Raw genomic sequence first — 72089 nt, 5'->3', positions numbered from 1 at the left:
TCAGTGCACAGAATAAAATGTCTTCCCCAGATGTAAGGTTTGGCCTTCTGGATCGCGTAGACTATGGCCAGGCACTCCTTTTCCACGGTTGCCAAATGTCTCTCACCTTTCTGGAGTTTCCTACTCAGGTAGGACACTGGATGCTGGTCACCATTCTCATCCTCCTGGCAAAGAACTGCTCCTACCCCGCTGTTAGACGCATCGGTGTAGATGATGAACTCCCGGTCGAAGTCGGGAGCACGCAGCACTGGATAATGGACGAGCGCCTCCTTCAACCTCTGGAACGCCTCCTCACAGTCGCTGGTCCACGGGATGCGGTCATCAGACTTCTTCCGCGTCAGATCGGTCAGCGGAGCCGCAATCTCGCTAAACCTCGGGATGAACTTTCTGTAGTAGCCCACCAACCCAAGAAATGATTTGACCTTTTTCTTGGTGTTGGGTCTAGGCCAATCACGAACGGCTTCTATTTTGGCCTCTAGGGGTTTTATCACTCCTCCCCCTACTATGTGACCCAAGTATTTTATTTCTGGGCTACCCAGCTGACACTTGCTCTCTTTACAGGGCCTAGGCCAAAGCACTCCCTCCCCTGGGTTAAAGTGCCTCTCCCTGCCTTCCTGGTCATCCCAAGCTTTCTTTCTAACCTTCTGAGCTGGCAGGGTCTCTGCTGCTAGCTCTAGGTTTCTCTTTAGGTCATTCCTTAAAGAGTCTATATATGTCACAACATCTTGTGGGTCATCCTGGGTGATCTGCTCCCAATTTTGTTTGATTAAATCAAGGGGCCCTTTCACCCTTCTCCCAAACAAAAGTTCAAACGGACTGAACCCGGTACTGGCTTGGGGCACTGATCGATAAGCAAACAAAAGGGATTGCAGCTTCTGGTCCCAATTGTTTGGATTCTCTGCCAAGTAAGCCCTAATCATGCGCATTAGAGTCCCATTGAACTTCTCAGTTAACCCATTACTTTCAGGGTGATAGGCAGTGGTTTCCTTGTGCTTAATTCCACAGATTTGCCATAAGCGTTTCATGAGCTTCGATGTGAACGATGCGCCCAAATCTGTGATTATTTCTGAGGCAAATCCCATCCTGGACATATACCCCACCAAGGCATCTGCCACTGTGTTAGTTTCAATGTTAGTCAAGGGTATGGCTTCAGGGTACCTCGTGGCATGGTCCACAATGGTGAGAATGAACCGGTTCCCCCTCTTTGTGGCCTTGGGCAAAGGTCCCACAATATCCACCCCTATGCATTTGAACGGAGTGTCAATCACAGGCAAAGGGCACAACTTTGCCTTGGTCCTGTCACGATTATTCCCCTGCCGCTGACACACATCACATTTTTTACAGAACTCCCTGATCTGCTTCCCTATGTCAGGCCAGTAAAAATTCTGTGTGATTCTCTGCTGTGTCTTGTTCACCCCTAAGTGCGCAGCAAACATGTCAGAGTGCCCCCTTTGTAAGATCATGGGGCGATACTTTTCAGGTACCACTAGCTGACTTCTGATCCCATCTCCCCCTTTTGAGATATTCCTCAGGGTCTCTCTATATAAAATTCCCTTTTTCTCACAAAATCTCACTGGGGTTTCAGGTGTTAGCTGGGCGTCTGTCACCTGTTCAAAACACTTTTGGAGAGTGGCATCTGCCTTTTGCTCTTGGCCAAATCTGCTGTCCGTGGTCAAGGTTTCCACCTCAGCTTCTGAACTCCCCCCACCTGCTTCCGTCTCGGGCTCGTCAGTACCCCCCTGAACTGTCCCTGTGTTAGCTTGTGAACGTGTAATCACTAGCACCCGTTTCACATGTTCAGCCAGGTCATTTCCCACGAGCACGGCTGCTGGCAGAGTCGATGAAATCGCTAGCCGCCAAACTCCCCTCCAGCCTTGAAAGTTCACAGGTATCTCCGCTACTGGCAGTGAGATCACCTGCCCCTCAATCCCTGCCACCTTTATGCTCTCATTTGGGATTATATACTCCCTAGGAATAATATCTGGATGGCCCAGGGTCACCTGGGAACAAGTATCCCTTAACCCCCGATACTGATGGTCAAGTATTCCTACATTCACCCCTGCTGTTTCAAACAACTGTGAATCTGTTCTCACAAGTAAGCAGCACCTGACCTCCACAAGAGGACCATTTTCCTCAGCCTGATCAGCAGATGTAACTGTTCCAGATTGAGTAGCCATGGCAACAGGCTCCCTCAGTGACAAGGAGCTTTGCTCTTTCTGGACACAGAACACAGCTTTTGGCTTGGTTCCACTCGAATCATGAGGCACAATTCCTTTTAGCTGCTTTAATTTCTCACACTCTGAGATTAGATGGCCCTTTCCTTGACAGAAATAACATTTTCTGGTGTATTTTGAGTCTTTCTCATCTTGTTTTGGTTTTCCCTCCAAAATCTGAGGTCTTGGTTTCATGTCTGAGGGCTTCCCTTCACCATGGGTCCCTCCCCCTTGCTGGTTTCTTCCTGGTCCCTGAGAGTACTTGCTGTAGGTTTCTTTGGGTTTACCTATCGATTTCCCCTCATCACCTAAGGGCTTTCTGATTTGATAAATAAAATCTGCGATTTCGGCCGCTTCCGCCACAGATTTCGGTTTCCTTTCCCTCACCTGGAACTTCAGTTCCCCATGCAGGACTGAATAGAACTGTTCCAGCGCTATCAGGTCTTTGAGCTGCTGGTAGGTCTCTGTCCCCTCCTGGGATAGCCATTTCTCTAGCAGCCTCACCAATTGGGCCCCCACTTGGGTAAAAGTCTGCTCTGGTTTCTTTGTGAGGGACCTGAATCTCTGCCTCAGCTGTTCCGCATTTATCCCATGTCTGGCAAACACCAGTTTTTTAAACTCTGCGAAATCTTTTAGTAATTCCTCTGGCATCTCTGAATAGACTTCTGCCAGGCTGCCACTGATTAAAGATCGCATAATGGTCATCTTCTCAGTTTCCCTTACTGAGAAGTCCACAAACGCTCTTTCCACGAGGGAAAAGAACACCTCAGGGCAATCTCCCTTGTGGTACACAGGGAATTTCTTCAGGTCAGTTTTAGACAATTGGCCTCCCTCAGAATCCCTATTGTTATTATTGTTCTGGTTCATCATTTCCAATTTTCTTAACTCAAAGGCCATCCTCTCTCTCTCCAACGCCATTCTTTCTTCTCTTTCCATTTTCTCTCTCTCTAATTCAAATTGTCTCTGCCTCTCCCTTTCCTTTTCCTCCATTTCCCTCACCCTCAGTTCATGCTGTTGGGCTATGAGCAATTTTCTGAGTTCAGGGTTCTGTTCTCCCGTGCTGTCACCCTGCACTGAGCCAAATTCATCCTCAGAACCTTGGCCCACCTGGGGTTCCCTCACTTCACCCATTTCTGCCATTTGGCTTCGAGTCAAGGGCATAATCCCCCCCCAGAACAGGCTGCTTTCAAAAGTCAAGCCTCAAAATAAAGCGACCACTTTTTTTTTCTTTCTTTTGCCTCAGAACCAGCTTTCTATAGATTGCTGCTGTTCTTCAGCACTAACTTGCAACTGTAGCCAGCCAGAGTCTACCCCCCTCTGCTAGGCCTCTCAGCAGACAAGCTAGATCACTGCTACTTTACACAGTTTTGCCTCAGCCTTTTTCCCGCCAAAACAAGTTGCCTCAGAGCTCCCTAATCTAGTCTCCCCAGTTGGCACGTTCTTCCACTAGCGCACCTCCCCGTGAGGTACGCCTAGAAGATTACCTACGCGCCCTCAGATTGTCCCTGACTAGACCCCCCTTGCTCTGGGCACACTCGCCAAGGCTTTGCTGGACCACTGGACAACTGGACCAGTCGTATCCCACACGCTGGACACCAATCAATGTGACAAACCCAGACCTACTGGAGTATGCCACAGTTTCACTAAGCTGCCACCAACCATTCCCTATAAGAAGTCACACAGACCAGGGATGGATTTTTAACAAATAAAAGAACAAGGTTTATTTACATAACACACAGGGAAAATAAAATGATCAAATGAATAAGATACAGTAACGTGGCTTAGTCTCAATCATACATACACTAGTTTGGTTCACACAGAACGCATTTAACTAAAGCACAGACCCTGAACCTATCAGTTCTGGCTAACCCTACAGACACCTGAACCTATCAGGTTGGTACTGACTGACACACAGTAGTACCCTGTCTGACACACAGACTCCCACTCAAGCTTCTTCTCTCAGCTCTTCTCCAGCTTCTCCTCAGCTTCTCCACACACGCTCCACATATATATACAGTACAGCCCCTCCTCCTGATGTCCCGCCTTCCACTCCCCATAGGATGGAACTTTCCCTCCAAACCCATGACAGACAGGTAACATCAGTGCTGTATGTAACACCAACATTCCCAGAAAACTTAATGTTCAGGTGTCCACAATCGAATCTGTCACCCAGGTTTGTTTTAGCTGGCGACATGTGCTGTAGCCAAAGCCCAGGATGTACCTCATCCCAGCGCAGTTCCGGCCTGATAGCACTTCTCATCCTGAAAGCTTCGTCATACCGTAACCACGCCTGACCTTCAAATTCAGCCTTCGCTCTACGCATTATATCGTAATACTGGAAAAGGGCTGAGGCCTTCCAGGGTTGCATCTTTACCAACACCCCGGCATATATGGTGAAACACGTTACCCAATTATTCCAATTTCTATCTGGTCTCTTCCTTCTGTGTTTTTCCTTAATTTTTTCATCATCCTTGTCCAGCTTCTTCACCTCATATTCCCTATTCAAGAGATCATAGAAGTCAAGATAATCGCCTCTCCAAATCCGTTCTTTTATTGCTGGCGTCAGATGGTCGCCTAGGGGCGTACTGTAGTCTGTGTAAGGCGTATAGAGAAACGGAGCTGAATTGTAGCCCGTATTAGGCACTGACGGGTGCAGTGTCAAATTAGCCTCTCTACCCTCTATTGTAGTCCCTGCCTTATCAGATGTTGCACCAGGCGTACCCCATCCAAACCACTGCGGGGCAATCTGTGGCCAACAATGCCCAGGCCCCGGCATGTGAGGCGACATCCCCATGTTGTGAGATCCTGTAGGTTGTTGACGCCCATCATACCACGGCCAGTACACCCTTTGCCCTGATGTGTTGTGTAATCCACCATACTCACCCCGTCTCTCACCCCTTGCAACATCAGCAGCCCCAGGTGTGTACGTAGCTGGGTCCTCATATGGGTCATACCCATAGGACGTTCCTTCCCCAGCTTCCATGTTGCGTGCTGCCTCTGTCTTTCTACGCTTGCGTCCCCTGTTCTCCGAATGCTCCGGTGATGTGCCCTCACTTCCATCGTGGTCTCCAATCTCGTGACCCTGCTCAGACTCAAGTACAGCAAAACGCCTTGTTAGTTCACTAGTAAGAGCCTTTAATTCAGCCTTCCATTTTCCCTTTGATTCCCTAGCCGACCACCGTGGTGTAACCTCCTCGCCACCAGGGGCTCGCTTCTCAAATCTCTGTGCTTCCATGTGTGTAACCTTAGAATGCAGTTCCCTCAGCATAGCCCAAGATTCATCTTCAGAGGATGATTGCAGGGGAGACTGCTGCCTCCCCACCTGACTCCGCACTGGCTCCTTCCCTTTCTTCCTACCACTTCCTTTCTTGGGCGGCATCTTGAATGCGCTTCACTGTTGTACTTCCTTATTCGTGAACTTTACGTATTTAGTTATATATATGCTTGATAATTCTGTTATCGTATATATATATATATGTACTACAGACAAGTGCCTAAAAGCCAAATGATCAACCGACCCCTCCCTGTTGAGGGCCGCAGCTTCTGTAACTCGCCCCCTGTTTTTCTTGATTTTTATTTATTTATTTATTTATTTATTTATTTATTTATTTATTTATTTATTTATTTATTTATTTATTCCTTTATTTATTTATTTATTTTATTTTATTTTATTTTATTTTTTTAATTCAAACCCCACTGCAAAATGGCCGCCACCAATAGACCATGCGGCCGGGCAGGGCCTTTCAAAATGGCTGCCACCCACACCAACTTCCACATTCAGTTTCACTTTCCCAGGGCAAGCTGATACCAACCACACTGTGCCAATGCCCTACACCAAATGGGGCTCCTTCCCCTATACAATTGAGGGAGCGCGGCCCCCCTTTACCGCTAATTCCCCCCTTTTATTATTTTATTATTGCTATTATTTTATTTTGTACCTTATTTTATTCTATTCTCTCTCCTTTTTTTTTTTTAACCAAGGCTTCACAAGTGGGGGGGGTGCCAGCCTACCCAGCGGCTCCTGAAGCCCCACTAGGCAGACCAACCCCCAACAACAAAGCCCAAGCCTGCCCTGTATAAGGGACCACCAGTCCCCACCAATACCGGCCACGCTGGCGCGTTCGCGCCCCACGCGTTCCACCAACCCGACCCCACCCCACCGATCCCCCAACCAAGCTCTGCGGAGCTGCGCCCGCACTCCACTCGCGCCCCGCGGCAGCCGGCCAGGAAAAAGAAAAGGGGGAAAATAAAGTGGGATAGAGCCCAGAGACCAAGGTGGTGGGGGCAGGAGCCGAGGAGGGAAGGAACAAACAGGACACCCCAGCTGACGAGCGGAGCCGCGGGCGCGGCCCGACCGCCTCACCGCCGCCCGCTCCCTCCCGGTCTCCTCAACCTCCTCCTCCCCCACTGATCTCACGATCGGGCTATTACAGCCCACACAAACCGCTCCGCAGAACTGGCCTCCGCAGTAAATAAAGAGCCTTCCTCTGCACTCCGTCCTCTTCCAGTGCCAGAAGCGAAAGCCCTTTGCAACAGGCCGGCGCTCCCTTAAATAGCACCGGCCTGCGTCAGCAAAGTGACGTGGCCCCTGTTGCCTGCACTTCCGGCACCGGAGGAAGCAAAAGCGCTGCGCTTACGAGGGCATTGCCTCGCCCCTCCAGCGCGCGAACCCTTCTCACACACTTGTGATGTCTTATTTTGTTTGTTTGTTTCCACCCCACCTTTCTCTTTAAAAATAAAAGACCCAAGGTGGCTTGCATAATTGAAAGACTGCATATAAATGCTAAAAACAATGAGTATACAAATACTTTAAAAGAAACAAATACAGTACTAAAATTGTTAATAAACACCAAAAACACATTCAAAGCAACACGACACATTAAAACCCCCCACTGTTATTCTCAGATATCTGTTCTGACTAGTTGTAAATAAATAGAACAAAAAATGTGAGAAGGAATATAACTGTTGGAGTTTTTTCAGTCTTATATGCTGCCTTTCATAGGTTTGGTGGGGGGGGTCTTTTCTGGGCTTGGATGACTATCAATAAATCTAGCAGTGACCTATTGTGCCTTTCCTGCCTCTCATTTCAAAGACAGCCACACCTTTCTGCTTAAGTGTCGTTTTTTCTTCTCTTTTCAGTTGGTTGGCAGTTCCTATGCAGTTAGAATGTAGTCTGAAGAAGTCTGGTTGAGGCTGTTGAGGTCCTTCGAGGCCTGTTGTTGTAAGCTGTAATTTCGGTACAGTATGCTATTTTTGATAAGTTCAACTGTGGGTAAATGAAATCTTTTTATTATTTCTCAAGAGTGCGTTATTGAGTCTGTAAATGTCAGTTGATGAGACAAAAAAAAGGGGGGGTCCACTCTGGGAAGATTTGAAGTTACTTCTGCTGTGCAAGTCCCTGCATTTCTTCTAGAGTTTTTTAACCAAAGTCCAGAACTCTGCAACAGTAACAAGATATTCAATGGAGATAAAACTTGACTTGTGTAGGCAGAAGTTCCAGCCAGATTTGTCTTGTGAGGTGTAGGGAGAGCCTGACCTTAGTCTCTTCTCAAGTAATTGGCTGTTGATGTGGTGATGAGTTACCTAATATCAGTTGCATTGTATGATATTAGAACCCTATATACACATTTCCAATTTCTTAAAGATGTGCCTAAATAAAACAATGCCATTGGTTTAATGACTGCCTCCATGTTCCTATTTTCTAGTGTTTATAGCCATTCTCTTGTTTCAGCTTTCACTGACTCTCCCATCCCCTTAGTGCAAGAGCAAACATGTACCTGAAATTCTGTCTGGAGGAAGGATTGCTTAAGAAGTGCAATTTAGAGCAGGAAAACAAAGAAGAAAATATATCTTTACCTAAAATGATATATTCCCCTCCCACACACATAAATACCTTACATCTGCTTTTGAATTTTTAAAAAATGATCCTGGAATTTAATACACATGTTTCCATGTTGACAATATTTTGCATTGTTTTTAGTTAAGATATAAATGGGAAAATAAATTGGCATGGCTTATTGAATTTCATAGCACCCTGGTAAAGATGTATTTGTAGGAATGAAAGGTAAGAAGAATAGCTATCAAAAGGATGATAACAAAATTATATTTTACACTAGAAGCTTCTGTGTACGAATTGCATGGAGGTGCTCCATAGGTACATGGATAATGGAAATGCACTGCTGGCCAAACTTCAGATGTGGTGCAGAACCTTTGACCCTTTCCTCAGAAACTGGACAATGAACCTGATATCAAGTATACATCTAAACATTTAGACTCCTGTATGAATGGGAATATGAAATGAATGGGATTTCAGCTCCCACGAAGCTCTGTATATATAGGCTTCATGTAGGCAGATATCCACACTCAACATGAAGATGTTGGAATCAAGGACCCAGAAACTGTGAGACACCTAGAACATAGGGAAACCACTGTCCCCTTCTATATATTTCAGTCCATGTAGGAAGTTATAGGAAGAAGGCACTGTTTTGACTGTGACCCAAGGAAAGTAAAGATCAGTTCATATCAGTTTTAAGCAACTTAGCTGTAATAAACATATGGTGTTTAATTGGACCCCACTTTCATTCTGTTTCCTTTTTATCTAAGCAAAATAACTTGGATGATTGTCTGTTCATGTCATTATAATACACTGACCTCTGACTAATGTAGACATTTTTAAAATATGGCTGGAATATTATACACATAAAGCTGCCCCTACCTCATGGGTGGCGGGAGAACAACTTATATATCTGTTTTCAGTGAAAGTAAAAAGACTTATTACCAGGAATGACAGGTAAACGGAAGAGATGCTGGCTTCTAGTGAAATATTTTGTTTCTGTACTCATGAGCAATAGAGTGATGATATTTATTTTAGATTTGTCCCTTTTTCTACCAGCACTGCAATATATATATTTCCTCTATTTCTGTTTAACTTACCCCTTTGAGAAATGGAAGCCCAAGAAAAGAAGGTATGAGAGAAACAGCTATTTAAAAAACAAAAACAAAAAACAGGGCATGACTGAAATATCTGAATTAGCCCCAAGAGGCTGAGAGGAATTTTTTATTTAATAAAATACTAAAGTTAGAACAACATATTTATCAGTTCAGACAGGAAATAAGAGCTAAATATACTACACAGAGGAAAAGGAAAAATAAGGAGAAATGAAGATCATTTTATGTGAAGGAAAAGAGACTTCTTGTCTTTCTATAGTATGTCTGTTTCACTCTTATTTTATTATTTTTTTCTACCACATGTAACATCACACAAAAACTACCTACAATACAGCATTGATGCCTGTCAAGAATTTCTTCTAATTTTATCTCCTAACTTGCTCGTCTTCCTTCTTGCTGACTCCTCCAGAAGTTTCTTTGGGACCAACCATTCCTATCCGGGTGTTCCATTGGAGTTATTAAACCAAATAGGTTATGCACAATCTGGCATCACAGGCCCAAGTAGTGGCAATGTGGAGATTTCAGGAGGATGATACAGATATAATATAATTCATATAATACAACACACAAATGGTCACTTATTACTAACAAGAGGAGGCAACACAATTACCCTGCCCCTTTTCAAAAATTCCATATACTCAGTTTTGTTGCAAAAGACAGGACGAATTGGAGCAGAAGAGTGACTGTTTGCTCTTTCTGAACTCTAACCATTAAAAACAATCCTTTGATATGCAGAAGAAGAGTCCCAAAACTTACAGGTGCATCTGATTGCCAAGTCATTATCCTAATCAAGCTTACCAAAGTAAACTTCAAATCAGGAGCTCTAGATCCCCAGCATGAATAATGCTACATTTTCACGAGGCATGTTACACTGGTAAATCCATTAGTTGTTGCCAGTAGCTATTATTTCTGATACTAATGTGTACCCTAACATCTGCACACAGTATCCATTTTATCCAAATCCTACCTGTTTTGTACAGTGAAGTCTTACTTGTACTCTTGAATCTTTTGATCTTCTTTCTTTTCAAAGTATCAGCTATCCCTAATTAAGGCCATGGTCACCCCAGCAAAATGTGTCCCTCTGGTAACAAGACTTTTCATCCCTTTTTTGTTGTGCTTCATGGTCAGGTGGTATGTATACCTGGATGAGCATCCAATGCATGTTAATGTTATTGGTTCATTTCCGTGCATTTGAATTTTTACGGCTGGCTACAGCATGGTACTGATTTATTGTCTCTCTTGTGTTATGGAGCGCTGAAGCCCCTCAACTTCAATTTTTTAAAAAATTACATAATGCATCAATATGTTGCACAGGGTTTACTAATGGGTAGACTTCCCTCTGAGGGACATGGTGGCGCTGCGGGCTAAACTGCAGAAGCCTGTGCTGCAGGGTCAGAAGACCAAGCAGTCGTAAGATCGAATCCACATGACGGAGTGAGCGCCCGTCGCTTGTCCCAGCTCCCGCCAACCTAGCGGTTCAAAAGCATGCAAATGCAAGTAGATAAATAGGGACCACTCGGTGGGAAGGTAACAGTGTTCTGTGTCTAAGTCGCACTGGCCATGTGACCACGGAAGATTGTCTTCGGACAAAAACACTGGCTCTATGGCTTGGAAATGGGGATGAGCACCGGCCCCTAGAGTCGAACACGACTGGACAAAAATTGTCAAGGGGAACCTTTACCTTTACCTAGACTTCCCTCTGTTGCACAGACACCTCTAGAAACAATGCATTGCACTCAATGACCCGGCACCCCCCACCAGCGCTTTGCTGCTTGTTAGAAAGTAGAGGTGGAATGCTTGTGTTTTAAGCCCATTGACAAAAGTTTACCACTTCATTGGTCCTCTGGCCACAGAAAATATATATATATATATAATGGCAGCCATGTGGCACTAAAGGCAGCTGCCTTCCTGGTACACACAGGATTGTACACACATGGCATACTACTGAGGAATATACCAAAATGCCACTGGAACAAAAACAGTAGAAGCTTCCTGGTGAGGGAGAAATGATCAGCAGTTATACTGCTTGCCAGTAAAATGATTCACTAATGGCCATGCATTGTGTGACCAGAAATTTAAGCTCTGAAGTAACTGGAGGATAACTGAGGAACATTTTGCTGGTGTGACTATGGCCAGAGTCTTCAGATAATGTGCTAGACTGGAGTGAGATCTCATTGCTCTGCATTCTGTTAGTTAACTCTATTCTTTCTCCAATGCTTTTAACTCACTCTACCTCTCTGTAGGTTTGCTGTCAGTTCATCTAGGATTTTGAGGAAACATATATTTTAGCTTTGGAAGGGAACTTATAACTCCAGTTCCCTATTGTAGGAATGAAGAACAGCTCTCAACATGACATTAAGACCTAGATTCTAGACCCTGGGCATATCTCAGTCATGGCATAGAATAAAATTATAGTATAAAACTATACTTTAGTTTCCAGCATTTTGCTTCTAGTTAGGAATCTTTTCCCACCCTGACTTGCTTCTCAATTATGGTTAGTTACTGGTTCCTGTCTAACTTGATCAATCTTATCACTCTGTATTTTAATTATATATTTGGTTCCATTTGCATTTGTAATAAAACTTTGAGAGTAGTTTTGTATGTCTTTGATAGTAAACATTCCTCTCATGCAGTACCATGGAAGGTTTTCCTCCATAAAATGCAGTTTCATTTTGTGGAATGTACACACAAGGAAGCATGTTAGTGCTTATCCAATCTTGTTCAGAAAGAACCAGGCAAAGGTTGCAAGAAGCAGGAATGGAAGGAACTGTGGAAGACATTCAGACAGTCCAATGTAGGGCAGTCTAAGGCATTATTAAGGAACATCCAGGACCAAAGAATAATGCAAATAGAAATGCTGTATTAGAACACACTGAACAGCTAATCACAGGAAACATTCTTTGCCACATGATTTGTGAATTAACTATAAAAATGCATCTTGGTTACAATGTAGTGAACCCTATTTCCACACTGGACAAAATGTGGCAAAATGTTTGCAAATACCTAGTATATATTGGCAGTGTAACATAAAAAAGCATATATCCATCTCCCTCAGCCTTGTACATCTGCACTGATAATAACAGGTAATGAAACTAACAATAGAACACATGTAGGAAATGCAAGGACCACAGAGTGATGCATTCAAAATTTTGGTAGGGTGCCTAGCACAGAGATTCACCCTTCATCAGAGAATATTACACTCAGCAGATGAACTGTGGCAAGTCTTTCCCGACTCTGCAATACATCAACATTCCTATGGAGTCATAAAATGTCTCAGAAGTCACTCAGTGCAAGGTTGTTGTTTTTTTAATTTTATTCTATGCCACTTGAGTGAATATGAGAGATAACAGTTATAAGAAGGAAAAGCAAGGACCTTGATTGGTGTCCATTCATGAGCATCTGGCAGATTGGCCACCCATGCACCATTACTATAGTGAAATGAATGGTTCAACTTACAGTAATAAATTTTAATTTTGGACAATTACTTCCAAATTTCTTTATATACATGTTATGCTAATGTACCTTCCTTTTTTACTTTGTTGTTGATGACACACGTCTTCTCTAGCAACCCCAGACCTACTGGAGTATCCCACCCTGTAGTTATGCTGCCACCAACCATTCGCGCTACCAAGTCACCCAGACCAGGAATGGATTTTAATAAACAAGAGAACAAGGTTTATTGAAAAAACAAACAGGGTAAATAAAAGGATCAGGTAAATAGGATACTGGAACTTGGTATAGTCCCAATCATACACATACAACAGATTGGTTCCCACGGAACACTTTAAGGTAACGCACAGACCTTGAACCTATCCGTTCTGGCTACCTAGATAGAAACCTGAACCTATCAGGTATGTACTATCTGACGAACAGTTGTACCCAGTCTGACCCACAGACTCCAACTCCACTTCTCCACGTCAGCTCTCTTACGAAGGACTTCCCCCAAATATATACAGTACAGCTCCTCCCCCCTGATGTCCCGCCTTCCACTCCCCATAGGATGGAACTTTCCCTCCAAACCCATGACAGACAGGTACCATCAGTGCTGTATGTGACACCTCCCCCCTTTATAAGTTGTTTTGCGGGGGGAAAAGCTAAAGTGCTTTTCTCCAAAAAAACAACCAGGATCAAAACACATAAACAGTTATACATTCTAATACAATCCCATAACCCATACTTACTCACTCTAGGTCAAACATATCACTTATGCATTTATACATTAATATTTGCAATACATTAAGTTACCTTTATTAATACAAACCACGCCTGTTCAATAAACAGGTACATTTAACTTTTGGTCACCAATATACACAGTCCATGGTTTCTTCGCCGTCTTCACTCGTCGGGTCTTCTTGACAAGGCGTCAGCAACACAGTTCATTGTCCCTCTCACCACCTTCACTTCAAAGTCAAAATCTTGCAGGTTTAAAGCCCACCTCATAAGTTTACTATTGTGGGTTTTCATTGTCTTTAACCACTGCAGTGGTGAGTGGTCAGTGCACAGAACAAAATGTCTTCCCCAGATGTAAGGTTTGGCCTTCTGAATCGCGTATACTATGGCCAGGCACTCCTTTTCCACGGTTGCCAAATGTCTCTCACCTTTCTGGAGTTTCCTACTCTGGTAGGACACTGGATGCTGGTCACCATTCTCATCCTCCTGGCAAAGAACTGCTCCTACCCCGCTGTTAGACGCATCGGTGTAGATGATGAACTCCCGGTCGAAGTCGGGAGCACGCAGCACTGGATAATGGATGAGCGCCTCCTTCAACCTCTGGAACGCCTCCTCACAGTCGCTGGTCCACGGGATGCGGTCATCAGTCTTCTTCCGCGTCAGATTGGTCAGCGGAGTCGCCATCTCGCTAAACCTCGGGATGAACTTTCTGTAGTAGCCCACCAACCCAAGAAATGATTTGACTTTTTTCTTGGTGTTGGGTCTGGGCCAATCACGAACGGCTTCTATCTTGGCCTCTAGGGGTTTGATCACTCCTCCCCCTACTATGTGACCCAAGTATTTTATTTCTGGGCTACCCAGCTGACACTTGCTTGCCTTTACTGTTAGCCCTGCTGCACTTAACCTCTGCAGCACTATCTCCAGGTGTTTCAGGTGATCTTCCCAGGTATTGCTGAAGATCCCTATATCGTCAATGTAGGCCACAGTAAAGTCACTGAGCCCTGCTAAGGTCTGGTCCATCAGCCTTTGGAATGTGGCTGGTGCATTTCTGAGACCAAAACTAAGGACTCTAAACTCATATAGACTGAAAGGGCTGCAAAATGCGGTCTTTTCCTGATCCCTGGGATCAATCCTTAATTGCCAGTAAGCCTTTACTAGGTCCAACGATGAAATGAACCGACAACCCCCTATGGTTTCAATCAGGTTGTCTAGCCTGGGCATTGGGTAGGCATCAGGAGTGGTTACGCGGTTTAATTTCCGGTAATCTACACAAAATCTAATGCTCCCATCAGGCTTGTCCACCAGGACTATCGGAGAGGACCAAGGACTAGAAGAGGGGACGATTATGTTCTCCCTAAGCATCTCGTCCAGCTCCTTCCGCACCTTGTCCCTATAGGGTCCCGTCACTCGGTACGGGGATACTGCTTGCGGGGGTGCATCCCCTGTGTGGATCCGATGCATCACTCCCTTCACTATCCCCGGCTTATTTGAAAAAACCTTATGATATTTCGTGAGCAGCACTTTTAGTTCTTGCTGCTGGTCTTGGGTGAGTGCAGGACTGATCTTCACCTCATCTGGGTTGTATTTCACTTCCCCTCTACCCTCCCAGAAGGGCAATTCAGCTTCCTCACTCTCAGCTGCTTTTATGGCAAATAAAACCCTCTGTTCCCCTCTGTAGTAGGGTTTCAGGGCATTCACATGTACCACCCTCCGTGCTTGGTGTTCCTCCTGTTCTATAAGGTAGTTCAGGTCTGACATCTTGGAAATGACCCTGTATGGTCCTGCCCATTTGAGCTGCATTTTGTTCTCTTTGCAGGGCCTAAGCCAAAGCACTTCCTCCCCTGGGTTAAAGTGCCTCTCCCTGGCTTTCTGGTCATACCAGGTTTTCTGTCTGACCTTCTGAGCTTGCAGGTTTTCTGCTGCTAGCTCTAGGTTTCTCTTCACGTCATTCATTAAAGTGTCTATATACGTCACAACATCTTGTGGGTCACCCTGGGTGATCTGCTCCCAATTCTGTTTGATTAAATCAAGTGGACCTTTTACTTTTCTCCCAAACAAAAGTTCAAACGGACTGAACCCGGTACTGGCTTGGGGCACTGATCGGTAAGCAAACAAAAGGGATTGCAGCTTCTGGTCCCAATTGTTTGGATTCTCTGCCAAGTAAGCCCTAATCATGCGCATCAGAGTCCCATTGAACTTCTCCGTTAACCCATTACTTTCGGGGTGATAGGCAGTGGTTTCCTTGTGTTTAATTCCACAGATTTGCCATAACCGTTTCATGAGCTTTGATGTAAACGATGTGCCCAAATCTGTGATTATTTCTGAGGCAAATCCCATCCTGGACATATACCCCACCAAGGCATCTGCCACTGTGTTAGTTTCGATGTTAGTCAAGGGAATGGCTTCGGGGTACCTCGTGGCATGGTCCACAATGGTGAGAATGAACCGGTTCCCCCTCTTTGTGGCCTTGGGCAAAGGTCCCACAATATCCACTCCTATACATTTGAACGGGGTGTCAATCACAGGCAAAGGGCACAACTTTGCCTTGGTCCTGTCACGATTATTCCCCTGCCGCTGACACACATCACATTGTTTACAGAACTCCTTGATCTGCTTCCCTATTTCAGGCCAGTAAAAATTTTGTGTGATTCTCTGCTGTGTTTTGTTCACCCCCAAGTGCGCAGCAAACATGTCAGAGTGCCCCCTTTGTAAGATCATGGGGCGATACTTTTCAGGTACCACTAGCTGACTTCTGATCCCATCTCCCCCTTTTGAGACATTCATCAGGGTCTCTCTATATAAAATTCCCTTTTTCTCGTGAAATCTCGCTGGGGTTTCAGGTGTTAGCTGGGTGTCTGTCACCTGTTCAAAACACTTTCGGAGAGTGGCATCTGCCTTTTGCTCTTGGCCAAATTTGCTGTCTGTGGTTAAGGTTTCTGCCACAGCTTCAGGACTACCCTCATCTGCTTCAGCCTCGGGCTCTTCAGCACCCCCCTGAACTGTCCCCGTGGTAGCTTGTGAGCGTGTAATCACTAGCACCCGTTTCACATGTTCAGCCAGGTAATTTCCCACGAGCACGGCTGCTGGCAGAGTCGATGAAATCGCTAGACGCCAAACTCCCCTCCAGCCTTGAAAGCTCACAGGTACCTCAGCTACTGGCAGTGAGATCACCTGCCCCTCAATCCCTGCCACCTTCAGGCTCTCATTTGGGATTATATGCTTCCTAGGAATAATGTCTGGATGGCACAGGGTCACCTGGGAACAAGTATCCCTTAGCCCCCTATACTGATGGTCAAGTATTCCTACGTCCACCCCAGCGGTCTCAAACAATTGCGAATCTGTCCTAACTAGTAAGCAGCGCTTGACCTCCACAAGAGGACCATTTTCCCCAGCCTGATCAGCAGATGTAACTGGTCCAGAGTGAGTCGCCATGGCAACAGGCTCCCTCAGTGGCAAGGAGCTTTGCTCTGTCTGGACACAGAACACAGCTTTTGGCTTGGTTCCACTCAAATCATGAGGCAAATTTCCCTTTAGCTGCTTTAATTTCTCACACTCTGAGATTAGATGGTCCTTTCCTTGACAGAAATAACATTTTCTGCTGTACTTGGAGTCTTTCTCATCTGTTTTTGGTTTTCCCTCCAAAATCTGAGGTCTTGGTGGTTTCATGTCAGAGGGCTTCCCTTCAACATGGGCCCCTCCCCCTTGCTGGTTTCTTCCTGGTCCCTGAGAGTACTTGCTGTAGGTTTCTTTGGGTTTACCTATCGATTTCCCCTCATCACCTAAGGGCTTTCTGATTTGATAAATAAAATCTGCGATTTCGGCCGCTTCCGCCACAGATTTCGGTTTCCTTTCCCTCACCTGGAACTTCAGTTCCCCATGCAGGACTGAATAGAACTGTTCCAGCGCTATCAGGTCTTTGAGCTGCTGGTAGGTCTCTGTCCCCTCCTGAGACAGCCATTTCTCTAGCAAACTCACCAGTTGGGCCCCCACTTGGGTAAAAGTCTGCTCTGGTTTTTTTGTGAGTGACCTGAATTTTTGCCTCAGCTGTTCAGCATTTATCCCATGCCGGGCAAACACCAGTTTTTTAAACTCAGCGAAGTCTTTCAGCAGTTCCACTGGCATCTCTGCATAGACTTCTGCCAGGCTGCCACTGATTAAAGATCGCATAATGGTCATCTTCTCAGTTTCCCTTACTGAGAAGTCCACAAACGCTCTTTCCACGAGGGAAAAGAACACCTCAGGGCAATCTCCCTTGTTGTACACAGGGAATTTCTTCAAGTCAGTTTTAGACAGGCTGCCTTCCCCATTCCCTGGGTTCCCCTCATTATTATTGTTATTCCTATTTCTACTCATTATTTCCAGCTTCTTCAGCTCAAACGCCATTCTTTCTAACTCCAACTGTCTCTGTTTCTCTTCCCTTTCCATTTCAAATTGTCTTTGTTTCTCCCTTTCCCTTTCCTCCATTTCCCTCACCCTCAGTTCATGCTGTTGGGCTAGGAGCATTTTTCTGAGTTCTGAGGTCAGTTCTCCCGCGCTCTCATCCTGCACTGAGCCAAATTCCTCCTCAGAACCTTGGTCTCCCTGTGGTTCTCTCACTTCCCCCATTTCTGCCATTTGGCTTCGAGTCAAGGGCATAATCCCCCCAGACCAGGTTGCCTTCAAAAGTCACGCCTCAAAATAAAATGATGACTTTTTTCCTTTTGCCTCAGAAACAGCCTTCTATAGACTGCTGCTGTCCCTCCAGCACCCACTTGCAACTGTTGCCAGACAGAATTCACCCCCTCTGCTAGGCCTCTCAGCAGACAGGCTAGATCACTGTTACTTCACGCAGCTTTGCCTCAGCCCTTTCCCGCCAAAACGGGTTGCCTCAGAGCTCCCTAATCTAGTCCCCCAATCTGAGTTTGCATGTTCTTCCACTAGCCTACCTCCCCGTGAGGTAAGCCTAGACGATTACCTACACGCCCTCAGATTTTCCCTGACTAGACCCCCCTTGCTCTGGGCACACTAGCCAAGGCTTTGCTGGACCACTGGGCAACTGGACCAGTCGTATCCCACCCGCTGGACACCAATAAATGTAGCAACCCCAGACCTACTGGAGTATCCCACCCTGTAGTTATGCTGCCACCAACCATTCGCGCTACCAAGTCACCCAGACCAGGAATGGATTTTAATAAACAAGAGAACAAGGTTTATTGAAAAAACAAACAGGGTAAATAAAAGGATCAGGTAAATAGGATACTGGAACTTGGTATAGTCCCAATCATACACATACAACAGATTGGTTCCCACGGAACACTTTAAGGTAACGCACAGACCCTGAACCTATCCGTTCTGGCTACCTAGATAGAAACCTGAACCTATCAGGTATGTACTATCTGACGAACAGTTGTACCCAGTCTGACCCACAGACTCCAACTCCACTTCTCCACGTCAGCTCTCTTACGAAGGACTTCCCCCAAATATATACAGTACAGCTCCTCCCCCCTGATGTCCCACCTTCCACTCCCCATAGGATGGAACTTTCCCTCCAAACCCATGACAGACAGGTACCATCAGTGCTGTATGTGACAGACAATTACTTCCAAATTTCTTTATATACATGTTATGCTAATGTACCTTCCTTTTTTACTTTGTTGTTGATGACACACGTCTTCTCTTCTGTGCTCATTTTCTCTTTAGCAATGCATAAGGAGGCATCCTAACCTTTCGTAAGTCTTCAAAGACCCCCAGTGTTCCTCAGAAGAGTCTGGGGGGGGGAATGCAACTTATAGTAAATTATGAATAGATGTCAACAATCCTTTAATGATGCTGATAGACTTCAGCCTTTGTTATGCATAACTGTCCTTATATTATGAGCTTTATTAGTGTCAGTACTATTTAGGGCCATTTAATTCTTCTTAGTCAAGCAGTGTAGAGATGTATGTAGGTGTTTTTGAATGATAATGATTGGTGGTCTAAAAAAGGAATGAGTCTCTTCATATTCCCCACATCCTATTTATGGGGGAGGGGGAATAGAAAAGGTGCATCTTTAATCTTCAGCCAAAGGGCTACATGCTGCAGGCTACGTGTCCTGCTTGAGGACAAACACCAGGCATTTTAAGTATAGTCACTGAACATGTCTTAAGATTTACAGAAACTGGCATGGGGCCATGCTGCAGCACAAACCACGTTATTATGCATGACCAAATCAAAACCAACAAAGAAAGAAGGTGGTTTGTGAGAAGGTGAAAGGTGTCAGGAAAATCAATAAATGCTCTCTGTGATGGCCTGTAAAACCAACATAAGTCATTACAACACTGCAAGTTAGGGCAGCCCTAGGCAGCAATAGCTCACACTTGGCAGACTATGAACTTCTATGTCTCTGATTATAACCTTTGTCAGCAGCCTCAGGAATGCACAGGGAGCCATTTATACCTGGCAAAGTGGACTATTTGGAAAGTGAACAGAGGTCACTGCTCTTTACGAGAAACCAGCTTGTGTTGAGGGGCAACTGTAGATATTTTGTAACCCTTTATAAGCATTTAGCTACATCTCCCATGATCCATCTCCACCCTTTTTTTTTTTTTTTGCAGTGGCTGTGTTTTCCCATCCATCACATGAACATTCCATCTTATTCCTGCATATGCTTCTTTCCGTCTTTCCTCTTCTGGCTGAACATGTGAAAAACAAATACATGCACGTCCTGCTATTCAGTGGAAAGGAATAATAAAATAAAATGAGAGTAGACAGGAATCTGGGGGTGGGTACGGAGAACGAGGTGAAAAAAGTAAATGGACACGGATTCTTATATAGGCTGCACATCCGTTTACAACTTTTCACTCCCTCTTTTTTCATGTTTCTGTTTTCACTCATCTTATTTCATTATTTGTTTTTCCTCAAAAATGCAGGTTGCAAATTATTCTGCAATGCACCTCCCTTCTTTTATCAGACAAAATCTGATCTTTATGGTACACAGTACTAGAAGACTGAGATATAACTCTGCAGACTGGAATACATCTGATGGCTGGTAGTGAGTGCCCATTGTTGAATGTTGCCTTCACATAAGGAAGTTCAACATGGCTCCCTTTGGTATATTGGTTCACTTCATGTGGGCAGCTTTCTATGTTGGGTGGAAGGGGGATCAAAATCATAATAGCCTTTCACCTGAATTAGCCCAGTGCATAATTTTTCCATGCAGTCTCAATATGTAGAATTGGTCTTAATTAACGTCTTATGAAAGAAAAGTCGGAGTATATTAGAACTTTTAATCAACTGGTTTAAAAAAAGGCTCTGCAGTATTATGCCAGCTGTAACAAATCAGGATAACTCAATGTCAAATGTCTTTTAAATCTATAGAGGGCCCAAGCATCATTTCTACACAGGTCCCACCCAGATATATGTAATTGGAAGAGTATTTTCAGAACCCTTATTATTTGTATATGCGCACTCAGACATTTATATAGAGTAGACCTTTGGTATAGATGGGCGGGATTGAAATCCAATCAATCAATCAATCAATCAATCAATCAATCAATCAATCAATCAATCAATCAATCAATCAATCAATCAATCAATCAATCAATCAATCAATCAATCAATCAATCAATCAAATATATACACACACAAAAATGGGCCTATGTATCCCCATGGCAATTTGTGCACAGGCACATGTGGACACATAAGCACACAGCTGAAGTTTCCTGGCATTTCAGATTTCAGGTAGAAAGTGTTTAATGCAGCATGTTGCATGTTTTTGAAAAGTGGTTTTAAAATTAAGTAACAAATGTCTGCTTAACATCTTGTAAATAGCATAGACTCCAACTGAGCCACCCACGTTTCACATCACATCTGAATTGTTTCACAAGTAAAATAGGCATGAAGAGTCAGCTTTTGTGGCACAGAGATCTTCTGTGCTCCATGGATTAATTGAGCACATGGTTGCCAGTTTACATTGCGGAAAGATTTTCATGTATACGCAATGGATGAGTCAGCTGTATTTTGCCATAGTTTACACAATTCTGTTACCTGCTTCCATCTGCTACAATGATGTGAAGGACTCCAGATCTGAAAATGTGGTGGACCATAAGATCAGGGGTTCACTATCTCAGGACTATTTTCCTCTCACTTTGTCACATAACATAAAGGTAAAGTTTGAACAAATGCTTCAGTTGCTACTGTTCCCACAGTAGCTGCCACAGTGCTCTCCTGAACTGAGGACACTTGTACCATGAAGGCAGATAGCTCCTGAAAACTACCTGTGTCAAGAAGAGCAAAGTATTATCTTGCACAGTTCAGCCGAACAATCAGCAGGGAAGCTATTTTGCTTTTTGAGTGTATCTCCTAGAAAATAACAATGCCATTCAGAAATTTTTGCCATGGCAACAAGCTTGGGAGCTAAAACCTATCTTTTATTACTTTGTCTCTATTATCTCCACCCTGTTAAAAAAATACACCAGAATTCTGGTTACCTTGTTCTTGTGTAGTGTTTGGAATTCAAGATGAATTTCCTGTGCCATAGGAGATCACATTCTTCAGTTAACCCATATGGATCTACTCCCCTGTGTCCTTGCCACAAAGGAAAGAGAGACTGGCTATGGCCAGTATTATCTATGTTATACAGTGGTGCCTCGCATAACGTTTGCTTCGTTTAACTTTTTTTCACTTAACGTTTATTTTTTCAAAGTCAGATTGAGCTTCGTATAACGTTTTTCCCTATGGGCGATTTTCACATAGCGATTTTGGGACCATGCTTCGCTTAACGTTTTTGGTTTTAGGTCCCCCTGCTTCACTTAACGATGTTCATTTTTTCAATTACAAAAGTGTCTTAACATGTTGAAAAATGGTTTTAAATGCTTGGAATCGTTAGTGCACCTTCTAAAATGTGTGCATACTTAATTTGGCGTTGATCTGACTTTTCGTTAATTTTTTGTGAATTTTTTTCTCCCCCATAGGAAACAATGGAGCTGTCAGATTTTGACAGCTGTCAAAAGTTGGGGGGAAAAATTCAGCATAAATTAACGAAAAGTCAGAAATTCAGAAATTTTTGCCATGGCAACAAGCTTGGGAGCTAAAACCTATCTTTTATTACTTTGTCTCTATTATCTCCACCCTGTTAAAAAAATACACCAGAATTCTGGTTACCTTGTTCTTGTGTAGTGTTTGGAATTCAAGATGAATTTCCTGTGCCATAGGAGATCACATTCTTCAGTTAACCCATATGGATCTACACCCCTGTGTCCTTGCCACAAAGGAAAGAGAGACTGGCTATGGCCAGTATTATCTATGTTATACAGTGGTGCCTCGCATAACGTTTGCTTCGTTTAACTTTTTTTCACTTAACGTTTATTTTTTCAAAGTCAGATTGTGCTTTGTATAACGTTTTTCCCTATGGGCGATTTTCACATAGCGATTTTGGGACCATGCTTCGCTTAACGTTTTTGGTTTTAGGTCCCCTGCTTCACTTAACGATGTTCATTTTTTCAATTACAAAAGTGTCTTAACATGTTGAAAAACGGTTTTAAATGCTTGGAATCGTTAGTGCACCTTCTAAAATGTGTGCATACTTAATTTGGCGTTGATGTGACTTTTCGTTAATTTTTTGTGAATTTTTTTCTCCCCCATAGGAAACAATGGAGCTGTCAGATTTTGACAGCTGTCAAAAGTTGGGGGGAAAAATTCAGCATAAATTAACGAAAAGTCAGATCAAAGCCAAATTAACTTTTGCATCCGTTTTAGAGGGTGCAGAAGCTAATCCAAGCATTTAAAACCATTTTTGACCCTTTTATGACACACTTAAATTTGCAAAAATTGACTTCGCAAAGCCATTGAAATGTATTGAGTCTGCTTCAATACATTCCAATGGAGGAAACATTGTATCGTTTAACAATGTTTCCTATGGGTTTTTTCGCTTAAGGACGCCAGTCTGTGCCTATTGGAACGGATTAACCGGTTTCCAATGCATTCCTATGGGAAATGGTGTTTCGCATAAAGTTTTTTTTGCATAAGGTTTTTTTTTTTGGAACCAATTGAACAAATTGTTGCCATAAACCCCTTGGGAGTTGCCCTGAACAAATGGTGCATTTGTTTTAAAATTAAGCACAGTGGATTCAGATTTATTCAACTTATTTTCTCCAGATGTAATAGATATGAAGTGGGATGCCCACTGAAACTTGAGGAAGCCAAATTGGGCCAATTTGGTACAAATTGAACCAGTACAAGTGCTTTATAAAGTGAAGCAAGCTTTCTTTTGAAAGCAGTTAAAGTGTTATGCAGGCTTCTGGTTTTGGAAAGGTAGTCCCCTCCAATAGTGCCTTTTAGGATTTGTTTCTGTGGAAAAACTCCCAGGGTGAGGGATTGGAGAAGGATGGAGTTGGGTTGAATGAGTGATGATTTCATGACACATTTTATAATGGGCTATCCAAATCAATGTTCTTTGGGCTAGGACAAGGAGGGGATCAAGAAATAGCCAAGCTAATTTTTTCAGTATCATTCCACTTCAATATTTAAAAGCCTTAGACCAGTTTCCAAGTACTGTATAATAAATCCCTAGTCCCTGTACCTGTCCTTCAGAAACATTGCCACTCTCTTTCAGAAAACCATTCTGTCTGTCCAAATTAACCTGTGCAGCTTTAACTGTTTTGCTGTAGTGAGGTTCCGCTACTCCTCCCCACCCCACCTCCAGCACCTGAGGTTCTGGGAGAAGATGCTTACATGCTCAATTACCGCATTTTTTGCTCCATAAGACACACTTCCCCCCCAAAAAAAGTGTGTGGGGGGAAGTGTGCGTCTTATGAAACGAATACTGGCTTCCCGCCACTGCCATCGCCACAATGCCACCCTTCTCCTCCCCTTCCAGGGCAGTGACCACTTCTGGATGATGAGCTGGGTGGGGTGGAGTTTTATTATTTTTAATTAGGTGCATCTTATCGTTAGATGCATCTTATAGAGCGAAAAATGCAGTATGTCTGGGAGGGGAAAAATAAATTTGGTACATCTGTTTCATTTTGGTTTATTCTTCTCATTCTATCCCTATTTTAGCTCAAAGTACAGTATAATGAGAAAGGATCAAAGACCTTGTTGTTGTTTAGTTGTTAAGTCATGTCCGACTCTTCGTGACCCCACGGACCAGAGTACGCCAGGCCCTCCTATCTTCCACTGCCTCCCAGAATTTGGTCAAATTCATGTTGGTAGCTTTGATGACATTGTCCATCCATCCCATCCTCTGTTGTCCCCTTTTCCTCTTGCTTTCACACTTTCCCAACATCAGGGTCTTTTCCAGGGAGTCTTGTCTTCTCATGAGATGGCCAAAGTATTGGAGCCTCAGCTTCAGGATCTGTCCTTCCAGTGAGCACTCAGGGTTCAATACACAGAATAGATAGGTTTGATCTCCTTGCAGACCAGGGGACTCTCAAGAGTCTCCTCCAGCACCACAATTCAAAAGCATCAATTCTTTGGTGGTCAACCTTCTTTATGGTCCAGCTCTCACTTCCATACCTCACTACTGGAAAAAGCATAGCTTTGACTATGCGGACCTTTGTTGGCAAGGTGATGTCTCTGGCTTTTAAGATGCTGTCTAGGTTTGTCATCACTTTCCTCCCAAGAAACAGGAGTCTTTTAATTTTGTGGCTGCTGTCACCATCTGCAATGATCATGGAGCCCAGGAAGGTAAAATCTGTCACTGCCTCCATATCTTCCCCTTCTATTTACCAGGAAGTGATGGGGCCGGTGGCCATGATCTTAGTTTTTTTGATGTTGAGCTACAGACCATTTTTTGTGCTCTCCTCTTTCACCCCCATTAAGAGGTTATTTTGGGGATGTGGTGGCACTGAAGGTTAAACCGCAGAAGCCTCTGTGCTGCAAAGTCAGAAGACCAGCAGTCGTAAGATCAAATCCACACGACGGAGTGAGCTCCTGTCGCTTGTCCCAGCTCCTGCCAACCTAGCAGTTTGAAAGCATGCAAATGGAAGTACGTAGATAAATAAGTACCATCTTAGTGGGAAGGTAATGGTATTCTGTGTCTAGTTGTGCTGGCCACGTGACCACAGAAATTGTCTTCAGACAAACGCTGGCTGTAGGGCTTGGAAACGGGGATGAGCACCACGCCCTAGAGTTGGACACAACTGGACTAAATGTCAAGGGGAACTTTTTCTTCACCTAAGAGGTTCTTTAATTCCTCCTCACTTCTGCCATCAGAGTGACATCATCTGCATATCTGAGGTTGTTGATATTTCTTCCAGCAATCTTAATTCTGGTTTGGGATTCTTCCAGTCCAGCACTCCCATTTCTTTAAGGACTTGCCATAGTTTTTTGTGGTTTACACAGTCAAAGGCTTTTGTGTAGTCAATGAAGCAGAAGTAGATGTTTTTCTGGAACTCTCTGGCTTTCTCCATAATCCAGCACATGTTAACAATTTTGTCTCTAGTTCCTCTGCCCCTTCGAAATCCAGCTTGTACTTCTGGGAGTTCTCGGTCCACATATTGCTGAAGCCTACCTTGTAGGATTTTGAGCATAACCTTGCTAGCGTGTGAAATGAGTGCAATTGTACGGTACCCAAGATCTAGGTTCCTTTTAAACCTGTACTTAAACACTTCTGAGTAAGAGATGTACAACTAAAAGGGATTGACTGATACATGAGTATATAAGGAATTGCACTGCTAGGGGCTAATTCCAATGAATTAAGAAAAATAAACAAATTCATTTTCTCATTTGCAACATTCTGTGATCATTTCCTTTTAATGTTTTTTTCTATGTTAATATCTTTCTTTCTCTAATGTTCTTGCTTAGTAACATTACAGATTCTTTCTCAAGGAAATACATTTGACCCAGGTTAAGAAATAATGGAGCAGAGTGTTCTTCATAACTTCTTAATACCAGTCATTCTGTAATCAATTTGGTTTTAATGACTGAAGTTACAGTTACATAAACTTAAGGCAATAATATGATTAGCTGAAATTTTAAGTAAATTACCCAGACATTTGCAGCTATAGACAGCTGTGAAATAAGTTCATTTAACTAATTCATATGATTTAGCTCATCAGGCATTTGAATATTTAAAGTAAATAAAGTCTGTTTATAAATACTCTACAACATTTTTCTCTAGAAGTTGGAACAAGGAGAGAAATATGTGTATTGAAGTCCTTATGTTACAAACTGGTTTATCCTAATTATTTCACTTCTCATTTTCAAATTTTTAAAAGATAATGGTGCATTTTTCACATTTCCCAATGAATAGATGGCAGACTTCATTTTTCTATTTGGAATTTTCAGGAAGCAAAGGGGTTCCCACTCAGTAAGGGAAAAGCTTTAGAGACTGGCTAGCTGACAAGGCATATGAAGAATATTCACTAAATTCCTTATTTTTGTTGGTTCAGACAATGCCTCATCCAGTACAGACCCTGCAAGATTTTTCATCTCCAGAATGTAGTGGGCTGAATCAAATTTTAGTCCTAAGTAGAGTATACCAATTGCAGCTATGCTTATGTTGAATAAAGATTGAAAGAACTCTCATATTGATGAGATTCTAGGTGATGCATGGCAAAATGTCACAAGGAAGTTCCTTCCAGAAAGTGGCATGCAATGAGAGATACAAGCCTTCTTCTGATAACATTGCATGCCACTCGTTAGCAAGTGGCAACTCATCACTGTGATTTACACCACTCCACTTATACATCATAAACAACCTATAGGTTTTTTGTTTTGTTTTGTTTTGCCATTTTGAGGTATGACTTTTGCAAGTAAATTGTTAAAGTAACATTTAACATCCTGTGCAATATCTTTCCCCTAGATTTTAAACTGAATAATACACTTGTTTTTAATGTCAGGAACATTATTAACTTGCAGATGAAGGAAGATTGCATCTAGGTCCTTCTAATTGCCTAATCTATTCCCAAGAGTTGAAACAAGGAATCTAACCTATTCCTTACAGAATCAGCCTTAATATACTGCATGAATGCTTTCTGAAGGTCAGATATAGATTTTATTCTCTTCCAGAAAAAAAGTATATTGCAAAGGTAGGAGGTAGTCATTCAGGTAGCTAGACACCTAATCCTCCCCCTGCATTAATGGAGTTTCAAATGTGTGAGTGCCTACTTGTGATAATACACTCTGAGTTCCAAGGTGAGATCAAATCAGCATTTCAGAAGATGGATAATCAGTCTGACTGCTGAGATGTCACAGGGTCTATAATTAACCTGCAACATAGTTCCTACATTGCTAGCATTTCAGATACAAAACAAGGGGTACTGTAGTGAAATTGTAACACCTTTGTCTCACCCCACACCTGACCACCTAATGTCCCCTTCCTAACATACATGTTATATAAGTTTCTTCGCTACCTGCTATGGAGAGTAGTCTGTCATGCACTGACTTTGAGTGAAAAATCATACTCATTCTTTTCACTGGACTTATTTGAAAATATCTAATATCTTACTAACAGGTTCAAATGTGTCTGAAGAAGTGGGTTCTAATCCATGAAAAAAGGTAAAAGTAAAGGTTCCCCTTGACAAACAGTCATGTCTGACTCTAGGGGGTGGTGCTCATCACCTTTTCCAAGGCATAGAACCAGCATTTAGCCATAGACAGTTTCTGTGGTCACGTGGCCAGCGCGACTTAGGCACAGAACACCATTACCTTCCCACTGAATTGGTACTTATTTATCTTCTCACAGTTTTACATGCTTTCAAACTGCTAGGTTGGCAGGAAATCCATGAAAGCTCATGCCAAAATAAATGTATTCGTCTTCGAGGTGCTACCACAGTGTTTCATTTGGGTTTGCTGTTCACTTCTGGTGTTAGGTTAAAAGCAATCTCATTTGCTATGAAAGGACATAATGCTTAGGTAGTCCACAATTTGGTACTTCAGTATTTATGCTGACATGTTTGAATAAAGAAGAGGTGAATCTCTCAATTCATATTCAGAGATTTAATTTCTGCAATTCTAAAACCAAGGGTTTAATAAGAATGGAATCTGTCGTAATTTGATTCTTCCCTTGATTCTTTTCCTGACATACTACAGAACTGCTGCTAGTCAAATTAGACTAATTTGATCAAATCAACAAATATTCTAAACAGATAGAATGAATATAATTGCTTTTAACAATTCTCTCTAATAAAAAATAGGAGATTATTTAGTAAGATAATTTAACAGTGATGGGTGCAAGTGGTAACCTACATCATAGATGTGAAATTGTTGTTTGACATTTTTAATTGTATTTATCCTATTGTGTTGTGAGCCACCCAGAGTAGATACTGTCTAGATGGGTGGGATACAAGTTTAATAAATAAATAAATCATTGTTGTCACCATTGACATCATCATCATCACTGATGTACGCTGTCTTTAGAGAAATGTGGAAGATTTCACTAAATAAAGGCCATTGTGCAGTTCTGAGGTGAAACAACTATGGGGTGGAAGAAAGAGTCGCTGGTCCCCATGGGCCAAGCAACACCTTTACAGATCCTTCATATTCTGTCTGGTATTTTAACCAAAGGCTTTCAGAGGTGGAGCGGAAGAAATAGAAATGGCTGAGCTATTAGCATCCAAGGAAAAGGCAAGTGATAGCTGATCCAAACAACAAAGCCCAAGATCTTACCTGTACACTCCAACCACAAGGGCTCTAACTGAAGCCACTATGTGCTATAGGGATGCACACCTGCTGCTGTACAATTGCTATAGGGATTCATCTTGGTAAAAGTAAAATCATCCTGTCTACCACATTCCCAAAAGTGATCATGCTATGCAGCTCAACCCTCAGTCCATGTTGTAGAGCATGATCATATGACAGAATGGTTTCCTACTTATGCTCAAGTTAGATTGTAACATAAAATTGAGGACACACAACACAAGGCCATTAGTTATTCATTTAATCGGCTAGTAGTGTAACTGTGGTTCACTTCCCTCACTGAAAGGAGTATGTTTGTTGTTGTTGCTCTGATGGCATTTTGATATATTCCTTAGGGGTATGGCTTCTGTGTACAATCTTATTGATACTTTTTCAAAGTAAATTCACTGGGGAAGGGGAACACCACTACTGCACATGACTGCCCTTCTATACATATTTTTCCCCACTGTGGATATATTGGTGAAGTTGCATCAATAGTTTAAAAAGCAATGATCCTTGACTAGGTTTGCATATGGCTGCAGTTTCTTTCTTATAGCCAGCAATACCATTGAAAGATGACATTCTTCTCAAACATACATGCAAGAAAGATGAAAACATGTACAAATGTTGATCCTATATTTCTCGAGAGTGCTTTCTGATAATTGTATTAAAAGTACCAATGGCTGAAATCCAGTTGCTTAGTAAATCACAGCTAGAGTCAGTCTACTGAATTCATTGACTCAGGTCCTCTGTAAGTTCCACTGATTCAGTGGGTTTACTCTAGTTGTGAATTATTACACTAAGCAACAGGATTTCAGCTTCTAACCTTTAATGAATAATGCTTGGATAGGCAGAGACGGCTTCTTCTATGCTTTTGTTTCTCTTCACAGCTGCTAAAACAGGCAATTCAGAAGTGGAACAAACAATAACAGCTATATTATCAAAGGGAGAGAGGGAGGGAATGTAAGAGAAGGAAGAGATAACTCATATAAGAGGAAGATTTGACGCATGTGTCAAAAGTCCATGTGTCTCAGATAAGGCTACTTTTGTGATTGTTCTGTGCCATCAGAGCTATCTTATGGTCACTGACAACTTATGGCTCTGTGAATTAGTGAACTCCAAAAATATCCTATTAACGACCCTCATTGTGTTTTGCAAACTATAAGCGATCTCTCCCTTTATTAAGTTAGTCCAACTTATAATTGGTCTTCCATTTTTTTTCTGCTGCTGTCATTGTTGTGTTCTCCAGTGAAAATTGTTTCCTCATAATGTACCCAAAGTATGATCTCCTCAATTTCTAAAATGAAACAAAAGATTGTGCTTGAAGATGAGACTGCCGAATTGGACTAGTGTCATGGATTTTCTAACTTTTGTCTCAATTGTTTACATTTTTGTCAAACACTTGATGTGTACTTTATGGCCAACTTGTCCTCTCCCTGTGGTTTCATGTTAAATAGCATGGTATATCTCTGCACAGCAGACATGAAATGGCAAATTCCAGGTTCTAATCTCTGCTTATTTTACATATGTGACCATTCATTCATGTGTTCATATTATTTATATGCTGCCTTTCTCCTCATATGGGACCCAAGGCAATTCACAACAACAATAAACAACAGATTTAAAAGCACTACATAAATATCATATATAAAAACAAAAGTATATTAAGATTTTAAAAATCAAGTATAAAAACAATTTTAAAACATTTACAAATCTGTGAATTAAAATCCAGCATTCCTGAGATAAATTAGTGCTTAAAAGCCTGATGAGAGAAGGACAAGAGTGAGGGGGCAAATCTGTCAATCCTATATTGGTTTTGTTTCTCCATCTCTCCCACCAGTTGGCTGATAATACTTCTGTGTCAGATTGTGGTAATCTTTGTTGACAGGAGATTACAAATATACTTTTAAAGATTTTGCACTTTCCAAAAAATTCTAATGTGTTACACACATTTTTAAAATCCTTGCATGCTTTTATGCAATTTTCTCTGAAATGCATCACAAGCTTCACAAATACAGAAACATCTGAGGCACAGTGCATTCCATTAGCAATTTTAGAAGGTACAAAAGTTATGTTTCCATATAGAAAACACTTGTGCTCAATCCTTGCCCTTCCTGGCTTGTAAAAGAAGCCAGAGGGCAACTGGTTAAGTGGGTACGAGAAGTGCTGTATGCCTCCTCATAGCTAGACAGGCTTCCAGCATATTCAAAGGAGTCAGTATTACGACCATTATTGAAGAACCCGTCCTTGAATTCCAATATACAGTATGGGGCAACTACCAGCCAGTTTCCAATATTTTGTGGCAAGGTACTGGACTATGTGGTACTTTCTCAGTGCCAACAATTTTTGGATTAAGTGTATTATCTAGATATATTTCAGTCTGGCTTCTGGCCTGGCTTTGAGATGGAAACAACTTTGCTTACATTGGTGGATAACCTCCTCTGGTAACTGGACTTGGTGTATGTGTACCTGCTGATTCTTCTGGACCTCTCTATGATTGCAATACCACCAAGGGATCCTTTTGGCCATCTCTCTGGAATAAGTGTTCAGAAGGTGGTCTTCGGAAACTCCTGTTCAGTAGCCTAGTCATTTGGCCTGTGGCATCCCTCAGGATCCTATTTTGTCACCCATGCTATTTAATATGGAACTACTCAGAGATGATGTTTGACATTTTGGAGATCAATGTGAGCAGTGTACAAATGAAAAACAACTCTTTCTCTCCTTTCCATCCAAATCTGAGGAAGCTCTTTCAGGTCTAAATTGGTATCTGTTGTCAGAAATTGATAGGATGAAGGCAACAAAGAAAAAGAAAAGAAGAAAGAAAGAAACGTAATCCAAACAAGAAAGAGGTGCTTCTGATCATTTGAAAGTCAGATGAGGAAATAATGACTCAACCCAACCTGGATGGGATTACATTCTCCTGAAAACTCAGGTTTGTAGCTTGGGAGTACGCCTGGATTTATTCTAAAGCCTAGATGCTCAGATTTCAGCAGTGAAGAGTAGTGCATTTGCACAGTTGAAGCTTGTGTGTCAGCCATCACCACATCCTGTGGCAAAGAGTTTCACAGACTAACAACACGCTGGGTAAAGAAATATTTTCCTTTGTCTGTTCTCACTCTCCTAACACTCAATTTGAGTGGACGTCTTCTGGTTCTAACATTGTATGAGAGGGAAAAGAACTTCCCTCTATCCACTTTATCCATCCCCTGCATAATTTTATGCATCTCAATCATGTCCCCGCTCAGGAACCTTTTCTCTAGACTAAAGAGCCCCAAACACTGTAGTCTTTCCTCATAAGAGATGTGCCCCAGACCAGTAATCATTTTAGTCATTCTCTTATGCACCTTTCCCAGTTCCTCTATGTCTTTTTTGAGGTGCAATGACCAAAACCCCAGGTGCAGCCTTACCAGTATTTTGTACAATGGCATTATAACGTTGGCTGTTTTATTTTCAACCCCCTTTTAAATGATACCTAGCATGGAATTTGGCCTTCTTCACTGCTGCTGCACACTGGGTTGACACTTTCATCAAGCTGTCCAACAACACACCAATATCTCTTTCCTGATCCGTCAGACAGCTCAGAACCCATTAACTGATAACTAAAGTTTTGATTTTTTTTGCCCTAATGTACATTACTTTACATTTTCTTATATTGAAATGCATTTGCCATTTTGCCACCCATTCTCCCAGTTTGGATTCTTCTGGAGCTTTTTCACAATCCCTTCTGGCCTTCACCACCCAGAAAAGTTTCATGTCAGCTACAAACGTGGCCACTTCACTGCTTATCCCTGTCTCCAGGTCATTTATGAACAGGTTGAAAAGCACCAGTCCCAGGACAGATCTCTGGGGCACATCGCTCTTCACCTCTCTCCACTGTGAAAATTGCCCATTGACACCTCCTTTCTGGTTCCTAGTTCTTAACCAATTCTCAATCCATAAGAAGACCTGCTTTCTTATCCCCTGACTGTGGAGTTTTCTCAGTGGCCTTTGGTGAGGGACCGTGTCAAACGCCTTCTGAAAATCCAGATAGACAATATCCACTGGTTTGCCCACATCCACATGCCTGTTGACTTTTTCAAAGAATTCTAAAAGGTTTGTGAGGCAAAACTTACCCTTACAAAAGACATGCCGATTCTTCCCTCAGCAAGGCTTGTTCTTCTATGTGTTCTTGGATGAGGCTTTTCTACCATCTTCCCTGGAACAGACCTTAGGCTAACTGGCCTGTAGTTTTCTGGGTCCCCCCTCCTTCCCTTTTAAAAGACTGGTGTAACATGTACTATCCTCCAGTCCTCTGGCATTGTGGCCATTTTAAGGGACAAGCTGTATATTTTACTTAAGAGATCATCAACTTCATTCCTCAGTTCCATAATAACCCTTGGGTGGATGCCATCTGGGCCCAGTGATCCTCAATTTATCCATTAGGTCTAAAACATCCTCTCTTTTAACCTGTATCTGATTTAAATCATTAGTAGGAGGGGCCACTCGGTCAGTGAAATCTGCGCAAAGTCTTCTGTTCTGAAGACAGATGTGAAGAACTCATTTAATTTCTCTGCAATCTCCAAGTCACCCTTTACCTCTCCTTTACCTCCCTCAACACCCAGGGGACCAAACACATCTCTCATCATAAACTACCTCACAAAAAGTGCTATTAGGATATTGCAGTAGTTGGTTGAATGATGAGGTACTATTTCTGAAACTCCTGGGCAATAACATGCTTTCACTTGAATGAATGTTTTTGACTTGAGGAATCCTGTCAATATGCAAACACTTAATAACTTTTTTTCCCAGAAAAGAAGGTGGGCTAAGATATAATATAGCATTTCTGGCGTGTATGTTGCCAGTCTTTCCATGGCCAGCATTGCTCCCAATCTACTCACCAGTGTTGGCTACCAAACAAAGAGGACCATTTCTTTTATTATTAGGTAACATTTAAATTTAATCTTTTCTTCAATTTTTTTGAGGACAAAGTAATTATACATTTAAAAGATTAATTCAATGCTTAAAGGAAGAATGCAAAAAAGAAACATTAAACCCAAAGTACATTCAGTCTGCATTAAGATGCTCTTGAAAGCATTTCCAGTTACCATTGAGCAGTTGGTGTAGCCTAATTGGGAAATAACTCTTCATTTAACGGCAAATGTCTTATTTAGTGTGCAGCCCCTAGTGAGTCTCTTCTGCCAAAGCAGGTCTCAAGTCTTAAAGGAGAGAAGATTCAAAGACACATACTAATTAATTTGTCATATATTTGTACTAACGTTCTTTCAGAAAATCAAATTAGTCTTCTTTAGGAATCACAGCTGAAACAAAACCAAGTCATTCATTGTTTACCTTCATTCCAGGTTTTGCCCATCTGTGTCAGTGGCCTTACACTAGATCATTATCATGAGTGAATTAGTTAGCAACAAGGAACCTCTTCTTTTCTGCACTTGAAAGCCAAGGCTGGCTTGATCTCTTCTGCCACCTGAGGTGGGAAACAAGCCATCATGTCACCCCATCATGTGAAGCTACCCCCAACAGCCAGACAGCCACTCTACACCCCTCCTGTCATGTGATAGGGATGTAAAACTTGCAGCCTCTTCTTCTAATAGAGAAACCAAGAATCAGGGCAGAGGGACACTGTTCCTTAGAGAAAGATATAAAGGAAACATCATGGAATTTGTCAGAATTTCCTGGTAATTTTTTTTCCTGGAAGAAACATAAAAATATGCCACATTATTATAATTTCTGCATCCAATGACATTTTTACTGAGTAGGAATCATCTGGAAAAGGCAGAAGAAACACCCAGATTGTATAGGATTGTTAGAATTCCTGTACAGGATGCCATCATTCTTTTGCAGGATTCACAAGAAAGGTTAATCAACATAAGAGTTTTCCAGTTCCCTTCAAAGAACTAGTGCTAAGAAGAGAAAGTGAGACTGGATTGCAAATCCCGCCCAAACTGGAAGCCTGGAAATCTTGATAATATGGGGAGAGGTTTCAGTGGGGAAATTACTTGCTTACTTGCAATATCTAAATTTTAATAACGGAGATTCCCTAGACACTTATCACTTACAAGTCTACCTGAAAAGAAATGTACTTCCCTGACTACAGAAGGACAAGAGGGAAGGGGCCTATCTGGCTTCATTCCAAAGCCTGCGAGCAGCCACCTAGAAGACCCCTTTGTGTGTCCTCACCAAACAAGCTTCAGAAGGTGATGGAACTGTGAAGGGCCTCCCCAGGAGAACGCTCAGAGTGGTATAGATTTATCAGATGGGCGGGATATAAATCAAATAAATAAATAAATAAATATAAATAAATTAAAAGTCAAGTAAGCTCATATGAGCTGATATGAACCTTCAAGTAGCGTGGACCCAAACTATATAGGATTTTATATAAAATAACCAGGACTGTGAAATGGCCCCAGAAACAGACTGACGGTCGGTGAAGTTGTTGTAATAAGGGAGTTACATGTTATCTGCAACCAGTATCAGTCAGCACTCTAGCAGCTAGGACTTAAATAGTACTTAGTTGCACTTTAATCCAGAAACATTAACACAATTACAGAGGAGCACCAAACCCTGCCCTCTTCCTTGTCACTCTCCCCACATTACCAGTGCTACATATGTTTGAAGTGGAGAAGGATCTTGTTCAGATTTCCCAAGGATTAGTTGTAGAACCTACATATTATCAGATATTTCTCTCTAGACATGTCACTACTAGCATGAACAAAGACATTGGGGGTATGGGAGCAAGGGTAACCTCCTTGGATTACAAAACACCTGAATAGTGACTTACTCTCTCTGTTATATGTGGAAGGACTGGCTGAGTGAAAAGGACCCTGAGACTCAAACGTCCTCTGAACAGAGGATATCTCAGATTCAGTTTGTGATATTCATAGTCAAAACATCAGTATTTCTGGTGCTCCTCTTGGCCACCAGTATGAGCGCTCTAACTTATCTTCATATTGTTCAGTTTAACTACTGAAAATGAAAATGATCTCTTTTCAACTATAAAGCTCTTTCGAGGCTGCCCTTGGTCTTTCCAACAGGTAAGATATTCAGCCTAGGAAATCTTTACCTGTCATCATTTATCATGATCACTTTAATAGCATCTCCTGTTGACCGGATCATCTGGACTGCCTACTGCAAACCCTTTACTCTTTGCAGTCCATTAATTTTACAAATTTTAATTGTGAATATTTTTGACAGCTTTAATTTTCCAGAAATTCTGGTGTGAATCAAGAGGCAAGACTTTAAAGCAAAGCTGTAATTGCTCTGGGAAGTTTCACTGCATAGACTTTTTTTCTTTTCCTTTTCTTTTTTTGAGAGAGAAAGAAAGAGAGAGAAGAAGGAAATCATGTAAGCCATTGTAGGAGCTACAGACTGTAAATGGTTAGGCCAGTTACAACAAAGAACAGAAAATAGATTAGATATCCATGGTGGAATATGTTTATGGTTGGGAGTTCAATAATGAACTGGCTGGATAGCTCAATGGTTTAGGCATCTAGCTGCAGAGCCACAGGCTGTTAGTAGAGATGGACATGAACTGCCAGTTCAGTGACTCAGGCTGGTCTGTTTATCAGCCAAACAGGTGTTTTTCCATTCCCAGTCCTTCCTCCTCTGGCAGGCACCCACACAGGGGCAGCCCCAGAGAAGGTAGAACAGGGAAGCTGGGGCTCTGAGCGAGTGCTCACTGGAGAAGGTGGGGCTGGGAACTGCCAAACACATGTTTAGCCAATAAACAAACCAGCATGAAACATCAAACTGGTGGTTCAATTCTGTGGCGAACTACCTTGTGGCCCCTATTTATTTGGCCCTCACATAGGATCACACCCTTTTCCTTCATGCTGCCACCAGGTATTCTCCTAATACCAAATCATGTTATACACGTGTGCTGCCAACACTGAGGGTTATTGAACTTAGGAATCAGAGGTTTAATTAACAAATATTCTTTTATTGTCAAATAAATCATAAAGGTAAATCATGTGTTAACTGTATCAGGTATTAACATGGGTTGGATTAGGTGTTCAATCCCTTTTTTCCAAACTAATATGTACTTATAATCAGTATCTCTCTTATAGTGCTTATAATTTCATTCCTGCTTGTTTAATATTGTTTAACCTTCTCAATTCCCTCTCCTAACACTCTCAGCTCAATTCACTAACTCTCTCCTAACCCCTAACTGCCATTCCACATCTCCAACTGTCTCTCTCTCTAACTCCGCCCCTCCTGCCCTATCCTTGGTTCCTCCCTCTTGAGCTTCTGTGATGGACAGCAGAAATGACATCACCTGTTGGCATTTTGCTACAATCTCCATCTCTAGTTAATAGTTCAATTCCCCACTGTTTCTCTTGCGAGTACATCCAGCCTGTGTGGCCTTGGGCAATGTGCACAGTTCTGGGACACATCCAGAAAAGAATGGTAAACTACTTCTGAGTGCTCTCTATTTGGAAAGCCCTCAAAAGGGTCTCTGTACACCAGAACTGACTTGACAGCACATAATGATTATGATTAGGGATCTCAAAATCTGACAGTTTCATTCTCATTGAATTTCTTAGAATCCCATCAATATTCTGATCCTGTCCAATCTCCATATCAGGTTCTGATCCTTTTATTTTCTCTGACATTTAAATTTGTGCATATTTTGGAACACTCTGAACTTAATCTATGCACTTGAAATGTTTCTCTTCCTCCTTTTTGATGCATTTTTCTTATGGACTACACCATGTTTGTGCATGGATTCAAAACATACATTTTGGTCATATGTATTTATAACTCTAACAGGTAGATGGAGAAATATAACGTCTGTAGTCTCTTTCCATTGATGGGAAGCTAAAAGAAAAGTGCACACTTTTCTTATACTCTTCTAGACTAAAAATGCATTCTCCCTGTCTTTAAATTTGCACATAGGTCTGACACTTCAGTGAAGCACAGAACACAACTGCTTGCAGCCAACAAGGGAGCAAAATGATTCAGGAGGATGGAAACTGAGAGCCACACTTCTTTGAGAATGCATAGAGAAGGCACAGGCTTGCTTATCCCCAGAAAAAATAAGCAAGCCTGGCAGCCCACCTTGAGCTCATGTAGCAATGTAGTCTGTAGGCAAAATAGACTATAGACAAAAAGTCTGGGAATGGAGTTGCTACCAAATTTTTCCTCAAAGAAAATTATAAGAATGTACTTTCTTACTAGAAAATACTCAAGAAATTTCAAGCAAAGAAAGCTTCAACAACTGGCATATTTTTCTGGGGTTATATATATATTCTGCAGATATCTATTTTAAGTCAGAAACTCTACCAAATTTACAGAAGCTCACAAAATGCAAATTTGAAGCTCAGATACTAATCGTCTTAAAGTTGAAATAATGACAGAGGTGAAATCTTTTCTAGTATTGTGATACTGATACTTGCATACATATCTCTGGATTTTTATGCACACAATAAACCTTTTTTTTGTTGCTAAAATGTATTGGCATTATTTTGGAAATGGTAATATGATCAAATGATAAATTTCAAGGGGTTGCTAAATAAAAGCAGCAAATGATAAATTACTTTTCTCCTCACTTCTAGTGTCAAAGAAGAAATACGGATGAAAGAAACCTCATATCTACAGAGTCTGGAATGAAGACAAGTTTTGTTCTCTTGATTGGAACATCAGAAATGTAAGGCGATTGTAGGTGAAATAGTTAAGAGTAGAAACATAAAATAAACCATAATGAAAGGGACTACTGAAATTAACAAAGTGATGTGAATCTTTCAAGCCCAAAAAACAAAATGGTGACCAATTATCAGGATCTGGAATCTTGACCCTGGTAAGCATGAACCTATAACAAAACAGCAGAAAAAATATTCTTCAGTGGGGGAAAAGTTGTATGTACATTCTAAAGTGATCTGAAGACCAGTGCCCAATTCTCTAGATATCCCCGGCATATAGCTCAAAACAGCAGCTGAGGAGGCTGCTCCAATTCAGAATGAGTGGGTTCCGATTCGCCAGCCTACTATGGCCACCGATTCAAAGCCTTGGATGTAACTCTCCAAAATTGGAACTTAGTTAACAGTTTACCATCCATGTGAACAAATAAAGGGGTGGGTACCTTCCCTGCAAACCTAGGTAGGCCCACACTGCCTTAACCAGGCATACACTGTCAACAGAACAGTTGTGTAATGAAATGTAAGTTCGTTTACCCCTCTGGTTTGTTTTGGACCATCTCAAAAGCACTGTCACACTAGTGTCTATGAGAAATACATTAGACAGCATGAGACTGTGACAAACCCAGACCTACTGGGATCTGCCACACTTTCACTAAGCTGCCACCAACCATTCCCTTTAAGAAGTCACACAGACCAGAGATGGATTTTTCAAACAATAAAAAGAATAAGGTTTATTTTAAATACACACAGGGAAAAATAAACAATCAGGTGAATAAGATCAAGTAACGTGGCTTAGTTTCACTCATACATACATACAGTTTGGTTCACACAGAACCCTTAACTTGAAGCACAGACCCTGAACCTATCAGTTCTGGCTAACCAACAGACACCTGAACCTATCAGGTTGGTACTCTGACACACAGTAGTACCCTGTCTGACACACAGACTCCCACAACAGCTTCTTCTTCCCAGCTGCTGCTTCGTCACATCCCAGTGTCTCACTCAGTGTCTCCTAGCATCTCTCAGTGTGTGTCTCTCACCACACAGGCATCACATATTTATACAGTACAGCCCCTCCTCCTGATGTCCCGCCTTCCACTCCCCATAGGATGGAACTTTCCCTCCAAACCCATGACAGACAGGTAACATCAGTGCTGTATGTAACACCTCCCCTCTTTATAAGTTGTTTTGTAGGGGGAAAGCTAACGTGCTTTTCACCAAAAAACAACCTGAATAAAATACACAACAACAGTTATACATACCATATTATACTTACTCATACTTACATTCTAAGTTAACCATAGCAAATAGGCATTTAAACATCTACCATATACATTACATCAATTTACCTTTATTCATACAAACCAAATTCAAAACCAGGTACATTTAACTTTTTGTCACCAATATATACACATAGTCCATGTTTCTTTCGCCGTCTTCATTCTTCAGGTCTTCTTGATAAGGCGTCAGCAACACAGTTCACTGACCCTCTGACCACCTTCACTTCAAAGTCATAGTCCTGTAGGTTTAAAGCCCACCTCATAAGTTTGCTATTGTGGGTTTTCATTGTCTTTAACCATTGCAATGGTGAATGGTCAGTACACAGAATAAAATGTCTTCCCCAGATGTAAGGCTTGGCCTTCTGGATCGCGTAGACTATGGCCAAACACTCCTTCTCCACGGTTGCCAAATGTCTCTCACCTTTTTGAAGTTTCCTACTCAGGTAGGACACCGGATGCTGGTCACCCTTCTCATCCTCCTGGCACAGAACTGCTCCTACCCCGGTGTTAGACGCATCGGTGTAGATGATGAACTCCCGGTCGAAGTCTGGAGCCCGCAGGACTGGATAGTTGATTAACGCCTCCTTCAACCTCTGGAACGTCGCCTCACAGTCGCTGGTCCACGGGATGCGGTCATCAGCCGTCTTCCTCGTCAGATCGGTCAGCGGAGCCGCAATCTCGCTAAACCTCGGGATGAACTTTCTGTAGTAGCCCACCAACCCAAGAAATGATTTGACCTTTTTCTTGGTGTTGGGTCTAGGCCAATCACGCACAGCTTCTATTTTGGCCTCCAGGGGTTTTATCATTCCTCCCCCTACCATGTGACCCAAGTATTTTATTTCTGGGCTACCCAGCTGACACTTGCTGGCCTTTACTGTTAGCCCTGCTGCACTTAACCTCTGCAGCACTAACTCCAGGTGTATCAGGTGATCTTCCCAGGTATTACTGAAGATCCCTATGTCGTCGATGTAGGCCACTGTAAAGTCACTGAGCCCTGCCAAGGTCTGGTCCATCAGCCTTTGGAATGTGGCTGGTGCATTTCTGAGACCAAAGCTCAGGACTCGAAACTCATAGAGACCAAAAGGGCTGCAAAAGGCAGTCTTTTCTTGATCCCTGGGATCAATTCTTAATTGCCAATATCCCTTTACCAGGTCCAATGATGAGATGAACCGACAACCCCCTATGGTTTCAATCAGGTTGTCTAGCCTGGGCATTGGGTAGGCATCAGGAGTGGTTACACGGTTTAATTTCCTGTAATCAACACAAAACCTAATGCTCCCATCAGGCTTGTCCACAAGGACTATCGGAGAGGACCAAGGACTAGAAGAGGGGACGATTATGTTCTCCCTCAGCATCTCGTCCAGCTCCTTCCGCACCTTGTCCCTATAGGGTCCCGTTACTCGGTATGGGGATACTGCCTGCGGGGGTGCATCCCCTGTGTGGATCCGATGCATCACTCCCTTCACTATCCCCGGCTTGTTGGAAAACACCTGTTGGTATTTACTAAGCAGCATTTTTAGTTCTTGCTGCTGGTCTTGGGGGAGTGCAGGACTGATCTTTACCTCCTCTGGGTTGTATTTTACTTCCCCTCTACCCTCCCAGAAGGGTAATTCAGCTTCCCCACTCTCAGCTGCTTTTATCGCGAATAAAACCCTCTGTTCCCCTCTGTAGTAGGGTTTTAGGGCATTCACATGAACCACCCTCCTTGCTTGGTTCTCCTCCTGCTCTATTAGGTAGTTCAGGTCTGACATCTTGGAAATGACCCTATATGGTCCTGCCCATTTGAGCTGCAGTTTGTTCTCTCTGCAGGGCCTAAGCCAAAGCACTTCCTCCCCTGGGTCAAAGTGCCTCTCTCTAGCTTTGTGGTCATACCATGTTTTCTGTCTGACCTTCTGAGCTTGCAGGTTTTCTGCTGCCAGCTCTAGATTTCTCCTTAGGTCATTCATCAAGGTGTCTATGTAAGTCACAACGTCTTGTGGGTCATCCTGGGTGATCTGCTCCCAATTTTGTTTGAACAAATCAAGGGGCCCTTTCACCCCTAAGTGTGCAGCAAACATGTCAGAGTGACCCCTTTGTAAGATCATGGGGCGATACTTTTCAGGTACCACCAGCTGACTTCTGATCCCTTCTCCCCCTTTTGAGATATTCCTCAGGGTTTCTCTATATAAAATCCCCTTTTTCTCCAGAAATCTCTCTGGGGTTTCAGGTGTTAGCTGGGCGTCAGTCACCTGTTCAAAACACTTTTGGAGAGTGGCGTCTGCCTTTTGCTCCTGTCCAAATCTGCTGTCTGTGGTTAAGGTTTCCACCACAGCTTCTGAACTCCCCTCTGCTTCCGTCTCTGGCTCATCATTACCCCCCTGAACTGTCCCTGTGGTGGCTTGTGAGCGTGTAATCACTAGCACCCGTTTCACATGTTCAGCCAGGTCATTTCCCACGAGCACGGCTGCTGGCAGAGTCGATGAAATCGCTATCCGCCAATCTCCCCTCCAGCCTTGAAAGTTGACAGGTACCTCTGCTACTGGCAGAGAGATTACCTGCCCCTCAATCCCTGCCACCTTCATGCTCTCATTTGGGATTATAAACTCCCTAGGAATAATATCTGGATGGCACAGGGTTACCTGGGAACAAGTGTCCCGCAGCCCCCTATACTGACGGTCAAGTATTCCTACGTCCACCCCAGCTGTCTCAAACAACTGAGAATCTGTTTTCACCAGCAAGCAGTGCTTTACCTCTATAAGAGGACCATTTTCCTCAGCCTGATCAGCAGCGGTAGCTGTTCCAGACTGAGTAGCCATGGCAACAGGCTCCCTCAGTGACACTGAGCTTTGCTCTTTCTGGACACAGAACACAGTTTTTGGCTTGGTTCCACTAGACTCCTGAGGCACCATTCCTTTTAGCTGCTTCAATTTCTCACACTCTGAGATTAGATGACCCTTTCCCTGACAGAAATAACATTTTCTGGTGTATTTTGATTCTCTCTCATCTTGTTTTGATTTTCCCTCCAAAATCTGAGGTCTTGGTTTCATGTCTGAGGGCTTCCCTTCACCATGGGCCCCTCCCCCTTGCTGGCTTTTCCCTGGTCCCTGAGAGTACTTGCTGTAGGTTTCTTTGGGTTTACCTACAGATTTCCCCTCACCCAAGGGCTTTCTTATTTGGGAAATAAAATCTGCGATCTCTGCGGCTGCTGCCACAGACCTCGGTTTCCTTTCCCTCACCTGGAATTTCAATTCCCCATGCAGGACTGAATAGAACTGTTCCAGTGCTATCAAGTCTTTCAGCTGCTCATAGGTCTCTGTTCCCTCCTGCGATAGCCATTTCTCAAGCAGCCTCACCAATTGGGCCCCCACTTGGGTAAAAGTCTGTTCTGGTTTCTTGGTGAGGGACCTGAATCTTTGTCTCAGCTGTTCCGCATTTATCCCATGTCTTGCAAACACCAGTTTTTTAAACTCTGCAAAATCTTTCATCAGTTCCTCAGGCATCTCGGCATAGACCTCAGCCAGGCTACCACTGATTAAAGATCGCATGATGGTCATCTTCTCAGTTTCCCTCACTGAGAAGTCCACAAACGCTCTTTCCACTAAGGAAAAGAACACCTCGGGACAATCTCCCTTGTGGTACACAGGGAATTTCTTCAGGTCAGCCTTAGACAGTTGGCCTCCCTCAGAATCCCTATTGTTATTATTGTTCTGGTTCATCAGTTCCAATTTTTTTAATTCAAAGGCCATTCTTTCTTTTTCCAGAGCAATTTTCTCTCTCTCCCTCTCCATTTCCATTCTCTCTCTCTCTAATCTTTCTTCTCTTTCCAATCTCTCTATTTCAAATTGCCGCTGTTTCTCTCTTTCCCTTTCTTCTCTTTCCCTTTCCTCCATTTCAAATTGCCTCATCCTCAGTTCATGCTGTTGGGCTATGAGCAATTTTCTAAGTTCTGGGTTCTGCTCTCCTGTGCTGTCACCCTGCACTGAGCCAAATTCATCCTCAGAACCTTGGTCAATCTGGGGGTCTTTCACGTCACTCATTTCGGCCATCTGGCTTCGAGTCAAGGGCATAATCCCCCCTCAGAACAGGCTGCTTTAAAAAGTCAAGCCTCAAAATAAAACGACCACTTTTTTCCTTCTTGCCTCAGAACCAGCTCTCCCTAGAGATTGCTGCTGTTCTTCAGCACTAAACTTGCAACAGTATCGAGTCAGAGCCTACCCCCCTCTGCTGGGCCTCTCAGCTGGCAAGCTAGATCACTGTTACTACGCAGTTTTGCCTCAGCTTTTTCCCGCCAAAACTAGGCTGCCTCAGAGCACCTTAATCTAAGTCTCCCCAGTTGGCACGTTCTTCTACTAGCGCACCTCCCCGTGAGGTACACCTAGAAGATTACCTACGCGCCTCAGACTGTCCCTGAGTAGACCCCCCTTGCTCTGGGCACACCTGCCAAGGCTTTGCTGGACCGCTGGACAACTGGACCAGTCGTATCCCACCCGCTGGACACCAATCAATGTGACAAACCCAGACCTACTGGGATCTGCCACACTTTCACTAAGCTGCCACCAACCATTCCCTTTAAGAAGTCACACAGACCAGAGATGGATTTTTCAAACAATAAAAAGAATAAGGTTTATTTTAAATACACACAGGGAAAAATAAACAATCAGGTGAATAAGATCAAGTAACGTGGCTTAGTTTCACTCATACATACATACAGTTTGGTTCACACAGAACCCTTAACTTGAAGCACAGACCCTGAACCTATCAGTTCTGGCTAACCAACAGACACCTGAACCTATCAGGTTGGTACTCTGACACACAGTAGTACCCTGTCTGACACACAGACTCCCACAACAGCTTCTTCTTCCCAGCTGCTGCTTCGTCACATCCCAGTGTCTCACTCAGTGTCTCCTAGCATCTCTCAGTGTGTGTCTCTCACCACACAGGCATCACATATTTATACAGTACAGCCCCTCCTCCTGATGTCCCGCCTTCCACTCCCCATAGGATGGAACTTTCCCTCCAAACCCATGACAGACAGGTAACATCAGTGCTGTATGTAACAGAGACCACTCCTCAACAAGTTGCATTGAGATGTGATCACCAATGCACAATGCACCAAATAATGCCACTAGAGCAACCGAGTTAAATAAGGCAACTTCAAATCCATCCCTACATATCATAGGCCAACAACTGGTCATACAAATGAGAATGGTGGGGGAGAAGGGATACCTGCCATCTTTGGCAGCTCATCTCTCCCTCGTCCATCCCTCAATAATCTTGCAAATCCAAAAATTCCCTGTCATATCAGCCCAACCATGAACCTTTGCATAAAATGCTAGGGCAACATTCTCCTTTGAATGGACCTGGGTGCTAACCCTCTGATATGAAGTGCAACACAAAATTGCAAAAGATGGTCCAATGGAGCAGGCCAAACACACGACAGGCCACCTATAACCCAAAATTCCTGGAACCTGGCTCACACTGCTGCATAACTGTGACGTGTACTGGTTGCTATAGAAAACAGGATTGCCCTATCTACCTCACCATTGCAAGAAGTCACACCTCCACAGGACGAGCCTCAGGCTGGGTCAGCACATCTGGAGCTAAATGTACTAAACCTCCTGATCTGTTGGTGGGACAGGGCATCAGCTAGATAACTGTTCACACTGGAAAAGTGTTGCACAAAAAATAGAATGTTGTAACGTAGCCAATGGAGCATGAAGGCCTGCATTAAATTCATAACCCATGGTGATCTGGGGATGAATTCCAATAAAGTTAGGTCTCTGGTGACATCAAACTCATGCCATTCTTGTAGCTATTGCTCCAAACACAAATGTCACCTGAAATAAATGCCAAAACCTAATGACCCCACAGAATTTGTGTGCACCTGAAACTCAGGCCCCATTAGTAGCTCTGAGCACCAAAAAGACACCCCACTAAATTCAAATAAAACTGCTGTCATACCCTCAGATCCTCTCTCATCTCCTCAGTGATCCTGTGATGATGATGATGTTAAGCCCGACTATTACATCACATAACCACTGTAGGAAGGCCCTACCTAGTGCCACCAACCTAAAGGCAAAATTAATATGTCCTACCATCTCTTGAAGTTCACATAAAATAACCTTATGCTTGCCCAACATTATACTGACTCTCCTTTGGAAGTCATCTAACTTAGATTGTGGCAGCCAATTGACGTACTGTGCCAAGCTCAACACCCAAAGATGTAAACTTGAAGGAGGGGCCCTCAATTTTTATCCTCAACCAGAGGGACCTCAAGGTCCCTGACCAGCTCCTGAAATGCCAAAAGCAGGTGCTGGCACTGACCATAAGTACTTTTCCCAGCCAGGAGAAAATCATCTAGGTGCGCATAGGACAATCTGGCCCTGTGTTTCAAGGCCCATTCAAAAAACCTTCTGAAACTCTCAAATGCAGCACAAGATACCAAACATCCCATTGGCAAAGCCCTATCAACATAGAAGAACCCATCAAATGTAAATCCTAACAAGCTAAAGTCCTCATGGTTCACCAGGAGGAAAACAAATGAAGACTTAGTGTCACATTTCACCAGCTCCACCCCAGAGCCATATGCCTTAACCATATGCCTCATCAAAGGCTGTGTAACGAACACTCTCATGGTATGGCATCATTGACCACATTCCCTTCTGAGAACAATAAATGATGAATAAGATAAATGATGAATTAGGCACCATTCCCAGAGGAGATATCCTGAGATTCCTTAAGGGGGAGCTTCTAAATGGGCCCAACACACAGCCCTTCATAATTTCTTTCTCAGTCTTACTCCTAGCCACTTCCTCCATTCCATTTATCAACTTTAAATTGTCTGCATAAAATGCAACATTTCCCCAAAACTGGGATACAAAAACCAAATTCAAAATCTTGTAACAAATAATCCACACCCTCACACCGTAGATAACTCTTCAGTAACTGCACTAACACATCTAGCTTAATGGGACTGGGCCCTTTTGGAAGCTGAGGGCTACCGCCCTGGGTGTTTCTTTGCCTCTCCAGCATCCTTTGTGCTACTCTTGAAGTAGCAACCTTGGGAATCTTATAAAGGGATGCCCTCCACACACAAATGGAACATTTGTGTCTAAACTTGCAGATTCCTCTTACAGAAGCCACGAGCACTAAATTCCTACCACAGAAGTAGGGGTGAAACTGACCGTGGACATGTGGGAAGTGCTGAGCTGCCCCACCCTCTGAACTATATGCCCACTGTCATAATGTTCTCCCAACACAGATCACTCCAGGGTCATCTACTGCAGCCACAACTATGGGTGTTGGCCATCCCATCACATTACAGGATTCATTACTGCATACATATGAAAGGCCTCATCGCACAATAACCATGAGTGCTTTGGGAAATTGACATATACCTGATAAATGAGACCCAAGTATTGCAGAAGAGAAAGTGCCTGCCATGGTTGTGCTTCCACAATGACTCCCATGTACATGATAAACATGGGAATCTAATTAGCCCAGGATCTATCTATCCTTCCCGCAGGCGTTCTTCCCCTTCTTGTCCTCCCTGACTTTCTCTTTCTTTTCAGATTCTCTATTAAGGAGGCTAAACAGGACAACACAATTTCCCTTACAAATCTTTTCCTTGGTGGCAGGAAGAAGGTGATCACCCAAAGGCAGCAATTGCCCACCAAAAGGTAAAGCATGAGCCAGCACAGAATTATATCGTCTCCAGAACTGATGGGTACATCCACACTCTAACCCCAAGAGTAGCATTTGTCCCCATGGTAGCATAAGGCTACTGTCCCCTTGAGGAAGGGCCTCCATAAACCTGCTCCAAGATAGCAACGCATTCCATCAATTTTGCAACTTTATGCTTAGTCTTTCTGCAAGCATTCATTTCCCTAAAATAACATCTGGGTTGGGATTGGGGCCCTGGGACCACCTTTGTTGTTGTTTAGTCGTTAAGTCATGTCCAACTCTTCGTGACCCAATGGACCAGAGCATGTCAGACCCTCCTGTCTTCCACTGCTTCCCGCAGTTGGGTCAAATTCATGTTGGTAGCTTCAACATCCTCTGTCATCCCCTTTTCCTCTTGCCTTCACACTTTCCCAACATTAAGGTCTTTTCCAGGGAGTCTTCTCTTCTTATGAGATGGCCAAAGTATTGGAACCTCAGCTTCAGGATCTCTCCTTCCAGTGAGCACTCAGGGTTGATTTCCTTCGGAATTGATAGGTTTGTTCTCCTTGCAGACCAGGGGACTCTCAAGAGTCTCCTCCAGCACCACAGTTCAAAAGCATCAATTCTTTGGCAGTCAACCTTCTTTATGATCCAGCTCTCACTTCCATACATCACTACTGGAAAACCATAGCTTTGACTATGCATCCCTTTCTCTGCACCATAGCCAACTCCTTTTCTCTTTCCAGTGCCTCAGTCCTATCAATGACTGCAGCCAGATCAGGAGAATCATCTCTGTCCAAAGATGAAGATATAACCAGTGAGGATTTACAAGATGCTGCCCTCTAGCAGGGTGCTTTCCTTTCTTATTATCCACACCTTTTTGGGTGCCATCATCAAATAAACTCTCAGTGTATCTGCTCCACCTAGTTTCCATACCTTGTAACTGCAACGGTAACACCAACAAACCAAAAAGAAAATGAAGGCAGATTACACTAACCACAGGATAAAATGGAGATTTAAGGCCATGCCCTAACCACCTCAACTATTAGCAGAGAACCAATATGGTTCTCTAGCACTTGGCCAGGCAAAAAACCTCTCTAATCTGGGCAAACTGTGAAGGAGGCCCCCAAAAGGTGTCCTTCACATGACCAATGAGTTCCAGAAGAAAATAGATGATGACGACGATTGCTTCTCGAGGAAAAATGGGGCAGGGTGGGAGGGGTGTCAATGAAAAGCTTCACTCCAACTGTTAAACCTTATCTACAAATATTTAATTACCGATATTTACTTATTTAATCAACTGTAATTAATTATTTCATTTATTTGTGCCTTATAAGTTAAATAATTTTAATTTAATTTGTTAATATATACAGATATATATTAATGAAATGTTTATTTTCTTTATGCTAGTTATTTAATATTATTATATTCTGTTTTTGTTTTTTATTATAATTAATTAAGGAATTATACCTTCTTGGGCTCCATAATTACTGCAGATGGAGACAGCAGCCACGAAATTAAAAGACACCTGCTTCTTGGGAGGAAAGCAATGACAAACCTTGACTGCATCTTAAAAAGCAGAGATATCACCTTGCCAACAAAAGTTCGAATAGTCAAAGCTATGGTTTTTCCTGTAGTGATGTATGGAAGTGAGAGCTGGACCATAAAGAAAGCTGACCGCCGAAGAATTGATGCCTTTGAATTGTGCTGCTGGAGGAGGCTCTTGAGAGTCCCCTGGACTGCAAGGAGAAGAAACCTATCAATTCTAAAGGAAATCAACCCTGAGTGCTCACTGGAAGGACAGATCCTGAAGCTGAAGCTCCAATACTTTCGCCATCTCATGAGAAGAGAGGACTCCCTGGAAAAGACCTTAATGTTGGGAAAGTGTGAAGGCAAGAGGAGAAGGGGATGACAGAGGATGAGATGGTTGGACAGTGTCACCGAAGCAACCAACATAAATCTGACCCAACTCCGGGAGGCAGTGGAAGATAGGAAGGCCTGGCGTGCTGTGGTCCATGGGGTCACGAAGAGTCGGACACGACTAAACGAACGAAACGAAGGAATTATATGTAACAAAAGAAGGGAACAAGCGCCACCAGCAGGCTGAGCCAAACACACCTCAGCCCCAACTGATTTTTTTTGCAGAACCTCTTGCCACAAACAGTGGCCTCAAACTGCTGTCTCCATGGGGTAATCAACTGAGGATAGGGTTGCCAGATACAGGCGTACCAAAAGGAAGACATAGAAAGACAAAAATAGGACAGAGGAGGACGTATTGAATGTTTCATTTGAATTGTTCCGGATTAAACCTGCAATCAATACAATTTTATTCCATTAGCGGCCAATAAATGTCTCTCAGTGAACCAACCAAAAAACAGTCATGTTAAGAAATAAAAATAAATTCAATTGAGGATTTTTTTCAAAATACCAGAAAACATTATTTAAACAGCCAATTATACCCGAACCCACCCCAGCCTGGCTGCAGGATCCCCCTGATCTCACTCTGCACAGGCTCAGAGGCAAATTTACTAATCTGGATTCCCAAACAAGGCTCCGGCGCAGGCAGGGGGAAAGCAGTGCTGGGCAAAGCTGAACGAGGCAGTCTCCCCTCCCTCAAGGGTCATACGTTTGAGGCTGGGGAGTGTGGGAGTTGGAGACCTGGAACACACACAGTCTGGGCACTTGCCTTCCCATCAATGTGCTTGGGTGCTGCTTGCTCCTGCCTGGCTCAGCAGGTGGCACTCCGCTCATGCTGCCTTTCTGGGCTCCACGTGAGCTGGGCGGGCATGGCAGATCACCAAGCAGTGCCACTGCGGCAAGAGGGGGCAAGGGCTGTGCTCTGGCACCAGCGGCAGGTAACAAGGGGTGGGCGGGCAAGGGGTTTAGACACCGGGAGGGGGGTTCTTCCACCTCTCACCCTCCCATCAAAAATTATAACATAAAATATACAAAAGCCTGACATTTTCAAGGTTTTTATCTTTGCCTGCCGGACAGAGGACATTAGGCTGAAAAGGAGGACATGTCCTCCTTTTGCCTGACATCTGGCAACCCTAACTGAGGACTCTCTACAACAACCCAAGACACCCACAGGGCCCAAATCACCACACACTGCTGTAGCCAGAAACCTCAAACACCCTTCCATCACTGCAAACCCACCACTTTTTCAATGCAGGAAATGCTGACCGTGTGTCCCAAAAAAGGCAGGGAAGAGGCTAGAGCCTGCTTTCCTTGTCAAATTTGAAAGAGGACTGACTGGGGGTGGTCAAGCCCTATATGAGGCTCAGCTAGTCCCAGCCCCAGGAAGCCACATGTTAGATGCCAATAGATGTCTCTACCTGCCCCATGGGAAGGGCTGCTGATGCAGAGGTTCATGCTGTGAAGAGAGCAGTATGTCAATAGTGATCAGTATTATGTTAATTTTAGACTGGTCAGAATTTCTTACCCTGAGTCCCTCCCAAAGTTATTGTGAGGATAATTTGGGGAAACCTTGACGGCTATCTTTGGAGGATATAATACACACATGGTAGTTTTAAAAGGAGATTAAGATTCATTGCTCATCATGCAGTGCACAGCAGTATCAAAGGAATCAATTTTATTTTTAATAGCATTTTCTTCTAATTCTGTAACTACTGTTGATGACTACTTCTCAGTTCCATGTGGCAGAAATCACTTTTATTTTTAGATAGTATTTTATATTTTAATTAAAATGTGAATTTAATGATGGTTGCCATTACATTAAACGCTGGAAGACAGCTGTTAATGCCAGCTTCTTTATTGCTGCTGTTCACTGATCACTGGAGTTAATGTTTTCCTTCTTAAAAAGAACTGTGATAACTGCTTATCAATCCCTCACAACAAGTGTGAAGAATGTGGTAGTATCACCCCCAAGTTAGCATAGGCAACACACTAAATATTTAATGGACACATCATCTGTGGAATGATAGTGCCTTTCTCAATATGGCACACATTTCCTTTCAGTTTCATTGCTGACATAGATTAAACACTTGGCACAAAAATAGTTGGTGAGATTTCTTACATTCTCAAATGGAAAAAAAGAGTATAGGAGCTTTATTTTATTTTAAAGCTGGAATGGAATGGGTCAGAATTCTCATTTTCTATGGTGGTGCCAAAATTATTGGGATGTGACGGTACACACCTCTGATCCAAAGAATCCAAAATATGTAGAACAGAGTGCCTTTTACTAATGTGGGACATGACAAGCCCTGACAACATATACCACTCTTCAAAATTCTCCAGATATAAACACCTTCTTAAAGAATTTAACAAACAGAAGTCCAAAGCTTCAGCTTAGAATCTTATATACTCTTCCCTTGAGGTGAGTATGATTGAATTCAGTTGGATTTCTCAGTAGGAATGCATAAGTGCACTGTATATGAACCAAAACTTATCTACATATCCACTTTAAGCATATGGTGAACTCTTCTTCCTGGTAGACTATATGAATTCCACATACATGTACAGTGATGATGAGGGAAATTTGAATTTTCTCCTTTCCCATTCTTTTATAATGATCTACATGGAGAAAATATGTCAGACAGAGAACTTGTTCAGCTTACTTCCTCACATGCAATTTTAGGAATGCTTGAGATTTTGATTTGGGATGAGGGAATATTAATTGAGACATATTATTTTGTGTGGTTTTCAAAGTGCATTTTCTGACAAAGTTTCCTTCGTAGCAATGTGATAACTGTAATTTATTATATACATATCCTTTGTATGGACTTCAACTAATTAACAGCTCCAAGTGTTCTATGTTATATAGTACAATCCACTATTTTTTATTGTTAATTTTGCCACTGTCACAAGCACTTCCGAATGAAAGCATAAAGAACAGTGTGATATCAACATATTTTGCATTAAATCATTTGCCTTTTAACATAATCACTTTTCATTAATCTTCCTGTTACACACTTACAACATGAATTCATTACAATGGCTATGAATATTTTTGAATTATTAAATTGGGTCACTTAACAGATGCAGAATTAGCATATAACACCAGCCAGCTGAAGCTTAGTACTTTAAAGTCACATTGGTTTCAATGAAAAACAGTTAAGCACATGCTGTCTTACCGTGCAACTACACTGGCTAGTGGAATCAGTGATTTGGCTTTGCTGCATCTTGGTTTGCAGGCTATTTTCTCTTTCTGTTTGAATTAAGCAATCACACAGAGACCATGGATTGTTTTGGAGCCAATGTCCACACTGGCCCCTCAATCTGATGCAGTTTGTTTGGGAGGATCTGGGTTGGATTTGCTGCCTTTACTTTTGGGGGTTTTGTGGGGCCGTTTAGGCTGGGCTTGGGATTGTTGGTATGGTGGTAAGACTAGGAGTACTATAATAGGGCCCAAGAAGGGGTCAGGGAATAGTAAGAGGAAGCAGCCCGAGTAGCATAGGCCATCTCACCAGCCATTGCCTATCTTCCTCAGATGATGAAGATCTACATTAATTTTCAGATATACTTGTCACTCTTCAGTCCCTGATTCTGGCTATGGCTGCCCTGGGTCTCCCCTCCCCTCCACCTAGGACTTCTGGTAGGGACATTAAGCATCAGAGGGCTATGCAACTACATGAGCTGACAAGAAATTTAATAGAGTATGTTTTTACTTTGGAATCAGAGCAGGCTGGGACTTCTGGACAACAAGCCTCAGTTAAGAGAGCCCTTATCTTGATGGTTGAGCCAGACAATGAGGTACAAGCCCTAAACATAAACATGGAGACTCTTCTTAGCAGATGGCACTGCAGCAGCAGAATTCCCAGTCTGGCTCCTGAGATGCCATCTAGCACTCAAACAACAACTGCAAAAGCAACAATTGTGTCTGGCACTTCAGAATATATTCAGGATGCAGCAGAGTTCTCTTGGCCAGGTGAGATTTTGTCTTCTCCCGACACCGATGAAGCAGGTGCTGTGTGGCCCTGGGACACCAGGAACCAGGCCATTCTGAGCCCTCAGGTTAGCAGTAGCCACCTATAGGAGCATAGGGAAGGATGTATATGCATTCCCCATCCCTTATGGCCCACCTGTGTGAACTGCCCTAGTGGGGAGGTTACACCTAGGGCAGTGATGGCTAACCTTTTTGAGCCCAAGTGCCCAAACGGTGACACAAAAACAAATTATTTCTTTCAAAGTGCAAACACTGCAATCAAAACTGAATACTGATATTTTAGTTCAGAAAAAACAACTCATACAGTTGTCTGAATTAATCATCACCTTTTGTCTTCAAAACATAACAGAACTTTCAATGATACAAACACTTTTTTATTGAAAAATAACCATTAATTCTAGTAAATGGAAACAAATATTAAAGTAATACAAGCCAGGTAATTTATACAAACTTTTAAAATAATTATATGCATGTATTTTTGATAAGGGTTACTCAACTTGGCATGCTTTTGCACAATGTGATTTTTGATGTTGTATGCATGCTGATAATTTCTCAAACCTTGGCCCATATACTGTTAGTTTGAGAGCAACACATGCAGCACCAGGACAACCCAGATAGTGTGGCTGCTGACCTTGAGCCAGACATCCTGGAGAATGAAGTCAAGTGGGCCTTAGAAAGCACAGGGGCAGTGGAGGTGATGGCGTTTCAGTTAAAATCTTAAAATATGATGCTGTTAAGGTGCTACATTCAATATGCCAGCAAGTTTGAAAAACTCAGCAGTGGCCAGAGGACTGGAAAAGATCAGTCTACATCCCAATCCAAAAGAAGGGCAGTGCTCCAACTACCATACAATTGCACTCATTTCACATGCTAGCAAGATTATGCTCAAAATCCTTCAGCAGTATGTGGACTGAGAACTTGCATATTCAAATCTATGGTTTTTCCAGTAGCGATGTATGGAAGTGACAGCTGGACCATAAAGAAAGCTAACCGCCGAAGAATTGATGCTTTTGAATTGTGGTGCTGGAGGAGTTTCTTGAGAGTCCCCTGGACTGCAAAGAGAACAAACCTGTCCATTCTAAAGGAAATCGACTCTGAGTGCTCACTGGAAGGACAGATCCTGAAACTGAGGCTCCAGTACTTTGGCCATCTCATGAGAAGAGAAGACTCTCTGGAAAAGACCCTGATGTTGGGAAAATGTGAGGGCAAGAGGAGAAGGAGACGACAGAGGACGAGATGGTTGGACAGTGTCATCGAAACTACCAACATGAATTTGACCCAACTGCGGGAGGCAGTGGAAGGCAGGAGCGCTTGGCGTGCTGTGGTCCATGGGGTCATGAAGAGTCAGACACGACTTAACAACTAAACAACAACAACACTTATAAAGCTTATTAGGTACATTGAAATTCTGGACTTGTTTCCTCCAAAGTAAACCACCCTCTGAAAAGCAGCTATATATAGGAGTGCAGACTTTTAATACACATTTTATACACTAAATAAAGTGTATACACACATTTCACATATTTGAAATGAAGTGTTGGAAAAGAGTTTTACAGATAGTATGACTTGTCAAAAGGTAGGTAAAGCAAATTAAGTTTGGACTTTCACTACAATTTAAAAGAACCAAACAAAGGGCACTGTACTACAGTGACATCATAAGACAAGCTCACTGCAAAAGGCAGCAATGCAAGAAAAAGTGCAAAGCAGTAGGAAAACAGGAAGACTGCACATGAGATGGACTGACATAATAAAGAAACCCACAGTCTTTTGTTTGGTGTTGCAGTCAATGTAGGACCAGGAGCAGAAAGATTGGGATTCAGATTTTGGGAATAAAATGTGATACTTTTGCCTGCTTTGGGGATGAGATAGAGAAACGTGATTACTACACACTTCAGACTTCTGCTGTTCTCAGCAGAAACTGCAGAGCAAAATGCAGTGGAGATTGACAGTTTTGAGTCAGTCTCCCTCCCTCCCTCTCTCTCTCTCTCTCATACACACACACACACACACACATGCAAACACACTCTTGCTCCCTCCATTTTGCATTTTGTACATATATGTAAGCAAGCTTGATGAAGTTGCACGTTCCTTCCCTCAACTGGAGCTTTCCCTACTTGCATCAATTCCCTTTTTTCAGTTTTGAGTCACACACACACACACTCTCCTCCACACACATACACACACACAGCCTCCATTTTGTACATACATTTAAACAAGCTTGATGAAGTTGCACGTTCCTTCCCTCAACTGGAGCCTTTCCCTCCTCCTCCTGCTTGCAGGCACCTCCCTGCAGAAGCAGTCATTCACAAACCCCAGATTGATTGACTGCCCGGGGCCCCTTCTACAGCTGTAACCAATCAAGCAGGCTTATCTCCAATCTCTTAAAGAAGGAGTGCCGTAACCAAGGAAAGTAGCAGAAAGGTGGCTGATGATGTTGCAGTTTGAGGTTTGGCTGTGGAGTGGGGGTGGGGTGGGGGTGGGTAGCAGGGTGGTAGCACTCTGCTTGTGTGCCAAGGGAGATGTCTCCATGTGCCACCTGTGGCATGCATGTCATAGGTTCACCATCACTGACCTAGGGTATGCTCTTGGCCTTACTCCTCATTTCCTGACATGAGTTACAATTTAGTGCTTATACATGCCTTACCATTTGGGGATTTGCCTCTTGGGCATCATTTATTGCCAACCAGAAAGAAAATATGGAGGAATTAGTACATAAATATCTATAGTCTCCTGAAACAGAAATCAGAGAGCAAAGAGAAAGATGATAACAGGGCAAAGAAGCAGGCACAGTGCCAGAGGCCAGATCATTCATGGGCAAATTGGCTCTCCATTTTTTTTAATGAAGGGATGATAGTTAGGGTATAGTTTTGGAGAGCACTTTCTTTGTTCCAGTATATAGACTTAATTTATCTGGTTTACATGGACTTTCTGGGACATATATGGTTTGTATATGATGAGAACATTCACATGCATGCAGCCATTCGCTACACCATATGTTGGGATGAGCAACATTCCCAGCTCTGATTCCAGTATATGACACCTACAGGCCTTTTCTTGGTAAGTGACATGATTATGGACACTTGGTACAGAGGTCGGTGCCTGTCCAACACATGTTTTGTGCTGACAGGGCAGCTGGTACAACCCCAACTGCTGTGTTTGGAATTTAGTACATAGGGCTTCTTCAGAAGGAAGCCTTCAAATTTATTTACAAATTTACCATCTATGTGGGGGCACCACTTTACAGGTGCTTCAAGGGATGGCCTAATAAGGCTGGTGATACAGACACAAGAGGAGGAAAAAAGCCTCAGATGGTGGGGCTTTAATCCTCCAAAAGAGATTCAGTCCAGTCAAAGCCAAGGTGTTAGCTAGCTTACTTCATGGTCACCCAAAGTGGGCAGATTCTTGTTATCTGTTAGATGTTTTTAGATTTGGGTTTTAAATTCCAGTAGTTGGGAAGAGGGCAGTGCATTGGACTGATAATTTGAAGTTGATCAAAGCTTCTAGGATGTAGTTTGGCATAAAATTGCTAAGGTAGTGCAGGAAGTCAGAGTTTTAGGCCCCTTACAGATACACACTCACACCCATTAGAGACTTGCAGATTTCCCCATTAGGTGTATGTCCAAGAAGGCTCCAGAGAAATTCAGGCTCATACATCACTTTACCTTCTCTGAAGGTGATTGGGTAAATGATGCTGTTCTTCAGGAGCTTTGTACTATTCATTACATGCTTTGATGCTGCTCTGTACATGGTCAGGGCCTGTAGGAAAGGGGCACAGCAGCCAAAATGCATCATGAAATCAGCATTTTGCCTGCTACCAGTGAATCCCAACAATTTCAAAATTCCTTGGATTTGTATTTGATTATTCCCCCCCCCCTACATGGATAGGGCCATGCTCATGGGATGTTCCATATCCTGTGCAGCATTTTAGTGTTTTAGCTCCTTTTTGGAATGGGCCTTGAGGTATAGAGCAGAATAGTCCCATGCCGTCCATTATTTACATATAGGAAGTGGAAGGAAGGCCAAGCTACAAAGGAAGAATATAGACAAGTAGCAAAGAATTTCAGGGATGGCATTAGGAAGGCAAAAGCTGAGAATGAGCTGAGGTTAGCAAGAGGTGTAAAAGTAATGAAAAAGTATTCTTCAGGTACATGTGTATCAAAAGACAGAAAAGAAACAGTGGCTCAGCTAGTCAGTGAGGATGGGATAACAGAAAAGGCAAAATTGCTCAATTCCTACTTCAGCTCAGTCTTTTCCCAAAATAAAATCTATTCTCCCCCAGGCAAATGTGAAGTACAAGTGGAAGGGATAAGATTGCAGCTTGAGATTTATAAACAAATAGTTAAAGAGTAACTTACTCCTTTCATAGAATCATAGAAACATAGAAAAGTGAAGTTGGAGGGGGCCTACAAGGCCATCAAGTCCAACCCCTTGCTCAGTGAAGGAATACAATCAAAGGATATCTGTCAGGTGATTATCCATGTTTTTCTTGAATGTCTCCAGTGTTGGAGCACTCACCAACTCCCAAGGTAACTGGTTCTAATGTCGTACTGCTCTAACAGTTTGTAGGTTTTTCCTGATATATATTCTGCAGCACTTCAGCCCTACTCATGTCCTCCTGTGGGGTCTCCTCTGCATGGTGTCCGACCGACTCTTCTTCAAGTAACTGAAAGAGGTTTTGTAGTTCCACCAGGAAATAGTGTCATCTCCTTCTTCTGCTCCTAACTGGGATTCTTTTCCATGGTGGTTCCGCCACTATGTTTGTAGCCTCTATAGCATTTTCATCCACTGCAATGTTTTGGTTTTCTTCCATCGGCACTGCCCCCTCTGACAGCTGCTGCTGCTCAAGGGTTCTATCAATGTTGCTTCATCGTCCCTTATAGCCTTGAGTGTGGCTACTCACTGCTCCAGGCCTCTGACTTTCTCTTCTAACAGTGCCACAAGTTATTTGTCAGCTGTGCTCTGCCAAGAGTCAGGAATGAAAATACTTTAAATGTGTTCAGATCCTCAGGATCAAATTACTGCATCCAAGGATATTGAAGGACCTGGCTGAAGATATTGCAGAACCACTGTCTGCTATTTTCTTGAAATCATGTAAGATGGGTGAAGTACCAGATAATTTGAGGAGAGTTAATGATATCCCAGTCTTCAAAACGGGGAAGAAAGAGGAACCAGGGAACCTGTAGTTCCCTGGTCAATCTGACATCAACCCCAGGGAAATTCTGGAGCAGATTATACAGGAGTCACTCTGCAAGCACTTTGAAAATAATGCAGTAATAACTAGAAGCCAACATAGATTTGTTAAGAACAAATCCTGACAGACTAATCTTATCTCATTCTTTAATTGGGTAACCTTCCTGGTAGACAGTGAGAGTGCTATAGGTGTTATATATCTTGACTTCAGCAAACCCTTTGATCAAATGCCTCATGATATTCTGAGCTTTGGGCTGGATAGAAGAAATATCAGGTAGATACACAGTTGGTTACAGAATCATATTCAGAGAGTGCTTATCAACAGGTCTTTCTCAGATTGGGAGAAGGCAACAAGTGGGGTTGCACAGGGCTTAATCTTGGGCCCAGTGCTCTTTAACATTAATGACTTGAATAAGGGAGTGGAGGGAACAGTTTTCCATTTTGCAGATGACACAAAATTGGATGGAAAAGCTAATACCTTGGAAGAGTAGGAACAAAATTCAAAAAGATCTTGATAGGTTTGAGCACTGGACTGAAAACAACAGAATGGAATTTAACAGGGATAAGTGCAAAATTCTACACCTGGGGGAAAAACAAATACACAGTTACAAGATGGGGAATACTTTGCTCAGTAATATCACAAGTGAGAAGGCTCTTGGAGTTACTATAGATAAAAATCTGAATATTAGCCAACAGTGTAATGTGGCCGCAAAAAAGACAAATGCTATTTTAGGATGCATTAACAGAAGTATCATCTCCAAATCCCATGAGGTACTAGTTCCCCTCTATTCACCAATGGTTAGGCTTCACCTTGAATACTGTGTCCAGCTCTGGAAACTACACTTTATGAAGGATGCCAACAAACTGGAGCCAATTTAGAGGAGGGCAACAAGGATGATCAGGGGACTAGAAACCAAGCCATATAAGGAAAGATCAAGGGAACTGGGCACATTTAGCCTTGAGAAAAGAAGACTGAGGGGATATCTGATAGCACTTTTCAAATACTTGAAAAGTATAGAGGAGGGGGAATCTATTCTCAATCATCAAAGAGTGTAGGATATGTAATAATGGACTCAATGGTGCGGAATGCTAGAAGTTGTGATCCAATAGCATGCAAAGGGCAGCAGTGTGCATTATCCATGATGTAAAATATCTAGTACGGAATCCGAATGAATTTCTTTTCACTGAATTTTTTTTCAGATATATCTGAAAACAATTTAGAATATCTCTGTAAAAGAATGTGATAAAGAACAGTACACTCTATATAATTTAGCTTATATCTACATTATATATGTAGTGCAGGACATGCAATAATGTGCTCAAGCTATGGGAAGCCAGATTTAGGCTGAATAGCAGGAGCAACGTCTTAACTGTTAGAGAAGTATGGCAATGGAATCAATAACCTCAGGAGGTGGTGAGTGCTCCAATACTGGAAGCATTCAAGAGAAAATTAGACAACTATCTGTCAGATCTGCTTCAATTTGGATTCCTTCATTGAGCAGTGGATTGGACGTGAGGGCTTTATAGACCCCTTCCAACTCAATTATTCTATGATTATATGATTGTATATGACCCCAGGTGTATCAGTTGTACTAGGCACGGCATTAATAGAGAAATTTCTAATTCCATGTTAGTTGGTTTGGATTCCATTTTTCAGCACCCAGATGTTAAAATATCAAGTCTGAAGCTGTATCATGGTGATGGGTCTCGTTTGTCCAAGATAGGCACTGATTTATTTTTTTCAGGGTCTACAGACTGATTACTAACTGGGGGTGGGTGGGGGATTTACTGAAGGTTAGTCCCCTGACATGGTGAGTAGTATGGATGGGAAAGTCAGTATAGGTGAGTTCCCAAGGGCCACTTGGGGATGATATTGCATCCAGCATCTTGGCACCGTGGCTCCTGAAATTCTATTGCCAGAATGGGTGAGCAAGGGTAGCAAACCATGGCTGCGGGCCATTTAAGGTCATGAGGCTTGGGCAGCTGGTGGCCAGGAGGGTCATCCAGGAGTATTTGGCTGGGAACAGGCAGTTGATTGGACATAATGGACACTATGGGGAATCAAGGCAGGGGTAGTCAGATACGCTTGGTGCCTGCCCCTCTGCAGGAGATAGAACACTACCAGTTAATGTGTTCATAAAGTTGTGGCTATAGTTACCCATTAAAATGCAAGATGCAGGGGAGGGGTATCAGGAGACAGATATCTAGTTGTCTTGCGTGCTCTCAGAGGCATCTGGTGGGGCCACTGTGAGAGACAAGGAGCTGGACAAGATGGGCCCTTGGACTGATCCAGCCGGGCTCTTCTTACATTCTTATGTTAACTGTGTCTTGTCTACTTATTTTCAGGTGTGTTTTTGTGGTTTTTTTAAAAAACTGTTACTATTATTCCTCCCTCCCCATTCACTATGTCAAATTATGACTTACCTATCTCCTCTAATTCAGAGGTTTTTCTTTGAAAAAAAAACTAAGGAAGAGAGTGAGTTAGTTTGGATTTGAAGGAAGGTGAAGGAGATTACTTCTGGTCCACCTGAAGAAAAGTAAGGGAAAAATGAACTTGTTTTGAATCTCTCACCACCTACTACTAGGTTACATTCTACAGAACACGCCAAAGAACAAGCAATGTCTTGGACATATACAGAGTGTCCTGCCCCATTCACCACAGAGTTGGAATGTAAAGAAATCTGATCAATTTGTTGTTGAGACAAGGCGTCCTCTTAAGGTTAGATGGTCTGTCAAGAGTTCTCCAACTTAATCAATTTAGGCCTCCAACAAGTGAAAGGTATACTTTTTGGTTCTGATTTCTTGATTTTGCAAAGAATGCAGCATTGTAGGAGTGTCTTCCTCCAAAGTATATAGAAATGGCAAAAACAAAAGAACAGACTGATTGCTCAAAAAGACATAAAGAACCCATCTAATGCTGCTATGTTTGTTAGTTCAAACATTTCCCAAGAATCCTGGTTTTTCAGAAATATGCAAAACTTAGTCTCACAAAAGTACATCTCTCTGAGACACACCAAAAACCCTCCCAACTTATTGCTAACTAACTATAGAGAACAATTCTCACACTTTTTTGTTTATCACATGAAGTCAAGAGTTACCTCTCTGCCACAGAATCACTAGAACCTGCACTAATACATATGCTAACTCTCCACATTTCTTTTACCACCCCCAAGTTACTTTCTAAACAAATAGGATTAATCTTATATAGGACTGAATTCTAAACAGGATTGAGCAGCAGATTTTTCATGTTTGAAATTAAGCTCCAGAACTCTGAGTGCTAGAATTCCTTAGCTTGTGCTGACTTTGTAGTTGAACAAGTTAACAAGTCAGCCAGTTGGTTGCAGAAGAGGTAATACAAACACAACTCAGCAGAAGGTTCCAGTAAGAACAGGAGGGTGGCACTTCTGTTACTAAACTGAGAAGTACCAGAAGATATTTGAGTCAATATGCTTTCTCTAAGTTAGAAGTCTATACATCTATCAGAGATTTGTGCTAGTAGGATTATAATTGTACAGTGGTGCCTCACTTAACGAGCGCACCTTTTAACGACGAATCCGCATAGCGACACGCTTTTTGCGATCGCTAATGCGATCGCATTGCAATGTTTTAGATAGGGAAACCATCGCATTGCGATGATCGGTAAGCGTTTCGCTTACCAATCTTCGCATTGCGATGTTAGGGAAACAGCTGATCGGCGGTTCCAAAATGGCCACCGGGTGCAGAAAATTACCGCCCGCAGTGCTTTTGCACCCTGCCCTCGCTTACTGAGGCGGCGTAAATGGCGGCCGGATGGGGAATCTTCGCTTACCGGTGAGTTTTCCCCCCATAGGAACGCATTAAACGGAGTTTAATGTGTTCCTATGGGGTTTTTCTTTCCGTATAGTGATGTTTCCGGATAGCGACGTTAATCCTGGAACAGATTAACGTCGCTATGCGAGGTACCACTGTATCTTTTTCTGCCTTGTCATTGAGTGGTATTGATTCCCAGTTGGATACTAATAACATGGAACAGCAGCTTCAGTCACATGGTACCTTGAGTTTCATAGACTCAGTGTGTCAATTCCAATGAACAGACAAATGGGGAATTAGGTCCAACAATTCGCTAATGACAGCTATACAGCTCCATTAGATTGGGGGCCACAAACTATTATGCCGTGGGCTGCAGGTGGCCTGGGGTCTGTGAGTTTGAGACCCCTGATCTAAACTGTGTTCTACCTCAGAAACCCCTTCTGTGTTGGCTGCTGATTTATGAAATGACGCATGGATTACCCAGCTTTCAGGGATATGCTATGTCATCCTGATTTCTCTTGTTCTTCTTGTTCTTCTGCAATTATCTAATTTATTACTGCATTTATATCTGCTTCATTAACTGAAGCTCATAAATGATTATGAATGTTGTTTATTTTGGATTGTGTTTTTATTGTTATTTAATGATTTTATGATTTTGTAAGCCGCCCTGAGTAGACACTGTCTAGGGGGCGGGGTATAAATCAAATAAATAAATAAACAAATAAATAAATAAATAAATAAATAAATAAATAAATAAATAAATAAATAAATAAATAAATATGCTGCTTTTTTAAAAAAATCAGTTAATGTACTTGCAGTGTATTCTGTCACTTGAAACTCCCCATCTAGGTTGTTTCTTAAATAGTCTCTGCATATTTTCTCTTTTATACTTCATAAAATGTTGCATGAGTATACCAATAAGCTGGTTCAGGCAAAGTACATATAATGTATTCCTCTCCCCCTGTGTGTGCATGTGATCTCTTCTTTTCTCAATTTGGTCTCTCTCTCTCATACACACATACTTACCATTCTGACATTCACTTATGGATTTGATGCTTCTTGCTATGCTCCAGATTTTCTTCATTTGCCTTAGCTTTTGACCCTCAAGGTTCTTGTTATGGGAAGAGAGCTAAAAATATTCAACATGCTATGAAGATGAAAAGCCAAGGTGAAATTGGAGGTAGGAAGAACAAAAGAGCGGGTGGAGTGTAGCGGAATAAAGAGGCAGGGGACACAGCTGTGGCCTGCAAAGAAAGAAAATAGATCATTATTTGCAAAAGAAGAAAAACTGAGATGAGAAAATGAAAAAAAGAGAAAGAAATAGTCTCCAAGACAAGCAAGGTGTTGCATATATGGGTGGATGAGTTGGTATTGGTTTGTGTATTATTTACAACTGTTTAGCCCACAGACTTTCCTGTTAACAAAACAAGAAAGGGTCCTGTTATTAAAAGGGGGCTTCCATAAAATTCCATAAAACAACAACAACAAAATCACTGATTACATATGTTCAAATGGGCAATCGGCATGTATATTCAACATTTGTCTGAACATGAGAATCAGTGTGATCTACCAGGCAGGGTGTGAGATTAAGACTCTGGGCCCAAATCCCTATTGGTCCATGGGAAATGACTGAGGGGTGGCAATGGTGAAACTACTCCTTGAAGATCTCACATGCTTTGAAAACCCTAACAGAGTTTCATAAATCATAACTGACTTGATGACACATAAAAGCAAGTCCATACACATATTTTGAACTGGAAGGATGTACCAAACATGTATAGGATCAAGTATGCCTCTTCACACATGTGAACACTGTAACATCCAATCTAACTTTGACAATACATATCCAGCATTTCTGGTAGAAAGCATTTACAGTGTGTTTTTGGTCATGTGCATTTTGAAAATGCACAAGTGGTTTTCTATGCACATTTTATTATCTGAAATGCAAAACAGCTGTCACAAAAGCACAAATTTCCAAGACCAGGTTTCACATGAGATCTTGCAAGGTGTGAAATAGATACTGTGATGATAAAATTTGCTTCCAGCAGAATTCATTTCCATCCCTAACCATAGGTTCCCAACCTCATTTATACCCAGCTACATGACATGTTTTTAGGGAAGTGGTGGTGCTGTGGGTTAAACTGCAGAGGCCTCTGAACTGCAAGGTCAAAAGATCAGCAGTTTGAATCCATGTGTCAGAGTGAGCTCCCGTCGCTTGTCCCAGCTCCTGCCAACCTAGCCATTCAAAAACATGTAAAAAATGTGAGTAGATAAATAGGTACCACCTTGGTGGGAAGGTAACGACATTCCGTGTCTAGTCACGCTGGCCACATGACCACAGAAGATCATCTACAGACAAAATGCTGGCTCTATGACTCAGAAATGGGGATGAGCACTGCCCCCTGGAGTCAGACGTGACTGGACTAATTGTCAAGGGGAACCTTTACCTTTACCTTACATGACATGTTTAAACCATCTGACAGGAAGAACCCATTAATCAACCTAAAATTAGTTTGCACACTGAACTAGATAATAATGCACATACAGTGGTGCCCCGCATAGTGACGTTAATCCATTCCAGGATTAATGTCACTATACAGAAACATCGCTAAACGGAACAAAAAAGCCCATAGAAACGCATTAAAACATGATTAATGCGTTCCTATGGGCTTAAAACTCACGGTTGAGCAAAGATCCTCCATAGGGGTGGCCATTTTCGGTGCTTCTTAAGCGAGGAATCTATCCAGAAAACAGTGGCGGCCATTTTGAAACCACTGATCAGCTGGCTTCCCCCCACCCCAGGCCCCGCCGGCAGCGCAGACGGGGCTTGCTTTTCCTCCCAGCTTCCCCCCACCCCAGTCGCCACTGCCAATGCCGGAGGAGGGCTGGGAACACCTGCCCCTGCTGGTCAGCTGGGGGAAGGTACTGTATAGGGAAAAATCACAAAGCGATCGCAAAATCTTCATCGGTATGCAGATTCGTTGTTAAACGAGGTGCCCGTTAAGCGAAAGGTTATTTCTTTCCATTCCCATCTCTAGCACAACAGGTGTTGCATGTTTTTAAATCACATGTGAAGAAAATGTTTTGTAAATGATTGCATTGTGTTAATATCTATCTATTTAAAGCTGGAACAGACTGGATAGCTCAGTGAATTAGGTATCTGACTACAGAGCCAGAGGTTAGGAGTTCAATTCCCCGTTGTGCATACCAGAAGAGCCATCTTGTGTCCTTGGACAAGCTGCACAGTCCCAGGGAATCCCCAAATGAAGGGAATGGCAAACCACTTCTGAGTGCTCTCTACTTAGAAAACCCTGAAAAGAGTCACCGTAAGTCAGAATTGACTTGACAGCACATGATGATGATTAGTTGAAACTTGACTTCTTTGTCCTAAATCAGTGCGACAGATTGTAACCTCACGTGAAGTGTCTTGGGTAGTTATTCCATCACTACAGTAAGCACTGAAACTCTATCAGGCTGTTAGGAATCTCTCAAAGGGATTTTTTTTGTAATTCATCAAACTGCTATTCTCAGTATTCTTTGGGGAAAACATGTCTATTAAATTGGGGTAAATCTAATAAAACAATTTTCCAGTGTTCAAATGCTCTAGGATATTGAGTGAAACATGTACCTACATTGTTAAGGGAGTTTAACAAGTCATTTTATTATTTTCACCCCACCTTTGCTAATCTTGCAATCGTAGTGTTATTGCCCAAGAATGCAAAATGAAAGAATTGATTCAAACACCCAAAACAGAAACTTAAGCCAAACAGGACATGATATTAAAAAGGTGAAGGTTCCCTTTGGCAGTTGTTTCCAATTCTAAGGGCCAGTGCTCATCCCCATTTGTAAGCTGAAGAGCCAGTGTTTGTCTGTAGACATTTTCTGTTGTCATATGGCTGGCATGACCAGACATGGAATGCTGTTAACATCCCACCAAGGTGGTGCCTGTTCATCTAATCACATTTGTATGCTTTTGAACTGCTAGGTTGGCAGAAGCTGGGACAAGCAACAGGAGTTAACCCCATCATGCAGATTCAAACTGCCAAACTTTTAATCGATACCCCAGTGGCTCCGTGGTTTAACCTGAAGTGCTTCTGCATCCCTTTTTGACATGGCATTACATTTTATCTAATGTAAATTCAGTTAACAGGGAGGACTGATAATTGATAGTATTAGAGCTGGGGGAGGGAGTCACCCTTTCATCTTCCACTGAGGTTCTGAGAAAACCAGAATTGCCAACATTGGAGTTAAATCCCTGCTGAATACTAGCTTCAGAAAAAGGGTTTTTTTTCAGAACTACAGAGATGACTTTAAAGTCTCATGTAGTTTCACCCATAGTGCCTCCACCAGATATTTCATGATGTTCAATACATGATTTGCATTTTCCTTTCTTTTCATGAGATAGCAAATAGCAAACTTTAATTCTAATGTTATGAATCAAAATGATATAATTTGCTATGGTTTAGTCATGACAGAAGAAAATAAAGTCACAAATATATTTGTAATCATATATTAAGTAGCATACGACAATTCAAAGCTGCAAATCTCTGTTGTCAAAAAGGATCAGGCACCAAGTGACATACCAAAAAAGCAGGCTTTGATTTCCTTCAGCAGTTTTTCAGGTAATAGCTGATAGGTCTGGCTGATTATATCTAGTCAAGCTTTTGTGCAGTGATATGAATGGATATTTACCAGACGTGTTCATTTTAAGAGGAGAATTCAGTGCTCACTATATATCATCCACATGTACCACTTGAATCAGGTAACTGTCCTGGAAGGTGCTTCCAGATGAAGGACTCCTTGCACTGGGGAGCTGTAATGATTCTCTAAAACAACAGAAGATTGAAATACAGCAAAATCGCAAACATTAAAATACATAATTAAAATACAATTAAAATTAAAACCCTTTAAAATCACATAATTAAAAATAATAAAATTATTTGCCTTACAGCAATGAGGAAAAAAGATGGAAGAAATGGCAGAAACATGCAGAAGTGTTCTAGATCAAAGAAGATGACTTGCTCCCTGTTGAATCTAAGACTGGGAGATTGCATAGTTCAAACCTTATTTAGGGAGGGAACCAAGATTGAAACATTTTTCACTCGCCAGTGTCTTCATTTCCCACTCTCTCTTTTGATTTGCATGCATAACTGAGTTTTATTTCGTTTTGTTTTGTTGGGGGGGAGTTAATGAAAGTATAAGGAGACAGTACTGCCTGAAGGGCAAAATACCTCTTTCTACAACCAACATTTTACAGGGCCTCCTTTTGTCATTCAGACACCCTATCTTCAACTTTGTGTGCACACACACAAGTGCATGTGCACACATACTAGTGATGTGGATAGGAGATTTGTCTGCTGCAGAGAGGGCTTATACTGCAGTGCCATGGCTTTGAGTTCACAAATTTTGAATGGTCATAGGACTCCACAATGATTTATGGTAGCTCCACTAACCTGCACATTCTTCCTCAGTTCTCTGGCTTGTATAGTGAAGTCAGGCTTTTACTTCAGCTTATTTTGTGACGGAGATGTGCATAAGCATGAAAATATTTCTCCCCCTTGACCTGATAATGATGTTTTAAACAGTTGGCATAGGGCTTCAGGATCCTTAATAATGAGAAAGTTTTTTGACAATACATGCACATTATTATTGCTATACCCTTTGTTGGCTGGGATACAAAACAACACAGAAATGGGTATATGTGCTCAGTGTAACTCTCAGTCATCAGTTCCTGGTGCAACACAATAAACCATTCTTGAAAATGAGAAAATTTCTAACGGTACATTGTGACAAGTCATAGTGGCTACATGTCTAATAAATGAAAACATTTAAAGGACAGGGATGCTTGAAGATTTGTTTTTTCTGGTTCATATTTTAAAGTTAACTGATCAATTTCATATTTCCTGGACTACTACATGGGTCAGAAATTATATTTCACCTTCCAAATATGATTTTTTTTTAAAAATTGCTTTATTTTGTATCCATGTTTTATTCTGCAGGATGATGTGGGGATGGGATGAGAGCTTATAATTGTATGAAAGACCTGTGAATGAACTCAGGTAAAATGGTCAAGAACAGGAAACAGACTGATCGGTCCACCTTTCCTTTGGGCTAATTTTCTAGTTTGGAAGTCGAATATGGGTGTGGGATTAAATTTGCATATCTGCATGATGAAAGTCTTTAAAAAGCAAATGATAAAATAGGCTGACTAAAGTCATCTATCTGAATTCTGGTCGTTGCTCACCCAGCCCAGAATAAATAGGTGAGACACAGAGATTGGGTTAAACTGGACAACTTTATTAAACTATTTAATGTTCAATTCCCCTTCCACAAGGGGGCCTACCAAAATGTGACATCTGATCTGAATCCAGTGTCCCTTTGACCTCTGGTCCAAACCTCCCAAGGGGAAATGCCTAGCCCCAAAGTGCACTGTCTCTGTACAGTATGTCAGACACCCAGCTATAGGAATAATCTCGATGCCTCAGCCCACCTGAGCCTCCTGAGCCTAGGTACATTCCTGACTAGGAGATATACTTAAATCCCACCATCCCCAAACATGATCTTCTGTCTGGACAAATCAGGAAGGTGAATGACTGTCACCCCTCTCAAATGTCCCCATGGAACTCACTTAAAGCTCTTACCTTCACACTACCCACCACAGCATAGGGGTTACTCGTATGCCCCATGCCTGCCACCTATGCTGAAAACTTCGACCCTTAGGCTCCAGTGCAAATCACACAAGGAAATACTGAGGCCCAAATCTGACAGATGGGCACTATCAGCTCTGTATAACTTGGGCTGCTCCACATGTATATCTGGATGCTTCACCACCTACCCCAGGCACTACAAACTTCACAATTCATTCCCCATCTAGTATGGTCAATACATCTGGGGTCACATTTCACCCGCCATACCAATCTGGGTATTATGTTTGTCCACACAATATGTGTTCTCGGGAATATGGCTTTGATGGCCTGCAAATCACTGATCACCTGTATAATAAATAACTTGCCTATCATCCAAGCCAAGTCATTTCCCCTAGGTAAACTACAACAATTTCAGGAGGCACGTCCAAAGTACCCTGGGATGACAGTTTGAAGAACCCATTTCAGAACATACCTCTCTGCCCCCTCCATTCAAGTGCATCCCAGGTATCTGTTACAAACAGCTATGATGTCACCTGTCCTTCAAGGTTTAGGCTGGAGTGTTAACATCCAATGGTGGTCAGAAGGCGGGACATCAGGGGGAGGAGCTGGGATATATAGGGGTGTGAATGTGTGTGAGGGGAGATCAGGATCTGTGAGTGTTGAGATGAGATAGTGATCAGATTGTGTGGAGATATGAGTCTGTGTGAGCTAGAGCCTTTCTTTATGTGATTACCTGATTTATTTGTTATACCAATCTTAATGTACCAATCAATAAACTTTAGTTATTTTGTTTGAAATCCATTCCGGCCTGAGGATACTTATTGCAGGGGATGGTTGGTGGCAGACTACCAGAAGAGTAACAGTGGAGTGACGTAGCGACCTTCCTTGGTGAGGTAGAAGGAGGCCGTTACAGTATCTAGGCCCAAATTATGACCCCAACTGATCCAGGAAGCATATCTGGTTGCCCAAAATATAAAACTATGACCACATAACAAAACTCACATCGAAGCCAACAGGAACTGCAAAACTAAAAAAAAAAGAGAGAAAAAACAGAACACCTATTGTGAACATAAGCCTAGTATCTTTGGGAGGGCCACCTTCCCACCTTCTTAATCTTTTCTTCACCATAACCTAAGGCCATCACTGTGGGTGCAGTACCAATGTGAAATAAATGGTTACCAAATTATCAGCCCCAAATGCCAGCTTTTTGTACTGCATGAGAGGTAATAGTGCAAAAATGATACTTCGTCAAAGGGGATGCATCCTTGTGACAAAATAATCTTAGATTTCCTCAGATGAATAATAACTCCATTTTTGGAGACCACTGCATCCTCCATCGGTAAGGCCAATATAGACAGATCTGCTTTAAATGCACTATCTCACTTACTTGAAATGTCCCAAAAAATGCAAGGAGTGTGACTGCCTTAAATAAGGCAACGTTGCAAACCATCTCTGATGTCTTGCCTAGCTAGACTAAAACATTTAGGAAAATCAGCATACTCTTATCTTTCTGTCTACCCTGCTCCTTACTCCATCCCTCTATTATTTTCCAAATACGTAAATCATTTCGGGGTCTTGAGCACCCTTGCGTCTTAGCATAAAATGCTAGGGCCAACATTCTTCCCTGAATAGATTGAAGAGCCAGTCCATTATGATGCAAATACATCCCAGATTGCTGAAGGTGGGCCACTGTAAGCAGCCATGGCCAACTCAAGCCTTCCCTAACATAAAATGCAAAAGAAAAAATCCTTATAGGCTGCTGCGTAGTGGAGCCTAGTGCTTAGTGCCACAGCTAAACTTATGGCCCTGTAGACTTCAGCCCTCCTCTGGTAAGACATCTGGCTGATTCTGTCGTGCCGGGGCCAATGCCCTAAAATGGTCAATATGTTGATGGGACAGGTTATCAACCAGAACATTGTCTACACCAGGCAGTCAAGTATCATACCTGGAACACTATATTATAACACAAACAACATAGACCCATACAAATTGCATCACTCTCCTGGGTCTAGATGAGAGGGAATTAATCACCTGGTTGTCACACCAAAAGGTGACAGTGGAATTGGTCTAGATGTCTGCCCACACCTATATTGCTCCAACTATGAGAAAAAAATCTTAAAAAGTAATATCCTGGGTGATTGTGGAATCTTGCCACTCAGCTGGCCAGAATCCAGTCCACTATCTACCCTTAATGTAAATATCATAACCTTGTGACCTGGCTGCATCTGAATGAACTTAAAATTCAATTGTACTTCACCCCTCCAAAATGATGCTCCCTTTAATCAATCAAGGAACATCAATCAGACCTTTAGATCTTCCTTCATCCTGGTGGAGAGTCTCTGACAATAATGATGCTTTGACAGGCCTTTCATAGCCACACAAAGCTGCCTAAGAAAAGCCCTACTGAGTGCAACTATCTTACATCTAAAACTGAGGTGCTCAACCACTTCTTGAAGCTCCCTCAAGGTGACCTTGGCATAGACTAACATGCTCCAAATTAACTGCTGAGATCTGTTAATTTATACTTGGGCAACCTACAGGATTGATGGACAGTGGCCAATTCAACTCCTAGACCATGCATGGTCCTTTGTCCCCTCCCCCCAGATGGGGGATGCCCAGCTCCTTAGTTAGCTCCTGAAAAAAAATGCACTTGCAATGGGAAGTTCCATGCTTTCCAAAAAGGAGAAAGAAAATAATCCAAATAATGTACCACTTGAGCGCCCACTCCAAAAAGGAACTGAAACAATTGAATGCAGTCCAAGATATGGAGCATCCCATAGACAATGCCCTATCCATGTAGTAGAAACCATTAAAAAACAAAGCCCCAAACCTCACAATCCCTAGGATGCACTGGTAGCAGGCAAAATGTGGACTTGATGTCTCATTTAGCCAACTCAGAACTGTGCCCACATGCTCTAACCGTGCATCCAGCCACATCAAATTACATGTATTGGACAGTGCATAGCTCTGAATCCCCAGCTGGATGTGACAAATGGTGAATCAACTGAAATTTACTCAGGGCCTTTTTAGGCACTACCTCCAATGGAGAAACCCTCTGACTTGTTCCTGGAGATTCAACAAAGGGGCCAACCACGGTCCCT

The 72089-nt window shown here is 42.5% G+C and overlaps 1 protein-coding gene across 2 annotated transcripts; it reads right to left on the bottom strand.

The window, feature by feature from the left end:
• Window positions 1–39238: 39238 nt before the first annotated feature.
• On the bottom strand, window positions 39239–44859 carry LOC144588284 (uncharacterized). 2 transcript variants are annotated; one of them, XR_013543779.1, is made up of 2 exons: window positions 39433–44859; window positions 39239–39398 (listed from the first exon to the last, which is right to left on the bottom strand). XR_013543779.1 is itself a non-coding variant. In XM_078390754.1 (2 exons), the coding sequence occupies exon 2, from the start codon at window positions 43860–43862 to the stop codon at window positions 39975–39977; it is 3888 nt and encodes a 1295-aa protein (XP_078246880.1). In that variant the 5' UTR covers window positions 43863–44550; window positions 44585–44859; the 3' UTR covers window positions 39239–39974. The 2 variants fall into 2 exon arrangements, 1 of the variants encoding a protein (XP_078246880.1); XM_078390754.1 differs by having other exon boundaries at window positions 39239–44550; window positions 44585–44859.
• Window positions 44860–72089: the final 27230 nt, after the last annotated feature.

The sequence above is a fragment of the Pogona vitticeps genome, chromosome 3 (assembly GCF_051106095.1).
Source record: "Pogona vitticeps strain Pit_001003342236 chromosome 3, PviZW2.1, whole genome shotgun sequence".
Taxonomy (NCBI): Eukaryota; Metazoa; Chordata; class Lepidosauria; order Squamata; family Agamidae; genus Pogona; species Pogona vitticeps.
Note: the sequence above shows the minus strand (reverse complement) of the source record. Positions and strands in the feature narration are given on the sequence as shown.

Bases quoted from the DNA above. Each gene is read 5' to 3' on its own strand.
- LOC144588284 (XM_078390754.1), bottom strand. From the start codon at position 43,862: ATGCCCTTGACTCGAAGCCAGATGGCCGAAATGAGTGACGTGAAAGAC.